Source organism: Natrix helvetica (assembly GCF_964273705.1).
Source record: "Natrix helvetica genome assembly, chromosome: 4".
NCBI lineage: Eukaryota > Metazoa > Chordata > Lepidosauria > Squamata > Natricidae > Natrix > Natrix helvetica.
Genome location: NC_138550.1, coordinates 47,016,402 through 47,088,490, shown reverse-complemented (window position 1 = coordinate 47,088,490; position 72,089 = coordinate 47,016,402). Strand labels below are relative to the sequence as shown.

Sequence of the window (72,089 nt, the reverse complement as noted above, 5' to 3'; positions counted from 1 at the left end):
TGTATAATAAAGAGCTGTTTTCATTTTTACAACCAGATTGTTTTCAAGAGAGCTATCCTTATTCTGCTCAAGGGCTATAGGCTCATTTCTGCTTTAAACATTCTTCTTTTCTTCAGGCAAAACAGACACTTGGTACCACATGACAGCATATAAGCGAATGATGCTGAGAAAATGAGACAAGTTGTAGCTAACATTTTTGACTGTCTTATAAGAATAATCTGACTAATGTTGGAATGATTCTATCGGCATTGACAGAAATAGCTTTAAGATCCCTCCAGGTATGTTGAAAGTTTTAGCAGAGGTTACAGCTAATAGAAACTAGATGCCAGATGACTAGAGATTTTTTAGAACATTATAAAGCAATAACATTAAGGACCTTGACTTATGTTGATAAGCTGAAAGTTTCACTTCTATAATTAGAAGGATGTCCATTGGAGCTGGACTTTCTGCATCTTTATAAATTGTCTTGTATTGCATCTAATAGTTTATACATGACCATCCCTAGAAAATGATAAAAAATTGATTGGTTTTTAACAATTCCAACTGAGTATTATATTCCTTATTAATCATTATTTCACTATGCATTGATTAACTATATTGCACTGTAAAGAAATGATGGATGTTCCCATTCTAATGACACCTCTCACCTCTGCCTGAAAGTCATGGAAGAAGCAATTGTAATCCATAAGTAAAGAATTGCACAAACAGAACAGTGTCTATAAGAAAGGCTAGACATACATCAAAAAATAACTAGGAAGGTAAACATAGAATAGTTAAATATTTGTTTCAAAGTTTTACCATAAGTATCTGTAAAAACATACTTTTTTCCTGTATATTAATAACAGAAGTTTATTTAAATAGTTGATGAAGCTATTTGTACAACAATAGATTCCTGCTATTAAAAATAGGCAAGTGTTATTTCTTCTAACCTCAGGCAAAAAACTTTTAACTTTCTGAAATCTTACCGACAAAATCTGAAAAGGACTAATATACTGAATTTTCTGTCTTGCAACTAAGATCTAAAGGTCACTTGGGATCACATTAATTTTCCATCATGATCCAGATGATGATGATGATTGTAAACAGATAACAGCATAAACAAATACTTTGCATTGAGGTACTTTAAATCATTTTGTTTCACTACCCTTCTAAGTTGGATACCAATTATTCCTTGGGGAATGAAGGCTATGATTTTCTGGAATCAAAAACAATTAGTTAGAGGACCTAAAATAAGAGTCCAATTTTACCATTAAGATTGTTCTTTCCAATTCCCAAGACTTCTTCGTAGGATATGCAAATTGTAGAAGTTAGAATTTGTTGCAGAAGAGAAGATCACTGACTTCCAGTAGCATGACTTTTTAAATAGCTGCCCATATGCTCTAAAATGATGGCGTCCCCAACTCTGCTTGCTTTTAGAAAAACCATTAAGACTTGATTCAGGCATTTGAGTCAGTTGAATGGAATCTCTATTTGGTTCTTTAGTTATCCCGTTTGGTTTGCAAGTATATACTGGTTTGTTCTTTTTTAGTATATAGTCAAACTATTATTATTCTTTTATTGTACAACATCAAGAATCACATTGTTTGAGTTGGATGCGCTTAGAAATGCTTTAAATGCATAAACACATAACAACTAGATATTATTTGGAACCCATCAAAAACACTTGTGGCCAAGTCTACTAATCAGGATTCCAATGGTAATCAGTTGTATAGTGTTTGCAGATCAGTGGTGGGCTTCAAAAAAATTTAGAACCTCTTCTGTAGGTGTGGCCTGCTTTGTGGGAGTGGCTTGCCGGCCATGTGACCGAATAGGAGTGGCTTGGCAGTCATGTGACTGGGTGAGCGTGACCAACTTGTAAAATGTGGTGAAGCTCACTTAACAACGCTCTTGCTTAGGAACCAAAATGTTGGCTCAGAAACTCTGGCATTTGAAGCACACAAGTCTTAAAGCTGTCAAGTTACAAGACCCTTGCACCCTTAACCCTTTAGAGAAAAAAACCCCAGGGGTGTTCAAACTTGACAGCTTTAAGACTTGTGGACTTCAACTCCCAGAATTCCTCCTCCAGTCATGTTGGCTCAGGAACTCTGGCATTGAAGTGTGCAAGTCTTAAAGCTGTCAAGTTACAAGACCCTTGTACCCCTAACACTTTAGAAAAAAACCCCAGGGGTGTCCAAACTTGACAGCTTTAAGACTTTAAAGTTTAGATAGGACTCTTAGAAGCGGGTGGGGCGATTGGTGAGCCAGCCAATCAGTGAGTGGCGGGCGGGGCAAGCGTGGTGCAGACGGGTGGGGAGAGGGAGCTGGCACAGTAGATTTATGGAACCTCTTCTATAAAGAGGTTGGAACTGGCAGGAACCCACCCCTACTGCAGATACATGAAGACTGGCAAAAAAAAAAAAATAACACAAGAAAAAAAATAGGTAATTTCTACCTCTATTTTCTATTTCCAGATTTTTGGAAGAAAAAAGTATTTTTTTAAAAATTAGGGGGTTAGGTATATAATACATAGAGTATGTTTGATGACATGCATGATCAGTATAGAATGTGGGTATATGCACACATATCTACACACCACTTTACATCCTGTTAAGATAATAGCCTGGCAGTATCAAGGACCTCAATGTTAAACACCGACTTAATATGTTTCATTCACATTGGTGCTCTCAGTGGCTTAATGTTAAGCATGAATCTACAATCCCAATTATTTCTTCAGTAAGCAATGAGTAAAAAGTATGGACAATATGCTAATTCATGAAATAAATTAGTAGATGCTGTTTTAAAGCAGGTCCAGTGATGTGCAAAAGTAGTAAAAAAATGTTTCAACATAAACCTTGGTGATACATTATACTGGACAACCTGTGACCCATTGGATTATTGTTTCAGATATATTTCTGTAATATCCCTGCATACCCTCTTTGGCCTTCACTATGCGCCCCCCTCCCCCGCACATCCAAATCCCCTCGCATCCTCCCAACCCATGCTGCATCTCTCATGCATACTCCCTGATGCTTATGGTATCTCTCTCACACTCCCTAATGTGCACTGAACCTCTTAGGCACCCCCTCATACCCGACTCAACTTGCACAGTGCTTCTTGTGCACTTTTACGCACCCCCGCACGCCCTCCCTAACCCGTGCAGCACCTCAGACACCCTCCCTGTTCCATGTGGTGCTCACCCTAGCACGCAAAGAGCCTCTCACACAACCTCCTCACCCAGCGGCAGTAACTACTTGCATGCTGTTCAGAGATTTCCAACTTCTTGCTAGCTTCCCCATTGACTTACCTTGTGGAAAGTTGGTGGAGAGCATCTGTAATGACAATCTCATGCCAGTGCGGCAGAATAGCCCATACACTTGCCTAATTTCAATCCCATAGGAAACATGGGTCTCAAATTTTGAATAGGTTCTGTAAATTAGACCATATGAGGTATGTTGGTTCAAAATATGTTGCCCTGTGATATATCATTTTGCCTAATTGAAGGTTACAAACAATCAAATAGGCACAAGAGTTTTAGTAGTATATAGATAAATGTGATCACCATATCCAGCTATATTCGGCAAGGTAGTTCGGTACCCTCACATTATAGATTAAGAGGTAAAGCTGAAAGCCAGTGGTTTGTTTAAAAAAGTAGAAAATATATAGCTGAAATTAGATCAAACTTTCAAGGCTATCTAACATACAAACCAAATTAAATTGGGCCATTTGCTACAAGATGCAATCTTGATATATTGCATGACAGTTATTACCAATGCATATATTTTCTTAGACCTGAACCAGCTGATTGGTTTTTATTGTTGAAGGGTTAGTTTCTGCAAGTTCTCTAACCTTTTAAACTATAAATTAGAAATACAAAAGCTGGAATTGCTATTTTTTAAAGAGAGAAAAAATGTTTTTGCCTTTACATCAGAAATACTTCTCGTGTAAAAAAGTGCTTTGATTTCTTCAGTTGGAAGGTGTTTAGAATACTATCAAATGCCTACCTATTAAGTAGATTCTAGGACAGTGATGGCTAACCTTTTCTGGGCAGAGTGACAAAGCACGAGCATGCCTGAACCCCCAAAATGCAATGCACACATGGCCCTCATGCATGCACCCCACCCCCTACATGCACCCCCACATACATGTGTGCATGCCACCTGCTTGCAGCCTGCCCCATGCATATGTGTGACAGTGACTCGACAACCAGGTGGCCGGCAGGAGGTGCGCACCAGCTGACCGGTAGGAGGGGCTTGCGCATGTGTTGCAGAGCTGAACTTGGGCGATGGCTTGCATGCCAACAGAGACGGGGCTGCGTGTCACCTGTGGCACATGTGCAATAGGTTCACCATCATGGTTCTAGGATCTACCAGGCCGAGCTCATCATAAGGACTCCAATGAGTTTAGTGGTTTAGTACAAGGCATTTATAAAGTATATAAGGAATTATAAATAAGGAGGGGAACCATATACATGAGAAAGGAAAGGAAAAGGATATAGCAAAGTATAGACAAACAAAGGACTGTAGGGAAGAACTAAAGGGAGAAAATTTTCTAGGTCGTTAAAGAACACATTTTTCACTATTACTTGGATTGCAAGCCAATAGCTAGACAGAACTAGAGATAGTGTTCATCATTTCTTCTCTGAAACCTAGATCCCAGGAATTGGCACTATAGTTTTAAAGCACTCCTGCTAAATTAGAGCCACTTTTTAATGATAGTTGTTAATACATTGCTACTGTTTTGGAGGAAAAAATGAATTTATAATGTAATTTAGCTGAATTTACTATACAAGTTCATGAAACATAACAGTTTTTAATGTTCTTGAACAAAGTTCCAATGGTTTAATGGCAAATTTATCCTGAGACTCATTAGTAGCTCTACTCTGTGGTGGTTTTATTTATAGAGATCATCAGGAGCAAGCACACAACTGCTTCTATTTGTGACTCATCAGGCATAAAAGAGAAACCTCTCTCATCTACAAGAGGTGGTAGAAGTTGTAGCGAAAAATTCCTCTCCCCCAAGGAGTCATATTAAATCAGAGACCAAAACGGCATTACATTGAAGCAAAATGTTTTTACTGACTAATTTCAGCACTAGAGGCCAGATGGCAAAGCCTGGAGAAGAAATGGTGTTACAAATCTTTTTATAGGCATATGCAAACAAATCCCTCCATTTGATTGGCTCTACTTACAGTTTGACACTGATGGAATTATTGGTTATTATCATTGTACTTTGATTAAACTACTTCTTTTGATTGATTTGATTAACGTTTCTTTCACTATTATATAGAGAGGCAGGAAAAATGAAATTGCCTGTTCATGCACAATAGACGCCTTTAGTTAAACAACATGCCTTGATGATTTATTTTAAAATTGTTAGTTTTCTTAACTGCTATCTAGAAAATCTTGAGTCCCGATACTATTTGCTAATAATCGTCAGTCATTTTAATGTAGTCCAGAAGCTAAACTGTACTCTTGTGATTAACACTTTCACTTAACATTTTTGTACCTTGTTATTTTAAGCATTGCTAGATATTACAGGTTTATGTTCAGTTTTTTCTGCTTTTATATTATTATCTTACTGATTCTTACTGATTCTAGTCTGCTGTAGGCAAGTACAACTGTAGGCAGGCACTTTGGAGTGCACATAGGCCAGCAAGGACTGCAGGCAGGCCAGCAAGAACTATGGCGCAGTTATGGAGCATTTGTAGCTGGTGAGGGCAGCCATGCATTATGGAGCTGGGGCAGGTGGGAGGTGCTGCAGACAGTACATGTTGTGAGTCAGTGGGTTGCTACAACATACCAGATCCCTTGGATGGTGACCTCCGTAGTTGGGTTCCTCAGGAGAAAAAGCAGAAGGAGTGACATATGAAAGTAACTTGCAACCATCTTATGGTTTCCCAATAAGACTTGCTTGCGGGGAGCCAGCAGGAAGAGGACAATGGCAATTGTGCATGACCACAGCTCACTGCAATGTCATAATCATGTGACTGGCATCCAAGCACCTGGATCACTATCAGGTGACTATAATGGCCACAACTTCACAGACTGGTCCTAAGTCTCTCTTGTTCAGCGTCCTCATAATATTGAGTGGTCACACAGAGTGATCATAACTTGAGGATTACCTGTACAATCCACCTTTCTTTAAGGTCTCAGGGCACAGAGATTATATTACGCCTTCATGACATGGAAGATTACATGACTTCCACTCTCATTCTCTTTTACAGGGTATATTCTTTGTGGTTTTCAATTACAGTGACCACCAGAAGGCACTGCATTAATGAAGCTGATTTTTTGCTGGTCACTAACATTAAAAAGAAAGCTGTTCATCATTTGAAAGATAATAGAAATTATGTTTGAAAGTGAAAGAATGTGCTGCACTACACACAAGTTCTAAAGGTATTTCAGAGGCAGTGAATTTGCTACATTTAGAGGATTAAATAGATAATTAGAAAATGATGAGACCTCATATTAGAAATCTGCTCTCTAAATTATTAAAGCACATAATGTACCTCAATGTCTAGCAACATTCTGACATCTAGTGGAAAATAAATATAACAGCTGCTTTATTTTTTTCTGTATAATGGGACTATGTTAACTAACGCTGCTGTGACCCTTAATTTAACCACATCCATTGGGTGCTTACAGTATATCGCCTAATTTTGCCATATAACACCTTATACCAGCCAATATATGGTAGTGTTGAATTTTTCCAATCAAGACTGTTTCTGATTAAGGAATAATAGTGGAATCTTAGACAAAACAATTTAGGAAAATTGATGTTTTCTTTCTTGCTGTTTTCAAGAGAATATATTGGCTTGGAATTACCTCCCCCTCCAACACACCCATCCACAAGACAAATAATTTGTAACACTAAATATATAATTTGGCAACTAATAAAGCAATAAAAAGTTTCTCTTACAGGAATATATTTTGCATATCTAAGAGATAGAATACAAAACACAGAGGTAACAGAGGTGGAAGAGATCTTGGAAGCCTCCTAGTCTAACCTCCTGCCCAAGCAGGAGATCCTATACCAGGGGTGTCAAACTCACATCGTCACAGTGGCATCATGTGATGTATCAGGACTTTTTCCCCCTTCGCTAAACCAGGTGTGGGCGGGGCCAGCATGTGACACTTCCGGTCCATGCGCAGGGAATTTGACTGCCCTGCCCTATACTATTCCTGACAAATGACTACCCAATGTCTTCCTAAAAACCTCCAGTGATGGACACCCATAAATCCTGAAGGCAAGCGGTTCCACTGGTTAATTGTTCTGTCAGGAAATTTTTCCTTAGTTCTCGGTTGGATCACTCTTTCATAAGTTTCTATCTGTTATTCTTCTTTTAGTTTCAGGTGTTTTGGAGAATTATTACCTCCCTCTTCTCTCAAATATTGGCAGATTGCTACTATGTCAGCCCTAGTCCTTCTCTTTGTTAGACTAGATCCATCCAGTTTTGCAACAGTTCATTGTACATTTTTGCCTCCTGACCCTTAATCATTTTTGTTGCTCTTCTCTGTATTCTTTCAAAAATCTCAACATTTTTGTGTGTCATGGTGGCCAGAACTGGATGCAGTGTTCCAAATGTGGTCTCATCAGCACAGTATATTATTACAGTACTAATAATTCATGTGATCCTCATGCTATTCTTGTTGATGCAATTTAGGATTGCATGGGCTTTTTTGGCAGCTGCAGCACACTGCTGGCTCATACTTAAGTGGCTGTCCATTAGGACTCCCAGATCCTTTTAATAGTTACTGCTGTTGAACCAGGAGTTACTTATACCTGTGCATTTGGTTTGTCTTGCCTAAGTGTAAAGCCTTACTCTTCTCACCACTGAATTGCATTGTTTATTATTATTCAACCAGTGTTCAAAAATATCAAGATCCTTCGGCCTATCTACTAAAGTATCGCCTATTTCCCCTAGCTTGGAGCCATCTGCAAATCTGATGAGTAGTGGACCTAGGATAGAATCTTTGGGCACCCTTCCCCATTGAGGACAACACTTTTGAGTGTGAGTTGTCAGCCTGTTACAAATCCATCTGGTAGTGATGCTGTCTATCCTAAATAGGTTGTGGTTTTCTTTGTCAAATGCCTTACTGATGTCCAAATATATTAAGTATAATACCACGTTTCTCCGAAAGCACAACCCACCCCAATAATGTCCAACCCTAATTTTGGGGGTGGGGTGGATTAATATTACCCCTACCCTGAAAATAAGCTGGGGGGATGGGTGTGGCCAGCATGAGTGGCAGGACAGGCATGGTGGAGAAATTGTCCTGCTGAAATTGCAGCCCGCTGCCCCTTGGGGCAGCAGATATATCACTTTTGCCCTTCGCTTTCTGGGCGCAGAGCTTCTGCTTGTTGGGCCGCTTCCCCAAAGCTGGCAGCTCCACGGTCAGCTGCTTTGCTTTTTCCCTTTTTGGGAGGCTCACGGGAGGCTTCTGCGGTGGCACTGGCACCAGCATGGGGGAAGCAGGCAATCCAGACACACCGTGCTGGTGATTGTTTGGTGCAGCTTCAGGCAAGCCAAGAGACAGTGGGATGAAGGGGCCGATGCATTGGGGTACTCTCTGCCTCCCCCATGCCTCTGCCTACAGCTGCTGCTGCTGCCACCATGAGAAAAAAACAGGAAAAAGCAAAGCAGCTGGCTGCGGAGCTGCCTGCTTCGGGAAGTGGCCCAACAGGCAGAAGCTCTGAACCCAGAAAGAGACAGGCGAAAGTCATTCTGCACTGAAGCAGAGGCATTCTAAGCCTTCAGCCTATCCCAGGATTGCAACACTGAAGGTTTGGAATGGAGCCTTCAGCGTTGCAATCCTGGGATACACTGAAGGCTCAGAGTGGAGCCATTTTCACGAAAGGCAGGAAAATGGGGAGGGCTCAGCACAGCCTGAGGGAAGGATGATAGGCAGGAAAATTCCCCTCCCCATTTTCCTGCCATTTACAAAAAAGGCTCCAATCCGAACCTTCGGCGTATCCCTGGACCCTGCAAAGCTTCTTGTAGAGTTGCATGTGCAAGCAGTGGCATTGCCGTGAGGTTTGTCACATTGATGCAGCCTCTTCTAGCAGGACCCTGCAAGGATTGCTGTGCTGTTGCGTGTGTGAGCGGCGGCACTACCGTGAGTTTGGACACACCAGCGCAGCCGCTCATAGCAGAATGCCAGCTGCACTGGTGTGATAAGCTCGCTGCCATTCATGAGTGCAATGCCACAACAAGCCTTGCAGAGTCCTGCTCCAACCGGCTGCTCCGACAAGACAAACCTCAAGGCGGTGCTGCCGCTTCTGCGCATGGCTCACTCGAATTGCAAACAGCCCTGGGATTTTTGCAGCCTTTATGTGCCCAGGATGCCTGCAGGATCCCTGGCTTCTGAGTCCGGCGAGGCTCAGCATTTGGGCTCCGGTGTGTTCTTCTCCTCCCAGGTGGTGATGGTGCATCCATGGCACGTCCAGCTCACCGAGTCTGGGTTGCTGCACCTCAAAAAAAGTAAGACCTCCTCGAAAATAAGCCCAAGTGCTCATTTTCAAGTCTAAAAGGAAATAAGACTCGGTCTTATTTTCTGAGAAACACTTAGGTATAAATCAAGAAATATAAAACATCAATTATAAAACATCAATTATATAATTACAAAGCTGGCATAAATTTCTACAACTGATGTAATTTTTAATTAACAGGTATTTGGAGTTAACAGATCGTTTTCTCTAAATGGCTTGTTAAATTGACATCTTTCTTGTTTGCTTAAAATAAAAGAGAGGAAACCAATGAATGTATTACCTGCTCAATAAACCATTAACTCAGAAAAAGCAGAACTGCTCATCCCTCATTTGGCTTAATGTTCTGCAGTAAGAGTACTATTCCAAGAAACAATTGTGAAGAGCAAGTGAAGGAGCATGACTGAAGTGTGATCCTGATAAAAAGATGTCCCAGGAAAGCTTATTTGTGTCTATAGGGATATTCAGAACAGAACATTTTCATCCCAAGGTACTAAAATAACTTGCTGATTGTTGATAACACTGTTATGTGCTATCTTTGAAGAATTCTGGATAATGGGTAAAATTTTAAAAAATGAATTGAGAATACATGCTATCCCCACTTTAAAAATGGGGGTGGGGAGAGAAAATGCAGTAGACTATAGACTAGTCAACTTGGTGTAAATACATTGGAGGATTTTAGGGCAAATCCTTAAGAAATTAATATAATAAATTTTAAACAATGTAGTGATTATCTAAAATCAGTACATTTTCTTCAAGAGCAAACACATTATTCCAGTAAAAAATTACCATAAAAAATGAGGTAATTATGGTGTTATGGCTCTTCCGATGTGAAGGAGTTAGTAAAGCTATAATTATTTAAGAGGGGACAATTCTAGCACAGTCAAATTAGTAACTCCAGCCTGACTGAAACAGATCAAGCAAATACTTAAGACCCCTGCCCTGCTCACTGCATTCCTGCCTGCCTGATAGACTCTGAAGTTCACTCACCATCTAAGTAAGAGGGGTGCTTTAAGAACAAAAGCAGATGGGCAGAAGAATAGACTCTAATGAGCAATGTATCTCAACTGGACATCTAGGTAGCTCAGCGTGGATTACTTATTGGCTCAACCCCCCCTAAGACGACCATTTTTCAAACCTCAGCTATGCCAAGTTGCCTTCTTGTACTGTGCTTTGAATTCCACTTTCACCTCATTTTGTCTCTCATCTTTTTCTTGGATTTGTCATTTGTTTCTAAATTGCTAGTCTAAAGCTCTATCAAGCCTTAAATATGTAATAGTTGCTGTGTGTTTAGCTATAGGTAAACAGGGCTCTTCCCTTCTAAAAGTTCTGCCTAAGTTTGGACTGTGGCAGGTATCCAGATTGCTAGCACCGTGACTTCCATGAATTTGTCCAACCTGTTTTTGAAGTCATGTAAGATGGAAGTCAGCATCACACCTCATAATAGATTGCAAAAGCTGTGTTTAATTTATTCAGATATATTATTGTAGAAAAATTATATCTTGCTTTAGCAAACCTATGGTAACATATCTCATGGCATTTTGATTAGCACACTAAGTTTGGGCTTGATGACAAAACAAGTGGCTTACGAGCATATTTATCACTACTCTTGCAACTAACCAAACCTATTGATTAGGGAAAGCCACATTTCAGTTCTGAGTCCTATATTCTTCAACATTTCTATTGATCAATTGTGCAATTTAATAAAGAGGTAGAAGAAGATGCTTAACATCAATATTATCTAGTTAGATAAGTACCTCAAGTATCTCAATCAAGGGGCCCTCACATCCTAGACATAAATTGTTTCAACTTCTACCATCAAAACAACGCGATAGGGCACTGCACACCAGAACAACTGGACACAAGGACAGCTTTTTCCCGAATGCCATCACTCTGCTAAACAATTAATTCCCACAACACTGTCGAATTATTTACTAAGACAGTATTACTATAATGCTTCTCATCCTTCCTAGTACCGTTTCCCTGAAAATAAGACCTCCCCGGATAATACCGTGTTCCCCCGAAAATAAGTCACGCCCTGCTAATAAGCCCAATCGGGCTTTTCAGAGCATGCGCCATAATACGCCCTCCCCTGAAAATAAGCCCGCCCCCAGTCCCCGCCATTAACACTGTACCACCTACCGGTACAGCTTCCTGGGCAAAAAGAGGGCTCTCCGCAAAAACAGCGGCAGGCCAGCAATGTGATCACCCCCTCCTGCCTGTTCCTTCTCATGCAAAAAAACACCGCCCACCCCAATGGCAAAGGCAGCCTGCCTGGTTCCCTTCCTCGCGTTCCTCGCCATTGTGCTCAGGGAAGCGGCTGGTGAAAAGAAAACTTCTCACGAGTTCAATCAAACATCTTGAAATCGCGAGGTGTTTTTTTTTAACCAGGGGCTCCCCTGAATATGTCGAGGAATGCAACAAAGCTAGAAAGGTAAGAGGCACGCCCCGCGGCCCAACACCGCCCACTTTGCCCCAATGGTAAAGGCAGCCTGCCTGGTTCCTTTCCCCGCTGTCCCTTTAACGAGGGGCGGCAGGTGGGGTGGGGGGGAGAAGCGAGGCACGCCTCCTACCTTTCCAGCTCCGTCGTGTTCCTCGCCCTTTCGCCGATTGAATCCCCTTGTAAAAAAATCTCATTAGTTCAACTCGCGAGATCTTTTTTTACAAGGGGATTCAATGAGCGAAAGGGCGAGGAACGCAACAGAGCTGTCAGTCTCTGGTAGCACTAGGACACGCGTCTCGCTTCTCCCCCCCACCACCTCTCCCCCCTCACTAAAGGGACGGCAGGAGAGGGAACCAGCCAGGCTGCCTTTATCATTGGGGCGAGGTGGGCGGTGTTGGGCTGCGATGCGCACCTCTTTCCAGCTTCATTGCGTTCCTCGCCCTTTCGCCCATTGAATCCCCTTGTAGGAAAACCTCGCGAGTTGAACTAATGAGATTTTGTTTACAAGGGGATTCAATGGGCGAAAGGGCAAGGAACGCGATGAAGCTGGAAAGAGGTGCGCATCGCAGCCCAACACCACCCACCTCACCCCAACAGTAAAGGCAGCCTGCCTGGTTCCCTCTCCCGCCGTCCCTTTAGTGAGGGGGGAGAGGTGGGGGGGAGAAGTGAGACGTGTGTCCTAGCACTACCAGAGACTGACAGCTCCGTCGCGTTCCTCACCCTTTCGCTCATTGAATCCCCTTGTAAAAAAAATGTTGCGAGTTTAACTCATGAGGCTTTTTTTACAAGGGGATTCAATCGGCGAAAGGGCGAGGAACAGAACGGAGCTGGAAAGTTAAGAGGCATGCCTCGCTTCTCCCCCCCCACCTGCCACCCCTCGTTAAAGGGATGGCGGGGAAGGGAACCAGGCAGGCTGCCTTTACCATTGGGGCGAGGTGGGTGGTGTTGGGCCGTGAGGCGTGCCTCTTACCTTTCCAGCTCCGTCGCGTTCCTTGCCATTGTATTCAGGGAAGCCCCTGGTAAAAAAAACCCTTCTCGCGATTTCAAGATGTTTGATTGAACTCGTGAGAAGTTTTTTTTTTTTTACCATCCACTTCGCTGAGCACAATGGCGAGGAACGCGACGGAGCTGGAAAGGTAAAAGGCGCGCCTTGCTTCTCACCTGCCCCAGAAATAATAAGCCCTCCCCTATAATAAGCCCAAGGCCATATTTCATGGGGCAAAAGAAAATAAGCCCCTGTCTTATTTTCGGGGAAACACGGTAAGCCCAATCAAGCCTTTGTGCGCATGTGCTAAAATAAGCCCTCCCCCCAAAATAAGCCCTTCCTGGAAATGTTGCAACACAGCAGCAGCCATGAGGTAACCACGATTGCCACCTCCTGCACCTCAGAAATAACAGACCTCTCCCAAAATAAGGCCAAGCACTTCTTTCGGGGGGGTCAAAAGAAAATAAGACCCTGTCTTATTTTCGGGGAAACACGGTACCTATCTCTTCCCACTTATGACTATAACCATGTTGCTTGTATCTTTCAAATTTATATTGTTTCATTTGTTTCCTAGTACGATTTGATTGCTTATTAGTAACTATGACTATCACTGTTATATCTTATGATTCTTGATTAATGTATTTTACTTTTCTTTATGTACACTGAGAGCATATGCACATTCCTTGGGTGTCGAATCACACTTGGCCAATAAAGAATTCTATTCTAAATGAGACAGAAGCAATGTACAAAATGTATTTTGCAAAAAAAAAAAAAAAAAAGGCAGCAGACGTAAGATACGCATGTAATTACTTTTCACCATTGGAATTATTTTACATCCAGATTTCCAAAGTCCAGCCCTGAACGCTTTCCGGAGACGATAACACATTTATACAAACCGTTAGCGGAGGCACAATGTAATTTTATATCGCAAAGCTTTAATACGTACGCTAATGCTTAAGAAATGGTGAGAAGGAATGCTACAACCATTAGAAAGAACAGTAACTACCAAGATTTCACCAAATCCCGAAAATATCAGTGCAAAGAAACCAGAAACAGGAAACGCGTTACAAAACACCTGCCCAATTCACGCTACATCACCGGGAAACTTCCTTCCCGTCCCATCAGACCCTGCGTGGAGAACGCTGACGTGCTTGGAGAGCGCCTTTCACGCAAGAAGCGCCATGGTAATCTGCGTGTTGCTGCTTGGGTATCGTAGTTTCCTTTATTAACAAACTATCGGAGTCTTAGGTGAATGAGACTACACTTCCCATCATGACCCGCACGACGCGAGGGTTTTTCTAAGCTGTTCACAAGAAACTAAGGTACAGTCAGCAAAGCGATAAATGATCCCGGAAGTCGGATAGCGGAGTAGCAGCCGGTCCTTGTAGGACGCGCCAGTGCAAGATCGTTAGAAATGGCCGGGGAAATGACGGTGTTGGGTAAGTGCCTGTTAACTGGAAAGCTTTTATCTAGTACGTCGTTCCCTTCGGTGAATATAATAATTTCCCTCCTAGGGAGATAGCCGAAGTCTGGTCCTTGAATTGAAACCCACTGTTTAGGATCGTATGTTCAGGATGTGCCAAACAAACTGTCTCTGCCACCATTAGTCATGGTAGCTGATTAGATGTTTCATTGGTAGACACGAATAGCTTTCAGATGACAGCCGAACGATCACCATCATGTTCTGCTTGTGAACGCGAAAGGAAATGAAAGATCAAGTTGGGAAAAGAGGTACTTGTAATGTGCTCTGAGGTTTAAACTAAAATAAATGCAGGGAGAGGTGTCAAAATGTATTACTTGCGGATTTTTCTCTGCATTTATCTTAGTGGAAATCGACAAAGCCACAGGAAAAAAAGAACATTTGTTAATCTGGGAATAGAGGAAGCAAAACACCTTGCGCTTTCTTCCTCCCCCCCCCCCCCCCAATATAATGTTTAGGAATTTGTGTTTGTTTGTGTTCTGTCCTCTGACACAGACGAACCTTATTCAAGAAATTACAAGAATATTTAATTCGTATGGCTAAATATATAAAACCGTTTCTAAAATCCCTAACATAGTTTCAAAATGTTAGTATTCAAATGTGTACTTTCTAATAGTAGAAATCCGATGTATAATTCAGGAAGCTTCTTGTGAAATGCTCATTATAAATGCAAAAGAAATTTATAGCTTTCCAAACAAGAAGTGCTGTACTTTGGATAAAGGAGAGAAGAGGTTAATAATAAAAGGCAATAATACATTTACAAGACTCTGTGTTCTATTGAAGAAACAAGATATATTTATTTATATTGGAATGAATTAGCTGATTTTAATCACTCTCTCCCCACCCATTCCACCCTCTCTCTTTTTTTTTTAGGTTCTGCTATTTTGACCCTTTTACTAGCTGGATATCTAGCCCAACAGTATTTACCTATGCCCACGCCAAAAGTAATAGGGATTGACCTTGGTACCACATATTGTTCGGTTGGAGTGTTTCTTCCTGGTAAAGGACAGGTGAAAGTTATTCCAGATGAAAATGGACACAATAGCATTCCAAGCATAGTGTCATTTACTGAGAATGATGTGTGTGTGGGATATGATGCACTAGAATTAGCAGATGCAAATCCACAGAATACTGTTTATGATGCCAAGAGATTTATAGGAAAGATCTTCACTATAGAGGAACTTTTAAGTGAAAGCAGCAGATATCCATTTAAGGTAAAGTTAATATTTTATTTACTAATGGTTATCAATAATTTCAAATAATCATTTTCTTGTTGAAAACGGGGAGGTACTGAAATGCTTAAGATCTTAAGAAGATTTTCATGTCCAGCTGCTTTATGAAATATTTTACTGTTACTGAAACTTAATGTTTTTGTTAAGTTTTAATTCAATTATCAATTGCATTGAACGTGTGTTTAATATGGATTACATTGTACACTGTAATTACATCTCTGGTTGTAAATAATGGAAGACCACTTCAGACACTTCTTGAAGTGAATGCTATTTAAAAGTGCAGAGGTAGGTTTGCTTACAAGGAATAAACTTTGTGCTTTTGATCATATTCATTTCCTTGTAAGTTTAGGATTGTTTTCCTTGACAACTTTTGGCAAGGTTCCAGTCAACATTAAATTAGGATTTGTTGACTCTAAATGCACTAAGTCCTCAAGTCATGTTCAACCAGATCCTTATTTGTTTTTCCTCTCTTTTCCAGTTAGTAACTCGGGTATCTTAGCAATTATAAGGGATGATTTTACTTTTAAGTTTGTAAATGCATTGTCCTTACTTATATGTTCAGGAGTATTTGGGGAAGAGTTTTTATTTGCATGTGAGTATTTTTCAGGGGGGAAATAGATTATGTGTGACAGCTTAATTCTTTTTAATGAAATGTGCTGCTCTTCTGTGTTCTATGGGGTTTTTTGTTTTTATTATTTTGAGGGAGGGATGTTAAGATATTTTCCTGTGTAATGTGAAGTTCTTGGTTTGTGGTAGGTAGTTTATTTAATAAGACATATTTTTCTTATGCTTTTCTTACAATATAACACTAGTTTTCCACTTATGAAATGTGCATTTTCTTATACTTCTAGGGAGGCAATTATGTGGTTTGGCATTTGCAATTGAATTTTTTACTTATATCTTCTGCTCAGAGTATATTTGTGTGAAAAATCTGATGCTAAGGAGAATGAAAATCCTAGATTCAAAAGTCCCGCCTTTCTTAGCTGCTCTTTACTTTTGCTCTGCAGAATGGCAAGAAAGAGGCATTAATACAAGAAAGATACAAATGATAAAGAGAACATTAAGATATAGATTTGGTGGATACAGTTGTATGCAAAATTTAGGCAGCCTGGTCAGAATAATCCCTAAGAAAACAGAGATGGTTTGGTGTAGTGGTTAAGGCACTTGCTAAAAAAACTGAGAGACCATGAATTCTAATCAAGCCTTAGGCACAAAGCCATCTGGGAGACCTTGGGCCAATCCTAGAAACAAGGCAATGGCAGACTGCTTTCTAAAATCTTGCCAAGAACTGCAGGGACTAGTCAAGGCAGTTACCATGAGTCCAAACTGACTCAAAGGCACACAGATACACATTTTTTTAAAAAAATCTGACAGAAAATCTACATAGAAAGTATTTCTGCAAATTTGAACATATTTCTATTAATATGCAGTTGTTTTAAGATTTTAATAAATATAGAAAGTGCAGCTATTTAGAGAACCTTTTAGTTAATACTTTTAACAGTAAAAGAGAATATTTGTAGCTCAGGGTTGAAATGAGGGGTCCTTGGTGTTTTCTGTTTTCTTGCAAACGTTTCATTACCCAAGCTAGGTAACATCATCAGTGCATATCGGGTATCATGATGACGTTATCTAGTTTGGGTAATGAAATGTCTGCAAGAAAAAAACCAAGTTCAGAAAACATAGAAGATCCCTCATTTTTAGCAGGTTTTTTTTGGCAGAAATAACAATAAAAAATTCTTATAAGTCACTTTTTTCAGTGCTGTTATAACTTCGAATAGTCACTAAACAAATGGTTGTAAGCTGAGGACTTCCCGTAAAGAATTCCCTAATGATCTGCACTTGTGAAAATCATTGTTTTCTTATTTTGAATCTGTAAACAACTGGTAATAACTAGTATTCATTCAACCTTACAGAAGTTGTGTTTATACCCAGCAAGCAAAGGTGGTGTTAGTTTCATTTTACTTGGGAATTTGTTGAAACATACAGTTTGATCAAGAGTAGTTGAGCTTTGGAGAACATAATGCAAGCAAGTGCTGAACATTGTATTAACCCAATTACATTTTTTGCCAGAAATAAACCATAGTTTATTTTCCACATAGCAGAAACAAATTATGGATAAATAAAATAAATACTGTACAGCTCAATATGCAACCTAGGCTTATGTTAGATAACATGTTTCTTGTTTTTGCTCCTCTTCCCTCTCTCAGATTCTTAACAATAAAGGAACTGCTGAATTTTCTGTTGTAACCAATGAGACTATTAGGGTAACACCAGAATATATTAGTTCTCAGCTTCTTTTGAAATTGAAAAGGATGTCAGAGGATTTTCTTGGAGTGCCGGTTTCCAAAGCAGTTATTTCAGTACCAGCTGAGTTTGATGAAAGACAGCGCAACTACACAATCAAGGCAGCTAGCCTTGCAGGTGATGCACAAGCTTTTCACACTTTTCTTAAACTCAGTTTTCAAAGGGACCTAAACTGGAGCAGCAATGGAACCATAGGTTTTATTTGCAGAATTTGAAACCACAAATGATTAAAATGAATCACCGTAATTGCAAAATAGAATATTCTCTATTTTAAATGCTTATTAATTTGTGGAAAGAGTTCCATAACTAGACATATTAAGTTTTTGCTTAAATTCTCATAGTTTCATATTTGACAAAAAAGATACGGTTTATGCTTGAACATATATTTTGTTGACTATATGAAATAATGTTGGAAAATGAAAATACATTTTTATCTTTGTAGGTCTGGAAATTTTGCGGGTAATTAATGAGCCCACTGCTGCAGCATTGGCATATGGCCTTCACAAGGCTGATGTATCCAATGTACTGGTAGTAGACCTGGGTGGAGGAACCTTAGATGTTTCCCTGCTAAATAAACAAGGAGGAATGTTCCTCACTCGAGCTATGGCAGGTAAGGAAATGCTTTTATATTAATTAATTATATGCAACAGTTGTTTTAAATTAGCACTTGTATCTTTCTACATTACAGTTCATGTATGAATAATGACTGAATGCAGGCAACATGCTTCTTCCATCCAGTATTTCTTGTCATCATATGTGAAAAGACATAAAACACATAAGAGACTTTGCAATAATTATGCTAGTTTTTTTATTTGTTTTATGTATTGTGTCAATCAGTTGCTCTGGTGTTTCAAACTTAGCAAGATATGTGAAATTAACCACACAAATTCTGTCAGTGGTACTACAGTTACCATAATTTATTCACGCAAATAAGGTTAACAGTTTATAGTTAAATATATATTATAGCTTATATATCATTTTGTTGTAATATATTTGCAGTTTGCCATTGTATCTTATCAAATATGGACTACTAGCTGTGATTGATGGCCTATTACAGGTTCAACTAAATAATTTCTTTTCAGACTAGGTTAGCAAAAATAGTGTTATTTAGCCCATGATAGATGTAACACATGCTCTATTCTACTGAAACATCTTACTCATGTCCAAGTGTTAAATGCTATTCAAACTATATCTATTGCCCTATCAATTATCTGATATATAGAGATTTTGTCTTTTAGGGAACAACAAACTTGGAGGGCAGGACTTCAATCAACGGTTGATGCAATACCTCTATAATGAAATCCATGATACGTATGGCTCTCTACCCTCTAGAAAAGAAGAAATACATCGACTCAGGCAGGCTGTAGAATCTGTCAAATTAAATTTGACAGTTCATACTTCTTCAACAATCCAAATTTCTCTTACTATGCTGGAGAAGAAAGACCAGCATGAAGATTTGCAAAAGGATAACATACATGAAAATAATTCTTCAGATACTGAAATGAAAGAGCACAGGAAGGATAGCTTTTCAAAATCTCTTGGTGGCACATGGAAAATAATTAGCTTTGAAACAGAAATTTCTCAAAAACTGTTTGAGACGTTAAATGACGACCTTTTTGAGAAAATCCTTGTGCCCATTGCACAGGTACTGAAAGAAGGACATCTACACAAGACAGAAGTAGATGAGATTGTATTAGTTGGTGGTTCCACCCGAATTCCAAAAATACGTAAAATTATTACAGAATTCTTTGGAAAGAAACCTAACACTTCTGTTGATCCAGACCTCGCTGTTGTAACAGGAGTGGCAATCCAAGCAGGAATTGTTGGGGGATCTTGGCCTCTTCAAGTTAGTGCTGTGGAAATCCCAAACAGGCATCTACGGAAGACAAATTTCAATTGAACTTCAGTGTTCTTGCATTATTATTTTTTAATACTATCAACAAAGCAGGATTCCATTTGTTCAACTAAATTCTATTTGCATGATGCTGGACTTCCAGTGTACATTAGTTCCTCCCCATCATTGAAGAGATTGGAAGTCTCAGAAATTGGATTTAAAAAATATTTCATTTCTGCTTGAGTTAGGAGAACTGTGAGCTCATTATTTAAAGAAAGCCAATGATCAGAAGCTTCATTTCTGAAACTTTTATCATATTGTCCTGCTTTAATAATGAACCGAACCTCATGACTTCATTACTTGAATAAGGAACAAAAGAATTTGAGAGTAATGATGACAATAGTGTTGATATTCTATCCTGATATTTCTCAGGAGTTTGTATTGATTGGGCCTGGCCTGACATGAAGCAGTATTAATATATATCAGTGAAGTTCCTTTTATATGGCATTTAAAAGCACTTTTCTTAACATTGTGTTCAATCCCGACTATGTTTTAGATACTGTCAATTCTGTGTCTGTGTTAATTAACACCATAAACTTTGGGGAGCTACCATTCTTAATAGCTGATTTAATAAGAGGCAATCTTATAAGAGGCATTGTACACGATTACTTCCTATATAGAAGTTGGCACTAGTTAACTATTGCTGATTATATGACAGAATGGCCCTTTTTGATATAATACAAAACTATTGAGTAGTGTTATAAAAATGAGCCTTGGGTTCATATGCTCCCCTTTTCTTCAATAAGGCCATCAGGAGATTAAAGTTAATTGCTTCCGTTTTCAATTTATTGCAGTTTAGTGTTACGCCTTAACCCTAAATTATGGTTAATCCTAATTATGGCATACTGAAACATCTTCTTCATAACCACTGTTTGAAATTAGCTTTCTCCAATAATTCACAATTCAAGCAGATCACAGTTAGTTTATGGATTAGCAACATATGAATGTCCCATGGATTCATACAAAACTTTCATTCAAGTCTATGTGAAAATGTAGTGTTACATCACAATGAAGTAAATTCATTAATTTTCCCTAATAGTCCATTCAGTTTCAGGTAAGTTAAAATTATATCTGTGCAAAATACTTTAAACTGAAGCAATTTAACCTGGAGATAAGTTATCTTGACTTGTGTAGTGTTCTAATACTGTTTCAAGCATATTGAAAATTTGACCTCCAAGCAGCCGATTTTTAACCGTTAAAAATATAGTGGGGTTTAGAATTTCCACTATGGTTAAAATGGCATTAGAACACTTCTGGAAAACAGGAAGTTTCAAAAAAATTTAATGGGGCATTTAACGCTGAAGATGTTTTGAAGTTGGAACATTTTTCATATTACTGCATAATGATAATAATAATACACATAAACTGTCCACATGTTAAGGTTTTACTGCTAATCCAATGCAGGGTGAAGCTTTTTAACCATTCCATAGAACGCATTTTGAAGGACCAAGATTAGCCAATGCTGTTACAGAGAATAGTGAAGACAAACAAATAATTGTTAACACTCCATTCTTCCAATAAAATGCTGGTATTTTCAGGCTGCTGATATTGTCATAAATATTGAAGTATACATCTTGTTTTGATGTCCAGGTTCAAAAATTAAAAGACATGGAACTATTTTCAAATACTTAAATGTCAAAAAATAAATCATAAGAACCGTTGCATTATAAATGTGACTGAAGCAGTTTATAAATTCATAAATAAAAAATAAAAAATACCTCTGTGTACTTTATATTATTAAATAAGCGTGATTTTATCCGATTTATGACATAAACAATTTTTCTGATCATGATAGTCAGTAAATGTATCAATGCAATGGTGGATTAAAGCTCACTGGTGTCCTAAACACTGACAAATCTTGCTGCCTCCCTCCTTTGTACATAATGTACAATTCTTCATTGGTTTTTTTCTTTCTTTCTCAACTTTGTGGTGTCCCCTTGGACCTGGTGCCCTAAGCATGTGCTTAGTCTGCTTAATGGTTAATACACCACTGCATCAATGTAACTGAGGAAGTTATTTTTTACATTTATCAATCAATGACTTTCAGTTGGCACCATTTGAGTATTTTGATAGCAAAATTTGTTACAGTTCAGAGGATTTTGCTGGTGTTGATTGCAAGAAGTGATTTTCTGATTCTTGGAAAAAAATATAGTCTTCAAGGATAATGAGGATCTATCCTGTCTGGATAAAGGTATTTTAGGAACTGTTTCATAGTCTTTATGTAGGCATTGCCAATTATATTGATATCAACAAGAGCAGCAAATGTGTTACCAGTACTAGTGGTTTGGGTAGTTGGTTTTAGAGTGCTTTAAACTCATTTAGAGTGCTTTAAACTCCCCTTCGGGGAGAGGGGGCGGTCTAGAAGTCTAAAAATTAAATTAAATTAAAATTAATCATCAATTTTCTATTTGGTAAAACATTCCTTTTCAAATGGAACAGTCCTTCAAAGGCAGTTTGTGATTTAAGCCTTGAGTTCTAGGTTTATGGATATCATCAGTTTCATAAAAAATACTCTTCATGATTCTAAAGTATCTTGCAGAATGTGCAATATTTAGCATATTTTCAGTTATTTCAGAAGGAATTTAAGAATTAAGCAACAGGAAGAAAGTCAAATTAAACAAGCTATGTTCAACATTCTTTGAGGGTATCGGGGAAAATTGTAACTTCTTGAAGTGGAGATTTAAACATGTATAAATAATAAAGTTCTGAATTGCTTCCCTCCCCCTCCCCCCAATGAGAAGAGAACATATACAGTACTAGCCTTTCATAGTCCTATGAACACAAGACCACATCCTGTTGTTTCTAAACCAGTAGCAATGCTTCCATATATTGCTGTGGTCAGGATAACACTTTCTACCAAAAAAAACAATTGCCAAGGCAGCATTTTGATCCTTTTTAAAAATTTGAATGTGTGCTAAGAACAGTAATTATTGTACGAAAGAAAATAAACTCTGTAGAATAAAAGTTTATGAAATTTAGTTGTAAAAATATATATTTAAAAGAATAAATATACCTGAAGTTAAACTAAAACTTTTGCTTTATAGTAACAATTTAGGGAGAAAAACCCCTGAAATTTCTTCAGCAAATAGGTATAAATTATTTCTGGTTTGCCTAATTTAGAATTGCATCTGTGCAATCTGAGAGAGAGAGCATTGCACACAGATGCAATTATACCTTCTTATATATCATACCAAAGTATGCAAAGTATTTCTATCACTATTAGATTCCTGGAGCAGGTGTTCATAAACTGAGCTATGAGCTACTATATTGATGTAGTAATGCATGAGCTACGTATAAAAAAAATCATTTGAGAGATAAGAATTTTTATGCAAAAATATAAATGTACTTCGTGCGTTGTTATATCATCACACAACTCATGAGCTTTCTTTTTTTTACAACAAACGCTAACAATATTAATGATTTTCTTTTTGAAGCCATTTGCCTTTCTGTTAAAAAATAATATGTACTGAAATCGCTCTCACTACTTTCCGTACAATTAAATATGTGTTAATAAAAGACTGGTATTCATTTTCATGCTTTCATTTGAAGCCTAACTCTTGGTTTGACCAATATGTATCTTGCTATCTTTTGTACTATATTTCCTTCTGGACTGTGACACACATAAATGAATGGCTGGTTTGCAAACCAATGTGAAACAATTTTTCTGCATGGCAAATTATAACTTATAAAAGAGACTGCATTTATAAAATGTTCTTTTTGTATTACCACAATAAAATACTTTATAGTATTTATGGCATTTTGCTATATCATGGCCTAGCCTCTCCGAGACACGTACCTTGAGGAAAGGATCAAGAACCATTTGGGGTAACAAAGCATAATAACGTAGATTTGATAGAACACGTTTTAAATCCTCTGTTTATATTTTATTGGTTACTTCCTTGGTTATTGAAGAAAGGAATTATTTACCATAGTTTTGTCCTGAAAGAACTTTTGGCATGGTGTTAATATTTGTTGAGTCTTGTCTTTGCTCAAGGCTATGTTATGGGAGCTGAAGTTGATTGTATTTTGGAATCTTCACTGGTCTTGGAAGCTTACCTACAATGCAGTTTTGCAAGAGTGGCTTAAGGTTCAGGTCATAAACAAAAAACAAATGAGACAGCTTGGAGAAAAAAATCAGAGGACTCCAAGTAGTTTCTCATCTTAAATGGCAGAATATTTATGCTTTTATATTTAATTAGAACTTTGCTACTTCCAAGATAGTTAAGAAGCCATTCAGTTATCTCTAGGTTAATTTCAGAGAATGGAATGTAAAAGAATTGGCGTGTAGAAAGTATAATTATCATATGAGGCACCAATCCTTGTTGATGAGGTATTTTTGATGACAGACATAATTGGGTTGTTTGTAAGACATACTTAAGAAAGTCAGCAGGTCTGTCAGGAAATAACATTGAATTTCTTGCTGCTACTTAAGAGTCAGATATTTTAAATGAAAATGCATTGTCTTTTAGTCTAGTTGAAAAGGGCTGCCTAGCAATAGAAATAATTCCGTAAGATTTCAGTTAGTACTGAGATATAAAACCAGTATTTTTAGCAGTTTATAGTTATGGCATATGCAACACCGTTATTACAAACTATACAAGCTATAAATAAAAATAAATAGCACTGTACTTGCTATATATAAATGATATAAATAAATAAATGCACATTTGTACTGATCTCTGTACTAAACTACACTCCAATAGCATAGCTTAATAAAAGAAGGTTGAAAATCATGGCCCAATCTGTGCATATATGTATAATAATTTTTTTCAATGGCTATTTATTCAGTGGCAATTTGTAAACCAACTCAGTTAAGAAAACAGTTCATAAGTGATAGCTTTGACCAATTATTACCGATTCATGAAAGCACATTTATTTATGACTTCTACCCAAGATGGCTGCTGAGCAGTAAGATAATTTTTCTCTCTTGCTGATGATCTGCTGATTTGGCAGTAATGCTCCCTGGATTTGAATGGGAACATTTAGGAATGACCCAAGACGACTTTTGGAGACTTTGGGAAGGGGACTCTGGAAAATTCCAGTTCCCTATGGGAGCAGAGTCATGAATATCCATCTTCCTTTCAGCATTTTTTTTTCAGTATGCATGGGTCTTAACCTCACTTCTTGAACTTTTACTTTGCTTTGTATCGTTAAAAATAGACTGGCTGACTAAATGCTGATTTATTTCAACCTCCTGCTGTTGTTTTTTCCTTTGATTTATGCTGTGATTCTAAATAACTTTTATTTTTCTTCATGGAAACACGGCATGTTTTGGATGATAAATTGCTTTTATTTGATTTACACTAATGGACTAACTATAGGGGTTTTGCCTTTTTTAATTTGCAAAATACTTGAGAGGTTATTTTTTTCTTTCACTCTTGAAGCAAAATATCCACAAAATATGTTGTTTCCTTCTGTATCAGTGTCCTTTAACACTAAACTTCATGCTAAACTTCACATAGAAGCAATGTTTCAGATTACAGAAAGCTAGCTGAAATTTGAGAAAAGATCTTTTGGTGACATGCTATCTTTAGCTGAAAATTTAGTAGAAATGTCTTAATCAGTATTCAACTAGGGAGGACGATATGTGGATGTGTGTTGAATTTTTCTTCTTTCAACGCACTTTCTTATGTCTTGTCTGTTTTGTTTTTTTCTTTTTAATTTTTTTGGAGTTTTGTATTTTAACTTTTTTCAAATAATTTTTTTAAAAAAGATTTGTTTAGTATTACATTTATTTTCTGCCTATCTTGCTTTTCTCTGTAGCTTACAACAATAAAAATATAAAATTATTAAAAATTTAAATGTAACAATCAAACAATAATAAAAGTACAGCGATTTAATTAAAAGATGGGCAGGGGGAGAAAGTGTCTACATATGGATTACCCTTTAAATTATGACCAATGATTATAGAAAATATTCAAGATCTGTTGAGAACAAATAATTTGTATGAATGCAAAGAAACAGAAATCAACCCCCTTCCCGAGTTTCCAGAGATGTTTTCATGAACTTTAGAAAAGAGCAAAATATAATTCACAATATGCACTGTTGACATTTATACTGCTTTAGATTTGCTTTGCAACATGTATAGTTCATGCCCTATATGTTCAAAAAGAAATATAAAGCAAATCAGCAATCTTCCAATCTTGTTTTTAGTATTTGTTTTCTAGCTGAGTTTTCATCTATTTCGCATTGACAATGGCAACATATGAATCTTATATTTTCCCACAAAAATAGGCTTTAACCACAAACTTTATGCATCACATTGTGAATAGTATAACAATTCAATATTTTTACTATGTTTGTAATTCAGAAATCTTTCTGAACAGTTTGAACATAGTTGCAAGAACCACACACACATCACACACTTCCGTTCAAGTAAAATGAGATGTTTTTCAATAAACTTTATTTAATTTTTATGTTTTCCAAAGAACATGATTAGATTCCATTTGTGGATGGTATATATATGTGTGTGTGTGTCTCTGTGTGTGTGTTTGATATTTCTTTTATAAATATCGGGATCATATCCTTTTATTTAATAATACAATTATTTATAAATAAATAGAATCCTATAGTGTTTAATAACTTATCCCTTTACATTTTTACTCATTTTTTCCTGTATTTTTTCCTATTATTTTCGTTGCTACTATTGTTGTCTCCAACTTCCTGAGTTCTTTTCCGTTTGGGAGTATTTTTTGTAATAAGATATTGACTGTGGGTTTTTGCTTCTGAGTAGACACTTTCAGAAGAATCTTGCCCAGTATTCATGTAGGATGATACTGGAATACTTTGAAATTGTGGTGAGGTCATCTGTGGGTAAAGAAATGGCTGTCCCATTGGACTGTATGGAACATACTGTTGTGTCAAACATGTCATCTAGAAAAAAGAAGATAATTTTAAAATACTTGAAAACAAATCATCTCTACCTTCATTATTTATTGTACGAAAAAAGACAATCGGTTGCTTAAAAATCATTTTAAATTATACACTTGATAATGACATAATGCTATACAAAATATTTTTAAAATAGTAACATGCAATACCTTCATAAATTAAGCATGATGAGACACACTCACAAACAGTAAAGTTGCATAAGCTGTTTGTGCAACTCAGCCTTTTTGTTTACATCATTGATATAAAATTATCAATTGGAAGTTTGATGGGGTATCGCATATTATTGTTTATATGATTCACAGAGCTGTCCATGTTGCAACAATGGCCATCATAATAGTGCATCTCCACAAAGCTCGTCTAACTGCCTAGCTCAAAGGTCTGGAGGAGCCTCCTAGTCTTCAGAAACACTAATGGGGTCAAGACCACAGCTCAGGTGCAGACACAGAGAAGTAATAATTCAACGTAACAGACTCAGAGAATGTCCTCTCTGCTAGACCTGATGGGATAAGCAGAAATAATGGGGAACAAGTGGTCCTGAAAATAGCCTGGTCCTATGCCATGTAATACTCTATAAATGGTAATCAGGACCTTGAATTTGATTTGGAAGCCTACTGGAAATCAGTACAGTTCAGAACAGTGATATTATATGAACATATTGAGAGATGACAAAAACTGTCTTGCAACACTGCCTTCTAGACTAGCTATAGCTTCCAAATACTCTGCCACATTCCATATTATTTCATGCGATTGTGAGGTCACGTGACATCTCTCTAAAACAAGGTGAGGCATATTAGTAATAATAAAACTATACAGAACAAGCACTGCTGAAGGATCCTGTAAATTTTTCCCTTTATATTTACAGTATATATAGATAAAAGGGTAATAAGGCTAACTGCTAATTATAAAGTACATTTCACCTGAAAATTGGTAATAAAATTAGGCAATAAAAAATGCAGCCAGAAGCTGAAAAGCAACTATATCTTGGCTTATTGGGATAGTTTTACTATCATTATGCTAAACTTACCATGCTCTGAATGGCAGAATAAATCTGATGTGGATTATTATTCACCTGATAAGGACTAACAGGTAATGGAATATCACAATAAGAGTCTGCATACCTATTAAAAAAAAGAATGGATAAAGCCTCAAAAAGTCATTTATATATTAACATTATACAGAGAATCTATTTCAATTCTTACCAATAGATTCAGTAGTGGATAGCAGGCAGTATACCCCGGTACGGGCATACCATGATTGTATTTTATTTGCATTGACTGTACACCGCCCCGAGTCCCTTTTTGGGAGAGGGGGCGGTCTAAAAATCTAAGAAATAAATAAATAAATAAATAAATAAATACCGGAGCCTGCCCCGAGCACCGGGTACCGTTCCAGGATGGTGCTCCGGAAGGCCCACTCACCCACCCAAGCTCCTTACCTATCCTTTAAAGACTTTTGTGCTTCTGGGCACACGCATGGTGCGTATAGCGCCTGCGCAACACTCCGCTGAGCAGCTGGAGCATCGCAGAGGCTCATGGAGGCGTCGCTGGACAGGAAGACGCATGACCACTCTGCGCACGTCCATGTGGAAGACGCCGGGCCCATTCCAACCGTACCAGTTGGAATGGGATCCAGAACCCACCACTGAATAGATTCCCGAATGCTAAGCAGAAATTCTGACTCAACTTAATGTGATTTAACCCTAGACAAATGTATGAAGTAGTAGCAAACAGCTAAATGTGAACATACTGGAATTCTAATTTGGGTGGAAGTTACAAAGTTAAATTAACTGTGAGCCAGGTAGAGTCATTGATTGAAATGGACGGCTATAGAAATTGAATGACCAAATAATAAATAAATAAATAAACAAATATCCTAAGCCTATAATCTAATACATATATACTTATGAAAAAGCTACATCTCCATAGCATTAAATAGAGCTTATGGCTTTACAAATATTTTGGATACGGTGTATAGTGATGCACATGCAGCTTCTGAGCCATATAGTGGTCTACAAGATGATCAAAGTAGTATTACCGTGTTGCACTACAAGGTTTCTGATGTGCAGTGTCACAAAAGTACCTAGGCTTGTTCTATGATGAGGGTGATTTTTTTTCTTCCCCCCATTTCTGTCCCCACCCCTACCCCACAACAATGGAGACAACTGAATGCACATTACCTGTAAGTTGATGCCTGTACATCCTCATCCATATTCTGGGAAGGACTGCTTAACTCTAGGGAGTGAGTACTTCCTATAAATGAAACACTAAATATTTTAGGATTAAAAATATAACTGCATTTGTGTACATACGTCTAAAAATGCATACAAACAAATCTCAGAATTACACCATTAAAATTATTAGTTTCTTTTCATACTGACTAAAAGAACATAAACAGTCCAAAATTTTCACAACTGTTGTAATTACACTTAAATTGTAATCTTTTAATTAAAAACGTGGGTAGGGTAGGGATATTCAAAGGTTAGTAAGAAAATACCTATTTTGGCATGCCTCTGAACATTTTTAAAAAGTCACAATGCAACGAATGCAAAATTAATTTCATAAATGATAGGGGCTTCTTGAAAGGGAATGACTATTAAAGACCAGAAATGTAATATATCAGTTTTATATTTTTTTTAAAAAAATATTCAGTAAATGGATCCCAAAGTACAGAAAAATATACTTGGTCATAACAGAATTTTGTTTGATACATTTCATATGTCAGGATTTTGACAACATTTACATTCCAGAGATCTCTGAGCTTTTATGAAATATTATTGGCAGGTAACTAAACCTACCAAACCGATATTGAACTTTAATTGGTCTTCCATATAAACGAATCCCATTCAGCAAAGCCATAGCATAAGGCACTGACTCTGTGTGTTTAAAGCAGACAAATCCAAAACTCTTGGGGTTTCCATCTTTGTCCTTGCATATGGTGACTTTGGATACCGGTCCAGCCTGCAAGAAACTTACATTTTATTTTCTTATCATTCTGTTATATGAAACAAAATTGTTACTTACTCATTCAAAATCTTGATGGACCCTATTCTATCAATGTATCCATTTTTCTTTTGTGCAGAGAGGCAGTGCATTGTAACTTTCCTTGTATGTTCACAGCTTACTTACATATGTCTTGTTTTATTCTGTTATGGACATAATTTACATGGACCTGATGAAGTATCAAAGCAATTGAAGTATTTTTAAAAATGCACAAGAGCAAACACTTGCTATTCAAACAAAAGCAAACATATACTGTCATCAAATATATAACCAAAATAAAATCAAAGTAATTATAGATTTATTAATATATATTTTCCATTTTGGATTGGCAATCAATAGAAAGTTTCAACATTATGATAATCTTGTAAATTTAAATTCCGTAGACAAATAGTCTAATAAAAACTACTCTTTTCATAATCTAATTAATATATTACCCTCAGATACTAATGCTGTATCTAATCCGTAGAATGAGAACTATTTTTCATTGTCCAGTAGAATGAGATATGATGGCAACAAGCATTGTGGAGAGAACAACTTAGACTGACAATTAGTGTTGGTGCATTTAGAGTTGAGAAAGATTTGATCATTATTTTCTATTGCTAAAAATATTTCCAATGACACATTCTTATAAGCAAATGCTTATGAGAGCATTTACTGCTATGCCCAGCCATGTCTTTCATGGTACATATTTACCAGTCTGTTTTTAGGAAATTCTTAGGAAGTTGCAGAAACAATTGAAAACATGTAAACTGGCATGATGTATGAAGAAAGAAAAAGAAAACAGGAGTATTTAACTCCTGTACATCTAGTTGTACATCTATGGAATATATTATTCCTTCTTTGTTGTTGTTGTTGAAATAACAGTAGGTAAATCTTATGGACATTGGAATACATTAACTAAAACTTGTTCAGGTTTATACAGAAGCTAAAATGTCAAAAGCTAAAGGCATAAGAAGTACCTACTTTGTGAAATTAATTCCAAATCTGATTCTCACTAATATTACAATGAAAGTCGAAATAGCTTGTGACTGGAAAAAGAGAAATATCATTTTATAGTAATCGGTGCTGACAAAATACTCAATGTTTATGCTCAGTGTTACAGCTACAGTATTCATATTTTATATGCAGAAAGAAAAAAATAAAACATTGCAAAAATGTTCAATTTTAATGTTCCACTGTAGATAAAGGGACACAATTAAATTATGAATATTTCAAATTAAATGGGGCTTATCTATCCAAATATTGCATGGTTTAATCACAATTTCTTTACCTTCATTTAAATGTATTTATCTTTTAATTATGTACTTTTGAAAATCGATGTTATTTCAAAAAACTTAGCCACTGCTAAAGAGATAATTCAGATTTAGACCAGACAATAGAAACTTATTATTTTCCAATTAACATTATTTTAAATTATTCAAAATTATTCACCAGAACGAGTATTTATTAATAAGTGGAATTGAGGGTGCTACAACATCTTGGAAATAAATATAAATGCATATCAACGAATATAAATTTCACTAGTTTAGCTAATACCACATGTAAAATAAATAGCATATGATAAATCAATAAAGGTGAGGATAATTCATTTTCTTTAATCTTTCCAGTAAAAAGTACTTACTCCAGTAAAAGGTCAAAATCCCATTTGTACTCATTTGAGTTTCTGGAGAAGAATAACAACCTATAGTTCATTTTTAATTCCATTGTCTTAAGATCTAATTATTAAAACATTCAAAAAAAGGTATTGGCTTCAATTTTATTTATTTTTATAAATAACTGAAGGTGGTGAACATAACTAATATTCCTTCCTCCTCCTATTTTCCCCACAACTGCTTTGTGAGGTAAGCTGGGCTGGGAGAGTGACTGGTCCCAAATCACTCAGACTACTTTCATGATAAAAGTGGGCTAGAACTCAGTATCCTGGTTTCTGATCTGCTGCCTAAGCCATTAGACCAGGGGTGTCAAACTAGCAGCCTGTGGACCGGATGTGTCACACGCAAGCCACGCCCACTCCAACTCCATGAAGGGGAAAAAGCCACAAAACGGCATATGATGGCAACATGACGCCATGAGTTTGACACCTGTGCAAACTGGCTCTCAGGATTTGTTGACTAAGGTTAGATTTGATCCACACATGCAGAACATAATGGATTAGCAGTCTATTGCCTTAACCTCCAGGCCAGGTTATTATTTTCTGAAATTATGAAGTTATTACAGCAAGATTCATCTCAGTGTTATTTAGATCTACAGATTCTATATTTGAGGTCTATTAATTTCTTAAATTTAAGATTTATTTGTTTTAAGAAATAATATTTTTCACACAATCAACATTTCCAAGCAAAGTTCAGCTTGTTTAATCCCCACTTTTAGGAGAGAGAAATTTTTAAAGGAAAAAATCCACATTTCCACTCTTCTACTTTGGATTGCCTACTGAAGATGATGGACTTCTTCAAAGGTAGGAAGTAGACAATCAAACATTCTGAGGCTTTTTCTTTTAAACATGTAGATTCCTCCTGTTTATAAAAAAATAAATAAAAAACCTGCTGAAGCAAGCTACTCACACAGGTAGGGCTTTAAAATACAAATAACCCATTTTAAAATTATTTTTCTTCACTCAAAAATAAAATATAAAAAGTACATTCGGCAGAATAAGTCAAGAATGAAATATTTAAGTTGTCAGAAAAAAACTATGTGGAAAAATGAACACTTTTTATAGTATACCTATTTAAGAAACTTTTTATCAAATTAAATTGCAGAAATAAAATTTAAATTATGTAAGTCTGATTAATATACCCATTTCAATTTCAATGTATCACTTACAAAGGAATTGAACGCACAACTCCACAGCTCAGTATTTCTTATTTGCATTTTACTACTGAAGTTCTTAATATTTTTATATTTATAAGAAAGTAGCCAAACCAAATAAGGACAACAGAGGCCATTACATGCTTAAGATATCTTTCTGGTAACAGCAGAGACTAACACAGAAGACAATTACAAGAACTCAAATAAAATTCTAAAAGCTAAACACATATAGTTATAAAAAGTAATATCCCCCCTTCATTTAATTCTGAATATATTGTTAAAGATAGGATAATTTACAGGGAATAAATTATGAGTAAATAAGAGTCTTATAAATTTATATTCCTCCTAACAGGCAAGAGTAAAGGCTGGAGAGTTTACCAGATTAACTGATAATAATAAAAAAGGTCAGGTCATTTCAGTTTTACTTGATTTTTCAAACAATTCTGTTGCTAGGAATTACCGGACCTTCTCTATTCTGTAAGATTAACTTCTATGTCGTGTGCATTAATTTCAATCCCTTATTAAATGTTATTGCAAATGGTCTTTTTTCTATTTAAAAATACTGCAGGCTAGGTCTAACATTTTCCACACTCAAAAGAAAATCATGCTCCTTCCAAAATATTTCACTTGTCTAATATGCTACTATTTAATAAACCAAAAGTCCCATAAATCTGCTAGTACCTATTACTTTGTTTGTTTCTTAATCTAATGCCCCACCCTACATAACTTGTCTTCATTATGTCATCATAAATATTTAGCATAGAATGGGTAGATAAAATAAACCTTGAAGCAATTTAAAAAGTTTTTTTCCAGGACTGTATTTCAGAAATGGAGCATAAAATAAAGATAGATTTCACTTGCGCGGCGACCCCGTCAACTACTGCAGAAGACATGCCTTGGTATCTTCTGACAACATTCAGCTGCAGTAAAAACAGAGCCCTGTGACACCTTCAAGCTTACTAACTTACAGTGACGGACGGTTTTGTGTAATTGTTCATGTCGTACATGTTTTTTTTTAAAAAAGTATTTTGCTATTAAATTAAACGGGGGGGGGGGATCGTGAGACGGCACCTTTCCGCCCCAACATCCCGTCGCATGGGCGGACCCTGAAATCCCATCTCTCCTTGACACCACCGCGTACAGGACTCGCAACACGAACACGTGCTTCCCGGCCTCGGCTACATCGCTAGCCACGCCCACCTCCCACCTGACACGCCCACCTCCCACAGGACCCGCCTCACCCGCTCTTGCACCTGCAAGAAAAGCTCATAGAGAATCTCCTCCTTCACGCGACTCTCCAAATTGCCCACGAAAAGGGTCCGGTCGGGCTCGTCCGCCCTATTTTGGGTTGTCATGATCGGGAAGAAGACGAGCCTCGGCAGTCGAGAGTTCTGGCTTAGGAACGGGAAGCCGGCGAAAGGGGAGGGGCCCCGGCGAGCGCACACGAGGCCGTAAAGCAGAAGGGGCGCGCGACTGTGCGGTAAAAAGCTTTCTGGGCTGCTGCTGCGCTTTGCGGGCGCGATGCTTATCTGAGGGAGGGCGGAAGAGTAGTGATTAAAATCACTTTTCTCCGATGTTAAGAATCAAATTTGTGTGTGTGTATCTTTCTCACATGTAAAAGGCAAAGTTACACTCCCCCCCCCCACACGCGCGCGCGTTTTGCTATAATGGCCGACATCCTGCTGCGCGAACTTCCTATTCTTCGGTATCCTAGCAACTCTCTTAACTCAGTGTGGCAAAGATTTCTGAATTTGGATGGGTGGGTGGGCGGAAATGGAGAATTGTCCATTCCCAAACATGGGCTGCCATCATGTGGCAAATCTTAATAACGCAGTGAATCTACTGTCCACGTTTGATCTTTATTTTGAACAATTCAAGGCAGCTACATAATGTTCCCACATCTTTTCCCCATAAAATAACTGAATTGGATTCTCTGTTGTTGTTATTTATTAGTGAGATTTTTTTATATATACTTGGACAATACTTTAAGAGAAATTTACTCTGTGTTTTAGATCAGTTTCGCCACTGTTTTTTGGTGTAATATGATGTTACATTGTTGTTACATATTTATTCTGCCTTTTTATGTATAACTCAAGGCAGCAAATATAACCAACTCTGCTTCCTATTTTCCACACAACTCTGCAAGATGGTTTGGGTAGAGAAGGTGTGACCCGCCTTAACATTTTCTGAAGCATAGGCAGATCTATTTATTCTAGCATTACGTTACAGTACAGGTAGTTCTTGAATCATGATCATTTGTTTACCTGTATTTTAAAGTTAAGACAGCCTTAGACATATTTATAACTGATTGCAGCATCCTATGATCACATAACCACAAAAATGCCTATTAGGGAAGCTAAATTCACATAACCATATGGTTTGCTTAACAACTGTGGTGACTACTATAAAAATTATTATAAAATTTGATCCAACCTATCTCATGTGGAACAACTTAACAGAGATTTCAATCCCAATTGTGGTTGTAAGTCAAGGACTACATGTATTGGACTTTATTTTACATTTGTAACCTACCATCACAATAGTATATACTCAAACATACCAAATGAAAGCCAGTTTGGTGTAGTCATTAAGGCATTAGGTTAGAAACCCAGAGACAAATGAGTTTTAGTCCCACCTTTAGCACAAAGCTTGGGCTAACCTTGGACTATTCACTTTATCTCAGCTCTAGGAAGGAGACAATAGCAAATGACTTCTGAAAACCTTGCAAACAAGTAAACAAACAAATAGAACTGCAAAGTTTTGTTCAGACAGTCTCTAGGAATCAGACATAATTGAACAGAAGAAAAAGAAATCAAGCAACTACAGGTAGTCCTCTACTTAAAACAGTTCATTTAGTGACAGTTTAAAGTTTGAAAAAAGTGATTTATGACCATTTTTCTCACTTATGATGGTCGCAGCATCTCCATGGTCATGTGATCAGAATTGAGCCACTTGGCAATTGACTCACATTTATGATGGTTATAGTGTCCCAGAATCATGTGATCTCCTTTTGCAACCTTCTGACAAGCAAAGTGAATGGGGAAACCAGATTCACTTAACAACAGTGTTACTAATTTAAGAACAGCAGTTATTCACTTAACAAATGTGTTAAGAAAAGTTGTGAAAGGGAGCAAAACTCACTTAACAAATTTCTCACTTAGCAACAAATTTTGTGCTCAATTGTGGTCGTACATTGAGGACTACCTGTAATACCTTCTTTAAATGACAAAATACAATAATGGATTATAGAATAGCCTTTTGCAATCAAATAAGTTATCTGAGTATGCTGCATTCAATGCATTCAAATTGAATTCAGATGTCATTGAAAATATAGACAATTTGTAAGAGCTGTTGTTGGAACAGTATCTATTTTGCAGCCAATGGAGTCCCCTCCTATTACTGAAATTCAAAGCAGAGTTTTTATTTTGAAACATTAAACAAAAGTCTATTCTGTGTGTGTATTCCAAAAGTGAATATGCCTTCCAAATTAGATTCTCGTATTAACTTGTTTTTCCTTTTACAATCAAATATTTGGTTTTTCTGCCCTTGATGGAATAAATGTATTAAGACATTTTAGTGTGCCATTCACAAAAAAATACACAATGGTAAGCCATCAGAAGTATCTGCTATAGTTCCTTTGAAGTTTTTTAATTGGAAAATTACTTCTCACTTCTGTTTATGACCAGTTACTGAAAAAGGGCAGGTACCATATTTTTCAGAGTATAAGACGCTCCAGATTATAAGATGCACCTTAGTTTTGGGGGAGGAAAATAATAATAAGAAAAAAATCTGCCTCTGCCTACCAGCATCCATGGTATTCAGCTGGCTAGCTTCCCGAATTGAACCCATGTTAACAAGATCAGCCAATAGGCATAGCAACTAAATCAGCCAATGAGGTCTATTTGGACTCTGAAACAGTATTTGCTATGTGAGAAGGAGACAGGAAGGAGCCTTGCTTAGCTGAGAACTGAAAGTGAAAATACTTGTGTTTTGCTTGTATTTACTCCTACCTTGGAAAACCTGATTTTGGTATTCTGAATGTGATTGCTGCTGCAAACTCTGACCAGCCAGGTCACCTTCAGCATTTATTGCAGCCTGATTCAGCACAGCTGATTGGCCGTTGGATCGGTGCCATAATACCCCCAATCAGCTGTTCCAGGCTGCAGGAATTGCCACAGACTATCACTGCCTCCATGCCTTGCGTTTTTGGCCTCTGGGGGGGGGGAGGGGGCTACATTCCTGTATAAGAATTTTCACCCTCTTTGGAGGGGGGGGGAAAGGTGCATCTTATACCCCCCAAAATACGGTATTTATAGGAATTGTCAGAGCAACAATCAACTGACAAAATACAAAGTTGTCTGAAATTGACAACCAGTTGTGCTCTCTTTACCAGGAATTCAACTGTCTGTAAATTTATTTTTTTATTGTAATACTATTGTACTTTCTCTGCAGTTTGGAACAACGATCATTCTCAAAATAAACAATTGGCCTTCTCTGTTTTAAGCTCCATGTTTCTTCAATTTTTGAGGGGCTGTCATAGAGAGGAGGGGTACAATCTATTTTCCAAAGCACCCAAAGGCCAGACAAGGAACAGTGAATGGAAACTGATCAAGGAGAGATTTAACCTAGAAAGCAGGAGAAATTTTCTGACAGTGAGAACAATCAACGAATAGAACAACTTGTCTTCAGTAGTTGTGGGTGCTTCATCACTGGAGGCTTTCAAGAAGAGACTGGACAGCTATTTGTTAGAAATGGTATAGGGTTTCCTACTTGAGCAGGGGTTGGACTAGATGACCTAAAGGATCCCTTCCAACTCTGTCTTCTGTGTCAGTTTAAATGTTGTGTCTCCTTTTAGTTTTTCTCTCTCTTCAGATTCAACATCCCAAAAACTTCCAATCTGCATTCATATGGCATGTCCTCAGATCTCTGTCATTTCTTTTTTGTTACCCTGCTCTGAATTTGATCTAACCAATCAGCCTTTTGGAAATATGGTGCTTAGAACTGCACACAAAGGTACCACTAGGAGTCCTCTTGGCAGAAAAGAGAGAAGAGTAAAAAAAAAAAATGATTGTATCATTTGAGACCACTTTGTCATGCCAGTACTGGAGTTGGTATGTCAGGATAAAAAGAAAACTTAACAAATTGGTGGAAGTGTGATACTTAAGAATTGTGTATGCTAAACAAAAAGAAGTTAAAATGTATTAGGGTTGAAGGAACAGATTGAAAAACAGACCCAAATCCCAAGTTATTCCAGTAGAGGGTTGTTTTATTACAACGGTCGCGGGGAGGGGGGGATGCGAGGACAAGAAAAGATCGCAAGGTCGGTTGGGAGACCGTGGCTGCTGGCTACGCCCGGTCGTCTGTACCAACCCCCGCAGCCTAGGTGGTCGGGAACTACAGAGCCAGGGCCTGAGGCTGATGCTCTGCAATGCAAGGTCCGTGACCAACAAGGCCCCCCTCATTAACAAGTTGATCTCGGAGGGGGAGCTGGACCTTGCAGGGATAACGGAGACCTGGTTGGGTCACGAGGGGGGTTTACCCCTCGTGGAAATGTGCCCACCGGGTTTCCGTGCATTCCATCAGCCTCGGGCCCTGGGTAAGGGTGGTGGGGTGGCGGTAGTTATACGGGATTGTCTGGAGCCGAGGGAGTTCACTGTTCCTCAGATACCCGGGTGTGAGCTGCTGGGTATGAAATGGGGCCCAGGGAGGCAGTGGGGTCTGCTGATTGTATACTTGGCTCCTCGCTATACCTCGAGCTGGTCTCGGAGACGGCGGTTGAGATACCCAAACTTCTGGTTATGGGGGATTTCAACCTGCCGTCAACGGGAGCAGCGTCCGAGGTGGCTCGGGAGTTCATGGCTTCCATGACAGCCATGGGCCTGACCCAACTAATTCAGGGCCCCACACACGAAGGCGGCCACACACTGGACCTTATCTTTGTATCTGAGCAGTGGATGAGTGATCTGGGAATAGGGGATTTAGAGATTACGCCCCTGTCATGGTCAGATCACTCATGTCTCCGGCTGGACTTCTCTGGCGCTACCCTCCACCGCGAGGAGGCGGAGCCAGTTTGTTCAAGCTGGTACCGCCCCAAGCACTTGATGGAACCGGACAGGTTCCAGACGGAGCTTGGGCCTTTACCTGTAGCCCTGACCCGCGCTCGGTCGGAGGACCTAGTCGACGCCTGGAATAGGGCGACCGCTGAGGCCTTGGACCGGGTTGCGCCTCTGCGACCTCTCCTACGGCAACGACCCACCCGGGCTCCCTGGTATACCGAGGAGCTTAGGGTGATGAAGCGCCATAGGAGACGTCTAGAGAGCAGGTGGAGGTCCTCACGCTCCGAATCTGACCGAACACAGGTAAGAGCCTATTTACGGACCTACCTTGTGGCATTGAGAGCGGCCAAACGTAGACATTGTGCCGCTCTCATTGCGTCTGCGGATAACCGCCCTGCCGCCCTGTTTAGGGTGACCCGCTCTCTCCTGTCGCAGGAGACGCGGGAGGCACCCTTGCAGGGAAGAGCAGAGGAGTTTGGGGAATATCTGCAAGACAAAGTCGCTCAGATCCGGAGCGGATGGGCCCCCCCCCAGTGGACCGGACGAGCCGACATCAGTGAGTCTTGTGAGCCCACTCTGGGAGGAGTTTGACTCTGTTGCCCCCGAGGATTTAGACGGGTTGCGTGGACGGCTGCGACCCACCACATGTTCAATGGACCCGTGCCCCTCCTGGTTGGTACTGGCATCCTGGGAGGTGACGCGAGGCTAGCTTCTGGGCCTGGTGAACGCCTCATTGAGCGAGGGTTCCTTACCGACTGCCTTGAAAGAGGCGGTGGTGAGGCCCCTGCTCAAGAGGCCTTCACTTGACCCAACGGAGCTAGCTAATTATCGTCCAGTCTCCAACCTCCCCTTTTTAGCGAAGGTTGTTGAGAATGTGGTGGCGCAGCAATTTCCACGTCACCTCGACGAATCCGTATATCTAGACCCACGCCAGTCCGGCTTCCGACCCGGGCACAGCACCGAGACAGCCTTGGTCTCGTTGGTGGATGATCTCTGGAGGGCCAGAGATAGAGGTTGCTCCTCTATCCTGGTCCTATTAGACCTCTCAGCGGCTTTTGATACCATCGACCATGGTATCCTACTGCGCCGGCTGGAGGGGATGGGAGTCGGAGGCACCGTTTTACGGTGGTTCGGCTCCTACCTCTCCGGCCGGATGCAATATGTGTTGACGGGGGGGCAGAGGTCAACCCCGAGGCCACTCTCTTGTGGGGTGCCGCAGGGGTCGGTCCTCTCGCCCCTTCTGTTCAACGCATACGTGAAGCCGCTGGGTGAGATCATCCGTGGTTTTGGGGTTGAGTACCATCTGTACGCTGATGATACTCAGTTGTACATCTCAACCCCAAACCACCCCAACGAGGCTGTCGAAGTGATGTCCCGGTGTTTGGAAGCCGTCGGGGTCTGGATGGGGGACAACAGACTCAAACTCAACCCCTCCAAGACTGAGTGGCTGTGGCTACCGGCGCCTCGGTTCAGCCAGTTGATTCCATCACTGGCCATAGGGGGCGAACAATTGCCCCCTGTGGAACGGGTGCGCAATTTGGGTGTCCTCCTAGACGCCCGGCTGTCAATGGATGATCATGTGGCAGCCGTGGCAAGGGGGGCGTTCCACCAGGTTCGCCTGGTGCGCCAATTGCGCCCCCTTCTGGACCGTGATGCCCTACGCACAGTCCCTCATGCACTGGTGACGTCTCGCCTGGACTACTGTAACGCTCTCTACATGGGGCTTCCCTTGGGACGCGCCCGAAGACTGCAGCTAGTCCAGAACGCAGCCGCGCGGGCAGTCATGGGGAGTACTAGGTACTCCCACGTAACACCGCTCCTGCGCGAGCTGCACTGGCTACCTGTGGTCTTTCGGGTGCGTTTCAAGGTTTTGACCACCATCTTTAAAGCGCTCCATGGCATAGGGCCTAGTTACCTGCGGGATCGCATCCTCCCACATACATCCCTGCGGCCAATCCGCTCTCACAGGGAGGGCCTTCTCCTGGTGCCGTCCACGAGGCAATGCCAACGGACGACACCGAGGAGTAGGGCCTTCTCGGTGATGGGCCCAACCCTCTGGAATGACCTCCCCCCCGATATTAGAACCACTACTGACCTCCGCTCCTTCCGACAGAAACTGAAGACACACCTGTTCCGACTGGCTGGTTTGGCATAATTTTAACGTCTACCTCCTGGCATACACATTCTTACTGGTTTTTAGAGGGATATTGTTTTAAATTTAACTTGATATTTTAAACTTTTGTATTGATTTATTTATTAGCTGTACAGTTTGGCATATTTTACCCTCCTCTTATACATGTATTTATATAGTTATTTCTACGTTTTAATCTGTTGTATTTTAATACGGACTGTACACCGCCCCGAGTCCCTTTCGGGAGAGGGGGCGGTATATAAACGCTAATAATAAATAAATAAATAAATAAATAAATAAATAAGTATGTTGGGGAGGGCATGTTGGGTCATGTAGAGAGAATGAAGGATTGGACTGCAGAACAAATAAGTGTGAACAATGAAGAGGTTGAGCTGAAGGCGTAGATTAAGAAAGTTGTGACTGAAAGGTGAGAAGTTTAAGGAATAAAAGGCAATTTACGAATGGGCGTATGATCCTGGTGGAAGGGTGGTTTATAACATTTGAATCGTGTGGAAAGATATACTGAATATAGATTTACTATATTTCCTTTTATTGTTTTAATTCTAAATGACAAAAAATAGAGTCTGTGTCTAAGAAAGGCAAGGAATGGATGAAGTTACATCTGATAAGTCACTGGAGTCCATTGCATGAAAAATAACAAAGTGTTATTTTTTATATTGTACAGGTAGTCCTCGGCTTACAACAGTTCATTTTGTAACCACTCAAAGTTACAATGGCACTAAAAAAAAGGGACTAATGTCCCGTTTTCACAATTATGACCATTGTAGCATCCCCATAGTCATGCAATCAAACTTCAGATGCTTGGCAACTGACTCATATTTATGATGGTTGCAGAATCCTGGGATATTGTGATCCCCTTTTGCAACCTTCTGACAAGCAAAGTCAATGGGGAAGCCAGATTTACTTAGCCACAGTTTAACAACTACAGTGATTCTTTTAAACAATTGTGGCAAGAAAGGTCGTAAAATAGAAATGTTGGGCTCAATTGTGGCTGTAAGTCGAGGGCTAGCTTGTATTTCAGTACTTCCTACTTTTGAGCTGGGCATTGGTATGATTGTAAAGGAAATTACTTCAGTATGTAACTATCAAGATTAAGCTGTACTTTGATCCTTCAGGAACTGGCTTTAGGATTTTATTTTTATTGAAAAACGTGCATTATAGTTCAAGCAATAAAAATATTACAGACTTAGAAGCTTTTTCTTTCAAATGTGATCTTCTGCAATGCTTTGTAATAAGAGCTTTGCTTATTTCATGGTTAATTAACCTGATCTTACTGTTATCCTTTCTGTTAGACATCAGTATTCTAATAACTAAACCCCAAAACAAACACTTTGGCTAAAATTCATAAGTTCTGAAATTTATTAATTTTGAATAATGGAATGGATGAACATACAACCACTAAATTCAAGGAAGCCAATGAGTCGTCTTCAAAAATTCAAGGAAATCAATGAGTCATCGTCACATCTGCAATATTTGAATATCAAGCAGCTGGTTTAATAGAAGATGGTTTACTTTATACCAAGACCATTTGTATTAATTTATATGATTTCTCAGAGTAAGAATTATCTGAGATGTTTGCAAACCATAGCTGAAAGGAGAATCCAGCAGCTGAGTGGTTGAAGGAATGTTCTATATTAATTGGTGGTTGGGTTTCAGTTTCTGCAGCTGCCTTAGATTTAGAACCCTTCTTGGCTAATGTCCCAGTCATCTTGTATTTTAACAAAGGAACAATTTGGAGCCTGATGAAGCTTATCAAGCCTTTCATTAGTACCCAATGTTTTTTTCTAAAGATTAAAAATACTGTGTTTGCAAAGAAAAGTCACTAGCTTGACAGAAAATCACCCCAAAGATATTCAGATAAATTATTTAACATTTCCTCAGTCTTGGTTGAGACAAAATTGCTGTTTTATGTTATTATTAACATAAATTGTTATTATTAGTTGGAATGAGTTAGTTGAAAGCAAATACTTCATCTGATTTAAACATTTCCAAGGATTACTCAGTCTGGAATTGGATTTGGTCTTTCTTTTTCATTTGCTAATAATAAGACAAGATGTGATAATGTTAAGCAGTTTTGCCAAAATGTACTCTTCATTTGAAAGTAATAAAAAAACAAAAAAAGTCTTCACCCCAGATAATCTCTCTCTCTCTCTCTCTCTCTCTCTCTCTCTCTCTCTCTCTCTCTCACACACACACACACACACACACACACACAGAGAGAGAGAGAGAGAGAGAGAGAGAGAGAGAGAGAGACATATTACAAAGGAGAGTTACAATCAGAGCTGTATCACACTTTTAAAAAGCAAAAAACTGAACGCAGACATCTGTAAATATTTTTTCCTTTACTAAAGGTATTTGTGAAATCAGTAGATACTTATCAGTTGTCTTGATAGCCTTAGAACTGAGTTCCCTGATGTTTCTGGCTTTGCAAACCAGTAGGGAGGGAGAGGAGATGGTTCTGCATGACTGGCTCATGCAAATGGAGCACGTATGCACACGTTCATCTGTTGCTCGTACAAGTAAGGATGCATGCGTGCACATGTTCACTGGCCATCTCCGTGGCCCAACTGCAAACTCCTGAGCCCACAGGTTGTGGACTCCCTGGAAAATATCTGATCCACACTGACATAACAATTCTCTAGCAAGGAAACAATTCTCTGTTTCCTGCCATATCAGCACAAATGATATACGATAGCACATATTCAAAATATGTAGAATGTGTTTGTGTGATTAAACACTCACGTTCATCTACTGTATAACAGTTTTTCCTTGTTTAAATAACCAAATTAAATTACCAAATGTTTGACACTAGTCAGACTGATCTCATAACAAATAACTTGGCGTTTTACAGCAGAAAGGATGACTTTTGACACACTGATCTCAGCCAGGTCTAGCCATTCAGCTTTTATGAAATGAGCAAAACTGCACTCCTCCCTCCTGTCATATCAACAAAAGCATTAAATCTATTAGCAACTGCTATAACTGAAACTACCAAACTGTTTCCTCTGAAGTTAGTGTTTATATTGCTGTTTTCTCCCAAGAGGAAGATTGATACTAACATCTGTCTTTCCTCATTCCTTATAGTCCAGAAAAAGTAAAACTCCACTTCCTGGTTTTGCTGATAAATTCTTCTTTTCTGACAGGATAATATTGCCTCTTTGATGACATACATTGATGATATAGTATAATTTGCTAATGCATCTTCTGAATCCTTTTTGCTCTGTGCATAAAGCAATTTTCTTTTGACTCGTTCTCTATTTAAGTCGATAGGCTGTTTAAGCATATTGTAGCTAGCGTTCCAAGTATAATTATTCTGAAAACCACACATTTAAATTTAGAAGCATACCTTTTGATTGTTCTCTATTCTTTTCTTGAAGGTACATTGCTACTTTCTTTTGACAAGTTCGAGGATTTTCCAAAAGAATGTCTTCCAGTCATCATAACTGCCAAATACATGGTCAAGAATCATGCAAATAGATTAGTGAGACAATATAAAAATACATTTAATAAAATCAAGAGATTTTGGTGAAATAGCATAAAGAGAATACAAAATAAAACAATGATATATCAAAACAAGAAGATAAAAAAAATAAAGCATCAAGACTTACTATATTACTGTGAATTGTAAGGGGAAAGCAACATAATAATCTGTTCTATCATTCTTGGTTTTAGTACTTATGTGATGTTAATTGGAATACCTACATTCTTTAGTAAGCGTATATTACTCGTTGTCAGATTTAAATAATATTAAAAAAGAAAACCACAAGCTTTTTTGAAAATACAGAACCATTGTAAGTAGGGGAAAAAAGCTATATTGCCAAATTGCTAATCTTACAAATATCTATATCATCTTTTATATTTTGAGTATTAAAATGTGTAGATGTTTAAAAAACATTCAAATAAATGAAATCAATTATTTTGGCAAATGGAAATTATTATATCTTCCTGTACTCTTTATATGCCACAAAATATTGCCTGTTCATAGCAGACTGTAAAAAGGCTGTCTAATATCTGGTTTTGAGAACCTTGAGGAAAGAACTTTTCGTGATTTAAAAGATACACAACTCCTCAGGAAAAGAAACTGCCTCGCCTATTTAAATTGGGAGGAGGAACTGTAGGTTGCAAAAACTCTAAAACTGGACTTTAATCTGCCAAGTACTTCCTTCAGTGTACAACGCCTGGTGACGTTTAATTTAAGCAAAAAATCAACATGTTACAAGGAAATAGCAGTATCATCCTTCTATTACAGGCTGCTTTCCGAATACTCCCAATGTTGAGGTTGTGTTTTTTCATTTGTTTTGTGGCATACTGTGCGAGAGCAGGTAAGAAAGCCATTGGAATGTTACTTCTGAACATTTTATAATAAAAATAAGATAAGCGAATTTTAAAAAGAAATAATGAATCATTATCTTAAATACTAGTATGAAACTTGAATTAAAAATTCTTCTGAATAGAGTTATAAGGTTTTTAATGTAGAATAATTCAAAATATTTTAATTTCTATATAAAGATTTGTTGTTAGATTAATTCTATGTGGTTTCATTATTTCAGTTTAATGCAATAGGTTTTACATTAGATCAGAAGCATGGAGAAGGTGTTACATTTTCTAATATCTTGAGTTAAAAGGACATACTGTAAGTTTGAAAAGTTATTCACTGGATTCACAATGTACTAAACCATATTATTGGTTTGGACTTCACATGTTGAGCATTGTGTTTTTTACTTATGAGTACTGCTGTCACTATTCATTAATTTGAATGACATCATACCCAGTGGTGGGTTGCAAATCCCGTTCCAACCAGTACGTTGGAACGGGGCCGGCAGCATTCAAGCACCTCCACGATGCTGCAGCTGCTCTGCGGAGCGTCGTGCAGGCGCTGTATGCACCATGCACCTGCACGGAAGTGCAGAAGCCTTTAAACTCCGGTAAGGAGCTCGGGTGGGCCCTCCGGAGCACCGTACCAGAATGGTATCCAGTGCTCCGGGCTGGCTCCGGTACACCTGTACCGGGGCGAACCGCCTGCAACCCACCACTGATCCTACCCCAAGATAAGGACAGTTATGTGAACTTAACTATCCTTTTGATTTGTAAACCATACTGTTTATTTTTTGAGTCTAATAAATTATGACTTATTTATTAAACTATGTTACATGTGACTAAAGACACTATTAGAGAAGGCATAACATGTTCATTTGTTTACATGATTTAAAAGATCTGTACTTAGGAATTTAGTCAAAACTAGATTACACTGAATATATTGATGCTTGTTTTTAGGGTCATGTATGCATTATTATAATAAATTACAAATAAAATAAAAGCTTCCCTTTTACGAACCTGCAATCCCAATTGATTCACAGAATTAATTGAAAAGCATTGTGAAATTTTGTATTGATGTTGATTTATATTAGCATAATGGCATAGGTTAAGCTAGGAGACTAATTTATGTCCAAATGCAGCCTTTAACTGTCAGGTTGTCTTGTATTCATGTTTAGCCTCAAGGTATTATCTTATCTGAACAGAAATGGCAAGGACAAAGGCTGAAGTAAAAGTAAAAATGACCTTTGGCTTTAAACACCTGACCCCCTCCTGCTATAAACACTAGTACAGCTTAAGTATATAAAAGTTAGGTTTCCACAGCAGTACCGAGTTACAGTTAATTTGTCTAAATAGTAGTGTAACAAACCAGCAGTCAAGCATGCTTTGATGTTAACTACAGATGGATCCCTGAAGCTATGTGAATTTTGGAGCTGGTCTTGGGAAGAATAAAAATAACCCACGTTGAAGATTAGCACAAGAAATGTTTATGACATTTTGTATTATGCTGCATTATTGTTTTATGATAATTTTTACATCATTAAATGTTTTCTAAAATTTGAGGTACCCATTTGAGGTACCTTGGTTCAAATTATTGCCCTATGAAGCACTGTTTTGCCCAATTACAAGAAGAAAAGTTCTAGTAGTATATAGAGAAAGTTGGTTGGTAAAATCATCTGAGCAACTATGCTAACTACGATTTATTAGAATACTGGTGATAATGGGTCAAAGCTCACGGAAGTGTTCAAAGGCATCCTGAGTAGAAGAGTGCAAAAGAAAAGCTGTATTATAGTATGCTTGACTAGATGATCTGGGACTACCATTGAAAATGGTGGAAGATGTTTGCCTGTTCAAGGGTCAGCAGATTATCAATGCATTTTTGATCCTGAGATCTCTTGAGTATCAGTCAATAGCAAAAGCTCTTTTTTTCTTAAACGTATAGCATTAAATAAGAGTAATACTTGTAATTAGCACCCCCAGGCCATACACATGCTAGGCATACATCTTACCACATTTTACAAAACCTTGCTTACTACTTTTACATTAATTGAGAAATGGGAAACTGTTAAGGAATGACAAACAATTGACAAAGTTGTAGCTGGTGAAACATATCTGCTATGATAAGTCTTGGTTTATATCCAAACCGTATATTTTTGTTGTTGTTATTGATTAAAATAAGAAAAAATCTGGAAACTGATTTTTAATCTGTTCCCATGTTTTATTTAATTCATAGTTGTATGCCCTCAATAACAGACAGTAAATGTAAACCTAATTATAGCCATAGAAATGGTGGGGGGGAAGCTTTTGAAATATTTTGTAAAATACGACCAGTGTTTAGTAAAGTTCTGCCTAAGATTCTGATGTGCTTCAGATCTCAAGAGAGCACATCACCTTTCTATTGCACTACCAATTAAAACAACCATGGTTTCCACAAGAGAAATTAAACCAGCTGTTCAATCAACTACATCATTTTTCAAGTTTGCATAGTCACCTGAAAAAGATGGTTTAGATCAGTGTCTTTCAACCTTGACAACTTGAAGATGTCTGGACTTCAACTCCCAGAATTCCCCAGCCAGTATTCCCTGGCTGGGGAATTCTGGGACTTGAAGTCCAGGCATCTTCAAGTTGCCAAGGTTGGGAAACATTGGTTTAGATAACAACAAGTGCTCCACTTGTGATCGTCTTGGTTGCCTTGGAACTTTTTTAATCGTGCTTTTGAAGTTATTGTATTGTTGTAACACTGGGGAAAAACTGTTGTACTTACACACCTTGTGTCATTCTGCAACTGTCCATGATTTCTAATTTGAAAAAGCCCTATGGAAGGAGCTTTGTTGGTTTTTTTTCTCATGGGGTAAGTGTGGAAAGGTAGGTAGACTGCAGACTACAAGAGCTATTATTGTACTACAAAAGATAGAACATTCCAAAACAATCTTTACTATTAATGGTGAAGATGTAAGACTCTGCATGTCATCAGTAGCAATTTCACAAGGTTTCCTTCTTTAGAAAAATAAAAAAACCAAAAATACAAATAAACATTCAATTAAATGCTATAGAAGATAGGATTACTTGACAATTGATTAACATCAGATGCTTCTTGGCAGTTTATTCAGTCCTCATGCCAAAGATTTGAGCATTTCTGTTGAATATTTTTTTTAAAGAGTTAGTTATACCTGTTCATTCTTGTATGCATTTCCCATGCTAGGTAATGAGAGGGCTGAACTCAATTCTTTCAAATCATGTTCTGGAATCAACAAATCAGAATTGCTTTCACCCAGAACAAGCAAAATAAATTACAGTGTTTTCAAAATCCTGGATCTACTCCTTAAAAGCATGTTAAACAAAATTTTAAGAGCCCTAATTTGTAGCAATTTTTTTGTTAATAACGATGTTATTCTGTAGTATTTTATAAGCTTTTGAAATTTATATTTTTAAAAAGGATAAACAATAATTGGATGAACTCAGCCCAAGTATGTCAGGTTTATCTCTCTTCAGCATAAAATTTGTACTTCTTAGATTTGGTCTTTTATAAACCAGGAATTCTAGTCTGAATTTATTGTGTTTGTAAAATTAAATAAAATATTTTTATTTGAGATTCCATAGATGTCTTGCAGAAAAATAAAATGCAATGTGATCTTTAAAAATCATACTAATCAAATGTTTATTTTATTTATATTTTACAAACTTAGGTCAAGAATGTCCTAAATTCACAGATCTTAATTTTGGCAATGCTGTGATTGGCACAGATCTGAAGGTGAAACTGCTTTTGTACACACGAAGAAATAAAGACTGTGCTGAGCTTCTTGATGAACATAATATAACAACTTCTACACATTTTAATGTAACCAAGAATACTGTTGTTATCATCCATGGATATAGATTTACAGGTTCTCCTCCAATATGGATTGATACAATTAAATATCTTTTGCTTGAAAAACAAGACTACAACGTCATTATAGTAGATTGGAATCGGGGAGCAACAACATTGAATTATTTTGGTGCTGTTTCTAGCGCGAAGAAAGTAGTACCCATCTTAACAGATCTTATTGATCAAATGTTGGTAAGAAAATTACATATAATACTGATATCAGGGAAAGATTCAACTACTTGCCCAGTTAACTCTATCAGGTTGATTGTACTGTATATTCATTGTTGTTTCTTGTAAAAATAGAGAGTTCTGGGCTGTAATAGGGGATCATTATCTACTTTATATACAATGCTTTTGTATTCTTGGAAAATGCATGAGCATGTATTCAGACTGTTGTGAGCAGTGCTTATACAACTACAGTATAAAGTATATTTGGTCTAGTGGTTAAGGTACTAGACTAGAGCCCAGAAGATTGTGAGTTCCAGTTCCATGTTAGCCATGAAAGCCAGCTGTGTGACCTTGGGCCACAAGGGCATTGTTGTGGGGACAATAGGAGGAGGAAGGTGTGTTGGATATGTGCATCAACTTGGGTTATTTGTAAAAATATTAAAAGTGGACTATAAATAAATAAATCTGTTCTGTTACATGCTATTTCTAAATGGTTGTCCAAACTGTAGATGTGTGATCATTGCAAGAGTAACACGTGAACATTCATTATTTTCACTTATTTGTAAATAAAATGTGTTTTAAAATAAAACACATAAAATAAAAATTAGTCTCCAAACTACAAACATAGGTTGTGGCTGCTTTTTGTTTGTGAAGTTCTGTAATGACATCATAGAATTTTACTATGATAGGAAAATAATGTAAATAGACAGAGTATAGCTAAGTGGTGTTGGGTGTTAAAAACTTTAGCTCCTTTTATGGCTGGGAAACTGGAAAACTCCAACCATGAAAAATGTTAAAATGTAACAAGATTCATAAATTATATGCCCGTATATATAGCACTAACTATCATATCGTAGTTGTTCCTAGGAATAATTTAATTTCAGATGGCAGCCTTGTTGCCAATGCAAGGCTAACTCCACATTGTTGTATCAGAATTACTCTACTGAAATACATAGATACAAATTTCTTTGTCTGTACTGGTTCATTTCACTGTATTACAAACCAAGCTAGTTTTCTGAAAGCTTTTTCTCCACTTTATGATACAATTGTAAATACACAATCACTAATCAGGATTAGATTACAACAGTAGCATTTCATTTTCTTTTTCCACAAAACAATTCATTTGTGTTCAACTATATACAGTGAAATGTGCAACATCCTTATGCCACTTACAAATATCTCTCTTGTTCTCCGTCAGCTGATGATGATTTTGGAGTGCTTCTGAATAGGATGTGATCTATGTGGCACTATCACAAAATTTATCTCAATCTGTTGTAGTGTATAAGAGGGGGAAATGAGACAAAAATCATCCTGATGTCTTGTAGTTTTATTTATAAACTAACAAGAGTACATTTTTATTTAATTATTCTTGAAAATCTTTGGATATACAGTATAACATATTGACAAGATGTCAATGTCAGGAACTAGAATAAATTCTGTTTGACTTTCCTAATTATATCAAATATTCTATGATTTACATTTCTATAACCCTCTTTCCATAACTTTTCACCCAACAGGAGAATGGTGTTGCTGTTGATTCTATTTATATGATTGGTGTAAGCCTTGGGGCTCATATAGCTGGATTTGTTGGGAAGACATATAATGGTAAAATTGGAAGAATTACAGGTGAGGCTTACAAACTGAATAAACTTCAAACAGTCCTTCCAGGTTGAATTTTAGAAGCTGGCTAGTTTTAGCAGATTTGGAGCATGTTTTATAGCACAATTCTTTCATATAAAGTATTGCAATTGGAATCTATTTTCACACTTTTTTACAAATGAAAAATAAAGATTGTGCAACTCAGCAGTGTCAACATTTCTATAAACAAGAAAAGCACAGGAATGTTGTTTGAGAGATGTATGATCTTCTCTAGACATTGCCATGCCTGCTTGCCAGTTTTAGGGCTTTTCACAATGGTGATATATGTCACAAGTTCACAAAATAAACTTAACTAATGGCTCGGGGAAATGGCCAAGAAAACCCTCCAAATCTAATACATTAGTATAGTTTGATAGAGATATCAGTGCATTGGTTTAAATGAAAACATCCTTCAAATTAGGCTGTATCTCAAGTGAAAGTAGTGTAATGTGAAACCAATGGGCGTAACTTGGACCTAAGTTCTTGATTGCTGAACAAACCTTTAATCTCTTCATAAAATGGTGTTATGTCATGTTTTCTAACTTGATGTTTCTATCAGTGTGCACACTGTAGAAACTTCCTATTTAAAATTGCAACTTGTCTTTTTCATTAGTGTCTCCTTAGTAATATCTCCATAAGTATACATTAATTAGATTGCTGGAACTACATTTAAGATTTAGACTGTTAGGAAGGGGAGCGCTAATGAGAAGCTTACTTGTCCTCTAAATAATTACTCTGTTTTGTTGTTAATTTTGTGTTACTTATAGTATTTACATTTAAACAATGCTTGCATATTTTTCTTATGAGCTCTGCTTTGAGTCTACTCTTTAGGTCTTGACCCAGCAGGTCCATTGTTTGCCAGAAAGCTGGCTAATGAGAGGCTGGATCATACTGATGCCCAGTTTGTGGATGTCATTCATTCTGATACTGATGGTAATTATTGCACATTTGGATTTTGAGCATTGTGTGTTTGAATGATTCCCTCTCATCCCACTTCACTTCCTGGTATGATTCCAACAGAATTTGTACATATCTATAAGAGAATAAGTATCATCTCAAAATACATACTTTTGGCCAGGATGTATGCAATTATTATGACTGGAATCCAAAAAGGTACTTAGGATATGCTGAAAGACTTGTGCTTAAAGATTGGGCAAAAATAATAGCTAGAACTTTTTCATTTGTCTCTGAATTGCAGACTTTCCTGATACAAAAAAAGTTATTTTCTAAACTACAGTACCACATTGGAGCAGCTATTTTTAAAAATATCAATTCAAAATACATTTCTTACAACAGGTATAAATTGTTTAAGTTCATTAGAAACTTTAACCAAGCTAATACCAGTGAGTTTAGTAATAATCCTAATTATGAACAGAAGATAAACCTCAACATTTTAATATTTGTTTAAAAATCCTACTTTTCAGTTCAAAAGTATTAACTGTCTAAACTCATGATGGTGTTGACTACAGTAAGATATTAAAATTATTTTTAAAATATTAACAACAAAGGATAAAAATCAATTTAGCATTGGCATTTGAAAGGAAATTCCCTTTTACGTAAGATTACAGCTAAGAGATAAAATTACGAATTTGAAAGCAAATTCGTAATTTGAACAAATATTTCAGCAAATTTTAGGCCATCACCTTGATGCTTGTAGATTCCATTTCATCTCCTAACCAAGCTCCTTGAAGAGATCAGTACCTTATTTTATGACTAATTTCAATGAAACATTTAGAATTTCTGGATGTAGTTTAGTGATAATTATAAATTCCAGGATTTGGGTAATACATATCCTTAGCTCTTTGATATCTTAATGCTATTATTTTTTATTTTTAATCCTTTTAAAAATACAGTTGCAAGAAAAAGTATGTGAACCCCTTGGGATTACGTGGAGTTTTGCATGAATTGGTCATAAAATGTGCTCTGAACGTCATCTAAGTCACAACAATAGTAAAACACAGTCTGCTGAAAATAATACTACACAAACATTAGATGTTGCCATGATTTAATTGAACATAACATGTAAACATTCACAGTGCAGGGAGGAAAAAGTATGTGAACCGTTGGACTTAATAACTGGTTGACCCTTCTTTGGCAGCAATAACCTCAACCAAACGTTTCCTGTAGTTGCAGATCAGACCTGCACAACGTTCTGGAGTAATTTTGGACCACTCCTCTTCACAAAACTGTTTCAGTGTAGCAATATTCTAGGGATGTCTGGTGTGAATCACTCTCTTAAGGTCATGCCACAACATTTCAATCGGGTTGAAGTCAGGACTCTGACTGGGCCACTCCAGAAGGTGTATTCTGTGCTGTTGAAGCCATCTTTTTTGTTGAATTACTTGTATGCTTTGGGTCATTGTCCTGTTGCATCACCCATCTTCTGCGGAGCTTCAGTTGGCAGACAGATGGTCGTACGTTTTCCTGCAAAATGTCTTGATAAACTCTGGAATTATTTTCCCATCAATGACAACAATCCGTCCAGGCCCTGAGGCAGCAAAGCAGCCCCAAACCATGATGTTCCCTCCGCCATGTTTTACAGTGGGGATGAGGTTTTGATGTTGGTGTGCTGTGCCTTTTTTTCTCCACACATAGTGTTGTGTGTTTTTCCCAAACTCCTCAATTTTGGTTTCATCTGTCCACAGTATATTTTGCCAGTAGTGCTGTGGAACATCCAGGTGCTCTTTTGCAAACTTCAAACGTGCTGCAATATTTTTTTTGGACAGCAATGGCTTCCTCCGTGGTGTCCTCCCATGTACTCCATTCTTGTTTAAAGTTTTCCTTATTGTAGATGTGCCAACAAAAATGTTAGCATGTGCCAGAGATTTCTGTAGGTCTTTAGCTGACACTCTAGGATTCTTCTTTACCTCATGAAGCATTCTGCGCTGTGCTCTTGCAGTCAGTTTTACAGGACGACCATGCCTAGGGAGAGTAGCAACAGTGCTAAACTTTCTCCATTTTGTAGACAGTTTGTCTTACCGTGGACACATGAACATCAAGGCTTTTGGAGATACTTTTGTAACCCTTTCCAGCTTCATGCAAGTCAACAATTCTTGATTGTAGGTCTTCTGAAAGCTCTTTTCCGTGAGGCATGGTTCACATCAGACAGTGCTTCTTGAAACCAGTAAACCCAAAACAGGTGTGTGTTTTTAAAGGGCAGGACAGCTGTCAGTAACACATCCAATATCATCACACTGATTGGAGTCAAGGTTGGCTCACTCCTGGCTCCAATTAGCTCTAGGAGGAGTCATTAGGCTAGGGGCTCACATACTTTTTCCTCCCTGCACTGTGAATGTTTACATGTTATGTTCAATTAAACCATGGCAACATCTAATGTTTGTGTAGTATTATTTTCAGCAGACTGTGTTTTACTATTGTTGTGACTTAGATGACATTCAGAGCACATTTTATGACCAATTCATGCAAAACTCCACATAATCCCAAGGGGTTCACACACTTTTTCTTGCAACTGTATGTGAGAGATTAAGCTCTAATTTTTTGTGGGCAGGAGAATTGTGATTAAAATGGTTTATTTATTTTTTCTTCACTATGTATTTCATTGTTAGGCTTTGGTCTCAAGGAGTCTTTGGGAAACATTGATTTCTATCCAAATGGAGGAATAGATCAGCCCGGATGTCCAAAGACCATACTTAGTGGTAAATATAGATAAATTAATTATCATAGGAATTTGTTGAGGGGTTTAATTGTAGTGAAGTCATTCATTCATTCATTCATGAAGGCAATTCTGTTAGTGTATTTTAAAAATTTTATTACAATTTTGTATAGAATCAGATTTATCCATTCAATAATTTTTAATATTCTTTTAAACTGTTCATTGAATCCTGCTCTTGAGTGCTATATATTAACAAGAGTAAATCTAGATTGTTCAGGTTTACACTAGGATTTAAATTTTAAAATATGAGTAAGTTTCCTTTTTTGCCTAGGAAGGACAGAAAGCCCTGTTGTAGTTAGAACACATGGTGAGAAATCAACTGCACAAAATCTCTAGGTATTCTTAGTTGGACCTTGCTTGGAAAATGCTGGGATAGCAAAATAAACAACTCAGAAAGGGAAACTGAGAAATAGGGGACTGAACTGCAGAAGATAGCTTTCCTGTTTTGAAGTAAAAGGCAAAGAGTCACTCTCTGCTCTTGTGTTTTAAGGGGAGATCTGTGCTGGATTTTTTGATAACGGTATAGAAATGGCTTTTCCAGAATGTAATTTAATGTAATGTAATTCCAGTTTAAGCTATAGTTAGGAATTTCTGGGGAGTCTCCCATTCAAATATTAACTAGCAACTACTGCTAATTTTGAAATGCTACTGCTATTCTATTTTGTGAAAAACAGAACATGATTACATAGTCTTGAGTTAACTTTTTGATTCTTCTAGGATCATCTTATTTCAAATGTGATCACCAGAGATCTGTTTTTTTGTATATGTCATCTTTACAACATAAGTGTGATATAACTGCATATCCTTGTGAATCGTATAAAGATTACAGGAATGGAAAATGTGTGAGCTGTAATTTTAAATCACTCCCATGCCCAATAGTAGGTAAGAGTAATGTGTTTAAGATAATATTTTATGGAGACTTTCTTAGACAGCATTCTACAATATACAGAACATTCCATTATGTAATGCTTTTAAAATCTGATACAGTGAAATATTCTAGGAGTAAAGATATCCAGTTTATTTGTGAGCAAGAAAACTGGAGTCATGTGTGTTTTTGTCTGTTTTAAACTATAGAACACATATTATATAAATATTATATTAAAGATGAATATAGTACCAAAGTCACTGCACAAGAGATATTCACTTAACTCTCACCTCCAATTTGTAGTAGAGCCAGTTTGGTGTAATGGTTAAAGCACCAGGCTAGAAAGCAGATGATCATGAGTTCAAGTGCCGCCTTAGCTATGAAAGCCAGCTGGGCTACTTATTCTCTCTCAGCTCAAATAATCTCACAGTTGTTCTAGTGGGGAAAATAGAAGGGGGAAGGTGTGTTGGATATGTTTGCTACCTTGAGTTAGTTGTAAAAATAATAAAGACAGATAAAATATCTCCCGATTAATCATTAAGCTGTCTGTGTCTTAAACAGGAATAACCCTTCTAAGCAGGGTTATTCTAAGCAGATATCTTAATTTTCAAACTCAACTTTCTGAATCATTTATAAAACATTCCCAACTATTTCTTAGCTGTTAACTTCATTTTAAAAACAGTCATTTAGGAACAATTACCAAGAAAGTTTTTCCATTAACTACAATTATTATTTTCAGGTTCTACACATTTATTTTTAGGTTAGTATTTAGGTTAATATAGTATTGTAGGTGATCCCTGGTGCACGTGATGAGGGAATAACAATAATGCTGAGAATGGAGATTCCAAAACATCAAGTTATCATTACTAACTGTTGTAAAACTTGACATTATCTTTCCAAATTATATAAGATTTTAGGCAAAAAAATGTTGTAATATCTCACAATAGCAATAGTACTTAGACTTATATACTGCTTCACAGTAAAAGTATTGAGTTATTTTGGTGTCTTATAGATGCCATCATATTCTGTTGTTCCTACAGGTAACATGATGAGGAAAAAGTTGAGAATTATTTTCTTCATGTAAGAAAATGTATATGTTCTGTATTTCCTCCATTTCAAGCAATATGCAATAAGGTTTTACCCATATGTTGCGGACACTGCATCAGAATCAAAGGGTGAATGTCAATTTGGCTATTGTGGAGACCAAATTCTTCACAGTTAATTTTATTAACTATAACACTCTAAAGGAAGAGTCAGAAATTGTATTTTTTAAGCTGGGAGACTTGATGGAATCTTAAATTTATTTCCAAAACTGGAAAACTCCATATTACACCACCATAAGAGTGAAAGATAGCTTAAGAGAACAGGATATCTATAAAGTTTCCTGTTGCAGATGAATTAAAAAAATATGTAGATGCCTGAAAATATCCTAAAAGAAATAAAAATGAAACAGGTGCACTATTTTTAAATAATCAGGCAAAGAAATATTTTTTTAAAAAAATCACTATCATCATGCTTTAAAAGAATTGAGTGTTAATTCTTAAACATACAAATAAACACACTGATTTTGTATGTTGGTCACATTTTACTTGCGGGGTGTATGTCTGAGTACTTGAAGTCCTACTGGTACATGACCAAGCTGCATCAAGGATTGTGTTCAGCTATAGTAGGCAGATTCCCCTCCTGAGGACATTCTGCATCATGTGAATAAAAGCTAGGATCCGTTAAATGGATTTATACAATTTACATATTCTAGATATATTTTGATGAAATATATCTGATAAAAGATGATGAAACTTACATTATTAAATATTTTGTCATCCTGATCAAAGATTGTTTGGCTCTCTCTGTTGGTTGTAGAAACCCATTGGGACTTTGTTGCAGCTTGGTCATATTTTACTTCATATTAAACCAGAAATCGTAATATTATAAATCACAGCTGAATGAACAGTTTACTAACACAGATTACTTCTGCTTTTCTGAAAAGAAAATTAGAAAAGTGGATTAGGAATAATAATACTTTAAACTGGCTTCTGACCATGGCTTGTTTGAATGTTATTATTTCTGTACATTTGTTTAGCTGCTCAAATGTGGAGACAAATAATAAAACATGCAAATTACCTATGTGCACTGACAGTGTGCTTTATCTACTTGTTGTTTCATTATTTCCATCCATGATGTTGTAATATAAACCTGATCAGTCAGTTTGCTTGCTGAATGAATCATTAAAAAAGCACGCACACTTTCAGAAGGATTGCTATACTACTTTCTTTTCCTTATTCAAACTTCATTTCTTCCTAGCTTTTGGCTAATTCGTAGTATTATGTGGGATCTTTCTAAAACAAGATTAGTGAGATTGTGAGCAGGTTTGTTAGGATCAAATAGCACATAATCCAATACATTTATCTACTTTGTTTACTCGTAAGATTTCTAAAATGCTTCTCTTTCAGCCATGCAGTACTAATCAATCACTTGTCCTCCCAACAACTTCTAACTTATGAAAAGAGTAGAAGGTGGCACATTGATTTATGGTCTAATTGCTTTACCAATCAAAAATCAATTGCCTGCCTGCCTGCCTGCCTGCAGTAGCAGTGCTTCTGCTGCTATGTCAGTGTGCTGTCTGAAGCTATTGCTTAATAACATTATTACTATGGGAAATTTGCAAAAGAGTTAATCAAGAGATTCACTTAAAATCTAGCTGATATCTTCTCATAACTAACAGAACTTTGATTTTCTGGTATAGAACTGCAGCATTAAGTATTTTTATTATATTCTGGGAAAGTTAATTTCACAGAGCATCATAAAACAATATGTATTTAGTATTTTTTTCATCTTTTTATTTTGTATTGAATATATTTCAATTTCAGGATACTATGCTGATAAATGGAAGGATCATTTACTTGAAAACAATCCTCCCATGACAACAGCTTACTTTGATACTTCAGACAAAGATCCATTTTGCAGTAAGTCATTAACTATTTTCCATGCATCTACTTTAGCTTTCTTTCTTTTTTTCCTGCTATGGAAAAAATAGGAGGAGAAAAAACCAGTGTATTTTACTGTCCAGATAACTTGACATATCCCTGATTAAACTTAGTTTTTTATTACACTTTTATTTATAAAATAGTATAATGCTGAAAAGATCTATGTGCTTGGAGAAAAATGTTAAAAACAGGAAATTATCTGGCCAACCTAGTAAAGGATGACAAATGAGCTGATAAAAATGAGAAAGAGATGGATTTATATTAGATAATAACAAAATGAATTTCATGAAAAGAAGTATAATGAAACAGAGAATTAGTAAATATTTACTATCATGCATTATAAAAGGTCCATATGAGAGCGGTACTAGTGCGTCTTACAAATAGGGCTGTGTGTCTTTCTGTATGTGTCTGTGTTGATGTTTTCAACTGATATTTAAATAGCCGCATTCAAGGTCTTTGCAAGCTAAACAGAACTTGAAGCAGAGATAATAGCTCAGTATTTGGAAATCATTAATTCTGTCTGATAGACATGACTAAAAGATTGATCTGCTTTGGAATGCTTTATGTAACTCCTTAGAGCACCATATTTAAGTTAAATATAATAGCATTATATTATTAGAAACATTTCATACTTCAAACCAGACTTCCATTTATTCTATTGTGCAATATCACAATATAGTCAGTTTTGTGCAGTGGTTAACTCCACAAAAAATTGCACAGACTACAAACTGGGACACTGTGAGTTCTAGTCTTGCAAAGTCAGCTGGTTGACTTTGGGCCAGTCACTCTCTCTCAGTTCTAGAAAGGAGGCAATATATGGGTGATATAACTTATGGCTAGGAAAATATTACATTGACTATTGGCTATTTTGGATATGATAAAAGTAATGCTATACTTTTTGCTTTGCATACAGAATTTTACTGATAATTATGAACCCAACAAAACAAATATGTGATTTTTAAAGGCGAAGGACAAGAGATATTTAGTAGCAAGTGATAATTTGAATTTGAATAGCCAAAAGAATTTTAATACTAAATTTAGCTCAATTCAATGAAATTAATTCATTGTAAGAATCCATGTAATTGTTCTATAGAGTTCAGTTCAATTGTTTACATGCCTGTTGTAGAAGACTATTTTCTTTATGTTTCATACAATATATTTTATATAATGATCTATCTTTCCAGTGTTGTGGAAATTAAGTGACTGAATGTCTCATTCTTAGGAAATATGGCTATGTTCTACATTTACTATCATAAATGTAATACAGAATGAATAATTTAAAAAAATATTTTCCTAGTAAGTGCAGCTACTGTAGAATATAGAACAAAAACAAGAAAACATCCAGACTATATAGCACTTGCAAAAGACATCCGTATCATCTGCGAAATTTATAAGGGTATCATATGTAAGATTTATATCATGATTAGAGGATAATAATTTTACCTGCTATTTCACCTTGCTCCATCTTGCCATTAATTGTGTATTTTGATCAATCTCAGTATAATAAAAAAGGTTGCTAAAAAGAGGTACATTTTTCAATAAAATGGCTTAGCATGAAACTGTTACCTACTATGATGCATCTAGCTCTGAAATATATACATTATTCTGACATTCTAGCCTGAGAACATTTTCAGTAGTCTCTTGATATATAACTTTCCGACTTTGCTCTATAAACTCAAGTCCACTTTCCAGGATTCTTCTTTTCCTTTCTGAAAAAGAGGCAAATAAATCAAAATAAAAGTACATTTTTTTCTATCTCCCACAGTGTATCATTATTCTTTGGATATTATTACATGGAATAAAAGCACTAGGAGAGGTTTCATAAATATCAAAATAACAGATAATTCAGGAAATACAGTAGAATCCAAAATTAATAGGTGAGATATATTTATTCATTTTGGTATTCTTTATGCAAAATAGTATCGGCTATAATTAGAACTAGTTGAACAAAGATTAATAAAATGAGTAATTGATGTCTTTTGAATCAGAATGGAAGCTTGAAAGTTAATATGCAAAGAAAAAACATAATAGAGGTAGTCCTTGGTTAGCAACCATAGTTGGAATCAGCAGCTCTATCGTTAAGTGAAGCAGATGCAAAATGGGAAATTATATGACTGATTTTATTTGTTTCCTACTCTCCCAATCTTTGGAATTTCCCACCCTTTGAAATGTAGTTATTAATCACAACATTATTTTTGGAGCATAGTTGTTAACTTCAAATGATCGCTAAATGATGCAGTCAGTAAGCAAGGACTATCTGTATTGAAATTGTATGTATGCTATTTATTAGTCTTATTTATGTAGCTGCCAACCTCACAATCAAGTGATTCTGGATGGGATACAAAATTATACAGCGAAGTTGGATGGATAGATATAATCTGAGAAAGGCAGTCCTTCAAATAATCGATGGGGAGCTTTAAACATAAAAATGTGCACCTTGAATTTAGAAACGGATTGGTTAACAATGCAGCTTGCCAAACAAAGGTATAAACATGTATTTATACAGAAGCACATAACTGCCTGCTCTGTTGCATTCTGCATTCTGAAGTAGCTGACACTTCCAGATTTTCTTCATGGATAGCCTCATTGCCAATAGTCCAACCTTGAGGCATGAGTGACTGCGAGTAGAGCCCCCTTGATCTTGGAATGCAAGATGCAGAATACAAAGTTGAGTAAATACTATTTCAGTCAGATTTTCTTTCTGTTTTCTAATTATGCTGTTTATTTTTGTTACCTGCCTGTTATATAGCAGGAGGAAAGGGGGAAAGAAGGAAGATGACAGAAGGGAGATAAAGAGAGTGTTTGCATTCAATTTGCATAAGTTTATATCAGTACATGCAAATTCAGAAATTGCTATTATGTAAATACAAGGTATTTGTAAAATTACTATATAAATTACTATATAAATACAAGGTATTTATAGTATTGTAAAAAATTTTGAATCCCACCACTGCTTCTGATCTCTCGTGGACAAATAAATGGCTAATTTTGTTTGTTCAGCTGAACAGGCTTAAGGTATAATAAGATCTTTCGTAGATCAGTCCACAGTGCTGTTACAATCTATACTGGATATATTTGAGAATCCACTTGTCAAAATATATTTCTTGCTGCTTCTGCCTTGACCAAGGTTTATAGTCGTTTGTATATTCTGTTCTGGTTTGTTTTTTAACAATGTTTGAAACCCATTGCATGACACATTATTTTATAAAGGGGCATACACTGAATAGTTCTTTTTTCTTCTTCTTTAGTGATGCCGCTGTATTTCAACAATATAGGCAAGCAAAGATACTTGCTGGATTTTATCTGGATTTTGGAAACATTTCAGCAATTGCTTTGACATTTTCTACAAGGAGTACAGTAGGCCCCAAGTACAAGCTTAGAGTTCTCGAAATGAGATTAAAATCTCTTTCATATCCAGAAAGGTAACACAGATTGTCATTTTGTGATAACTTCATGATATGGAAAAAGAATTTAAGAAAAGATAGCTGAACCACAAATCCTGTTGCTCAATGATAGCACTTACAGATGACAGAATAGTTTTTATTGAAGGCACTGTTTTTTACAACTGAAGCAGAAAATGAGTACAGAATTTGCTAAAACTACATATGAGGCAGAGATGGGTTTCTGCCAGCATTACTGCCAGTTCGGTGAATGCAATTTGCTCTGCGGATGTGCGCATTGCCTGTAAATAGGTCTGTGCATGCGCAGAACATAAAAAATGTCAAAAAAAAACATGCGGCGACAGGGGAACCGGTTCGGGGGCATGGCGAGCCTGCCGCCCCTACCGGTTCAGCGATCAAGACACAATTTCCACTACTAGTTTTCCCGAACTGGTGGAAACTGGTAGCGACCCACCTCTGATCTGAGGGGAATATTTTCAGTAGGGTGTCTGCCATGTGAGTATAGGTACTCTAATAATACTAATTTAAACAAGTTTTAAAATCTGTACAAAATTAGAACACAATTAGATAGAAAATATATAGATGTAAGCTAATATTCTAAGAATTACATTAATGATTGCCAACAGTTTAGCTTAGAAGTTGAGAAAACCTAGAGAAGGAATATATTCTTACTATCTTTTTAATTTGTTTATACAGTAAATGTCTTAGAAAGATTTTTTTTCTGTATATACTGTGGCGTTGAAAAAGCAGAATTACAACTGCAAAAAATCTTGATTATATCAATATATTATGTATAGTTGTATTGGTTGCTCCATCTTAGGAACAGTCATGGAAATCACTTCTCAAATAAAGACTGGTGCATATTATATAGAAATTAGTAACTGGTTAAAAATTATTTTGCTTGAAACAGAAATGCTTTCCCCCAGAATTGATTTCCCTTTTATTCAGCATTTGCAATAAAATAATTGGTTATGCAATAAAATAATTGTTCCAACACTTAATTTATTTTAAAAAGTTCTGAAATGTCAACCAGATAGCTTGCGACTTAGGTACACTTATCTAAACTATAACACTTAGCTATGGATGAGTATTCTGGGCTTTACCTATTTAATAGGTTTGACTATTGGGTGATACCTAAAGACTTTTGCAAAGACCAGTGGCTTTTACTCTAAAAGATTTTTTTGGGGGGAAGCATTTCTGAGAGTGTAGAGAACAGTGTTTTCATATATCTTTATACAGTATATGATTTGGAAACAGTACAATATGGATTTTTAAAAATAACTTTGGATGATCAGTTTAAAGGGTAAAATAATTAAAAGCAGAGGAGTAAATAAGATTAAAATTTATTCCCATCTGTTTTGGATATGGTTTAGTATATTATTATTATTGTTAAATAATAATATTAAAAAGAAAGTTTAAACAATTAAATGTAATAGAACAATACAAAAATAAGAACAAAGAAAATATGTTAATAAGACTACAAAAAAGATAGACTTGTGAAGAACAGAGAAGAGGGGCGAGAGATGAATCTGCTATCATATATTATGATGTATTATATTGGTAATACACTGAAAATCAGTCCTGGTTTCTCTTAAAAGCACTGGTTAAATATAGGATGAATATTACTTAGGGACAATGATAACAATAAAATACACCTTTTCTTTATTATATATTTTCTTCTCTCTGTACAGGATCCAGTTATGTAGATATGATTTAATACTTGTGGAAAATGTTGAAACAACTTTTACACCTATCCCATGCTATGAGATAAATATGCAAGACAATTGATTATTTCAGGATATTGTATGCAAGAAATTAAAAAGACCAACATGAACTGGTAACAAGTTTAATTGGCTCCCTTCAAGAAAGTTAATTTGCCAATTTTATGACTACCTCTGAAGATTACAGAATGAACTTTTAAAAGAAATTAAGACATTTTTCATGTGCCTAGTTGCATATGTTAGCAATCAATTTCTAGTTAAAAAGCACTCAGAGTTGTGAATTATTTTTTGAGATGATTTCAATTTCAGACTTATGCACAATGATGGTGACATATCATTGAAATTAACAGTAATAACTTCATCACTAAATGCAGGATCATACTACATTAAAATGTATATGTTAATGCTATTGTTGAAATTAGTTTTGGGTTTTGAGGATAGATGAAGGAACTTTTCCATTAGCGTTAACAGCAAAAACCCTAAATACCATAAACAGATGCTATTATGATGGAACTGAACAGTCTCACAGATTTACATTTGTGTGAAAGGACATGTACAGACTAGTGAAGTTGAAAAACAAGGATATAATAATTTTCTTAATGAATGTACTAGAGATAAAATTAATCAAGAATAAATGTATTCAAGCCTGCAACATAATTGTTGATAAAGTTGGGAATTCATGGGGATTTCCATTTAAACATAATTTTAAAATTGTAAGCAATAGAAGCAATGTCTACTATTCAGGATATTGATAAAATTTAAAAAAGACCCCCTCCCCCCCCCGATGCTAGCACAAGAAATAACCTTTGAGATTAGAGCAAGTAGACACAGCTATAAAACAGGAGTGGGTTTCATCTGGTGTTACTGCCAGTTTGCTCGTGTGCGTAATTTGCGTGCATGCACTGGATGTGCACTGCACACACATGCGCAGTTCAATGGAAATTGTTCTGCGCATGCACAGAACTAAAAAAAAAGATGGTGGCGGCGACAGCAGCGACTGGGGAACTGGTTCATGGGCATGGCCAGCCTGCGACCCAGGCCGGCATACCACTACCAGAGGAACCCATCTCTGCTACAAAATGAAGATTATGGATGGAGGAATTTAACAGAAGCAAGAGCAAAGTGAGAAAAATATTTATAGTTGAAATCTTTAAAGTTGTTATTATTAATATTATTATTATTTTGAAAGTTCTGGATAAGTTTTTTTTATTTAACAGCAAAAGGATGCTTAGAATATGAATTTTGAAAAGCTAACAGAGGATTAAGGATCCATATAGACTTTGAAGTATAATTTTTATTAATTTGAATAATTCTTCTCATGGGAATATTGTGGTTTTTTAAAAAAGAAGAAACATGACAGTGATACCTTGAATGTTTGACAGTTGTGAGAGCTACAAGATAATATTTTTTTCTTGTTAATTAACAATGGAGCAAAATGTTTTGATGGGTATTTTTAAATATTGGTCTTCAAAATGACTTGATATGATAGATAGGTAGTATATTATTGAAGTTACAGAAGACGTAGTATGCCAAATAAGTTTAAAATTAATTTGTATGTAGGTTTAAATGTGTCAAATGTGGGGGTACAGCATGAGTCAGGAAGGGTGCACAGAGATCTGCAAGTGGTACTGCACTGACTGGGAGGGTGCAACAATGGTTCAGAAAGGGTGCAAGATATGTGTGCAGGTGAAGTTGTGTGGAGGGGATAGACTCACCCAAGCAACTTGTAATCTTTCCTGCCAACTTTCCCACTGCTGATGCTTCCTGCTATTTTGCTTGTGACAAGCTGTCAAGGAGCATCAGAAATCACAATTGAGTTTCTACTTCCTCCAGCATCTTATTGACTTCTGGGAAGCCAGCATGGAGCATTGAATACGATAATCAAGTGACTGTGGCTCACCAATGCTGAAACAGCTGCAGTATGGTAGTACTGAAGTGGTCACAGCTTCCCCAAATTTCATTCCCATAGGAATCATGGGTCCCGGGCCCTGGCATTCTGTAAGTTAGCCTATTTGAAGCATGTTGATTAAAAAAATGTGACCCATTTGAAGGTTAGAAACAGACAAACAGGCTTAATAATATATAGATAGTGTTCTGTCCCGTGATTCCAATGAATATGCAGACACAGGCTTGGCTGTCTGCCACGACTAATTACATAGATAAAACCGCCCCTTGGTTAGGAGCCTAGAAAACTATTTTCAAGAAACCAAGATTAAACTTACGGAATGCTTTCTCAACGGCTAGTAAAATGGACTGTTGTTTCCTGCAAATATTCTCCTCCTGTCGCTCCACCTATAAACTCTTTGGGAGGGGCCAGAGTCTTAGCCAGCTGTCCCTACTTCCTTCTCCATAGCTGTTCCTTTCTCCTCTCAGCACATCAAGGACAACCTCCCTCTGTTCCTCTTCACTGCTCCCTGACTCAGATGCCACCTGGTGGCCAACAGGCCTCTCCAGTTCCTGCTCTGACTCCAAACACCCTCTTCCTCATCCTCGAGAGCAGTCCCATAATAGTCTGAGCTGTCAGAGTCCACCAACAGCTCAGCCGGCCGCTGCTGGGCCACAACAGATAGTAACTTAAAATTTAAAGCATGTTGAATAACAATAAGAACAAAAATTGCTGTCATTTTTGTTGTACTGGGTTAATTCAATATTGCAAAATTTAAAAAGTGGTAAAGATTGCAAATAAAAATCTATTTCTGAAAAAAGAATACAAAAATGCACTATGTTTTATGTGAAATACATTATGATGTATCAACTACAAGGCTAAAAGAAACTTGGATTTTTGGAAGAAAATGTTTAATCAAATGTCATGTATAACTAGTTAAATTTTATTTTGTTAGTTACTTTTTTCAACTTGTATGGTTGTTCATTTGATTCTAAACAGCAGTAAAAACATTAGCAATATAGCAATATATAAACAGCAGCTGAAATAAACCATAAGCAGCCATTAGCATAATCATTTCACAGTATTTACAGTATGTTTCAAGCTCCATACCTGGTGAGAAATTTTGAAGGCTTTACATTAGACCAACCAGATCCAGGCAATCTCTGGAGAATGATGTTCCAAAGAAAAGGTACCATAATATAAGGGTTTGTGGTTTAGGTCTTGCCAAGTGACACTCTTTGATAGGACTCCTAGCATGCCACTTATGTTGGATCTCACACAACTGATAGACACAATTGGAGAAGTAGTTCCACAAATAACCCAGTCCATCCCATGAAGGGCCATATAGATAACTACTGGTACCATACCAGTGGTGGGTTCTGGATCCCATTGCAACCGGTACGCTGCAATGGGGCTGGGCATCCACCACGTGCACACATGCAGCGCATGCATGCATACTTACCGTCCGAAATGCTCCAGCTGCTCAGTGGAGCATCACGCAGGCACCGTATGCTCCGTGTGCAAAAGCCCTGATCAGCTCAAATACAGGTAAGGAGGGCAGGCGGGCGGGTGGGCCCTCCGGAGCACCATACCGGAACAGTACCTGGTGCTCCCAGCAGGCACCGGTACGCTGTACTGGGACATACCGGTCATATCCCACCACTGTACCATACTAACACTAACAAGCAGTGCAGCTTATGAAATGTGTAACATGCAAATTGATAAATGTGCATAACTGCCAACACTACTGCATTTGAAACCACCTGCAGCATCCAGATGTTTAACAACCATCAGCTCATGATAGTGTTGATGTCATGATAGTCCTAAGGACCTTGCCTATTTCATCTGAACTCATAGACTCAAACACCTCATACTGTAGATAACCAAAGTAAACTGAGTCTCACTTACCTCCATAGAATCTGCTTTCATTCTCTTCAAAGTTAGGCTTTTTACACATTTTACAAAGTAAAAAAACGTTTCTACCTCTGACAGTCAAGTTAATTATTGCTAAATAATTGAAATAATTAGATAATATATCAGTGGATGGATGTTATTGTAAAGTCTGAACTGTACTTTTGCCTGAGAAAATCTCTGAAAAAATCCATTGTATGACGAAAAAGCAAGTGGCATACAAGACTATAAAATAAGCATCCTGCCAACAACTTGTATCCAAAATTATGGGCAAGTTAAAATGTGCCAGCACCATATACATTTTAGGATTTAAAAATTTAAATAAAAATAATGAAACGAATATTGCTCTGGCACTAGGCTTTTCAGCAATAATTTCTTGGATGAAACTTGCATCTTTCAACTACCAATTTTCAAGATGTGCATTTTACTTTTGTAAAGGTTTGGCTTTAGTAGCTCTTTAGAGGCTGGAACATTAGATGGGATTATTAGTGCAGAACTCATGAGGAAAATCAAATTGAAGCATGACAAAATCTGGAAAGCAGTCTCATCTACGTCCCAATGAATTGCATCCACAAATTAGAATTTGGCAGCAATCCTTAGATTTAATTAATTTTTTGTTTGTTTATATTAGTCTGATTTTAACAGTATTAGAAGGTGCCTGTTCATCCAACAAAAAATTATCCCAGGAGTAAACTAAGAATATGCAGCTAGTTTACTGCAGTAATGATGAAGAGACCTCATTAGCACATACTTGTAATGAGAAATGTAAGCTGTTTTGCATTTTTATGATACAAGGCTTGGAAAGATTTGGAAACATTTATTTTTGTCATTTATGAAATTTGCAGAGTGAAATAGAGATTGACAGCATTATGGCAAATAAATTTATGATGTCAATATCCTTAGTGAATACAAATATAGTTTAAATCTACTTGGATATAAAATGTTTCATAAGAGAGGTAGGAAGAAACATTGTGTTATATTAGCTAGTTTAGAAGGAAACTATATTTGTGTCATGTTCTTCATGTGAAGGACATTTGTAAAGGCTAAGGCAATATTTCTCACGTTTGGCAGTTTTGTGATGAATGAACTTCACCTCCCAGAATTGGAAAGTTGCATGAACTTCAAATCCCATAATTTATAGGTAGTACTGTTATCACTATGTTAATCCATTTTCCCAAAACAGTATTATTCAAAAGCCTGCATTTTCATGTTTCATATAATATGTTGCATATTGTTCAAATTCTAAAGGAAGCTCACTTTCTGTATTAAAACATACTGCAAGTAGGGTATTTGCTTAAACCAGCTGAAATTGAATGTTCTTATTTATTGCAGCTTAATTCAGTTGTATTGATTTATATAAATGTTGGATCTAAAGCAAGGTAAATCTTTAGTTTTGAGTAAATATAAAATAACTTTTTCATTTCAATCATTACTTTTCCTGTTAAGGTAGCACATTTCTCGGGACCAAACTCCATTGCAATATCTTGGCTGTATGTATGGACAGTGTTCAGCAATGATTCTATTTCAGATGGTGTTTTTCCATACAGCTTCAGATCATCTATGGAAAGGCGGTTGGATAACCTCTTATTTTCTTCCATAGCAACAACCTTGTGAAGTACAGTAGCTTGGAGTGAGAGAGAATGAGTGTCCTAAAGTCGCCCAACCAGCTTTCATGCCAAAAACAGGCCTAGAATTCATGGTTTCCTAGTTTCTAGACAGCACCTTCATTACTACACTAAAACTGGCTCTTATACACTGCTTCCCACAAATGCTATTAAAATGTATTTTTAAATATTTTCCTACACATAAAACCTATTCAGAATATTAAGCACATAAACTTTATGAATTAAAATTTATCAGAAGAGGGCAGCCTTTGCTCATTTATCATTAATAGAAAAAAATAGAAATACATCATCTCCCCCCCCCCCTCCATTTAGATCCAATATATTGTGAACCATAATGGAGTATAAACATGAAAATCAAATTTGCCTCGTATCTTAATTCAGTTTTCTTAAAACAATTTATTATAATAATTCTACAAGGTGTGAATGTGTCTTTGTTGGTACAGGAGTACTAAAATATTTTCACAATTGATACAAATTTGGCATCCTGGATTCTTTCTTGAAAATTCTGTTCATTAATATTGCTGGGATATTATTCGAAAGGTGAGTTGGATATTCCTACAGCAAAATATATGAAAGCATTTTAAAACCCTAGCAAGCCATTATTATTATCAACATTTATTGTTTATGTATTACAGTACTCTTTATTTAATATAATAAAATTTTCCCCAATACATTGATTTTCATTAACATTTTAAATTACATTTTAAATTATTATTTGGGATTATAAGCAACTAACTCTATTAATATTGGGCAGCTGAAGCAGTTTAAATTCTGTTAATCTTGTCATTTACAGGTAGGATTAAATACTGCTTAGCATGGCATCAGGCAAAGTCTATTTAAATTCTAATACTAAAAAGCAAAATAGGCAAGTAAACAAGAACACCACAACGAAAGTTGAACATGAGAAGTACTGATAGCCACAAAACAATAAGCTTCTTAACTATAGTCAACCAGGTTATGAGTAATGTTCTGGTTTTGATATGTCTTTGCTGCCACTCAATGGCCATCTCAATTTTTACAGTACAGATCTGATATCTTTAGACTCTGTGGCTGGACTATGTTTCAGTGGCCTGTTTAATGGATGGAGGGTGATGTGATATTACTGCAGTGGCAGGTTTTACATTTCCAGACCTCTGTTTGTTTGTGTGTGTGTGCTTTTGGGTATGAAGATTTTAGGGATAAAATTGTTGCCTTAAGATTGTGGAAATTGTGACTTTTCTCTCAACTCCTTCTGCACGTTTTTCCCCAGTTCCTGCAACACACAAGGTCCACTTCAACTCTACCTTCTTTAGGGACTACTAGTGGGATTTGTTTCATCCATGGGCTGAAGAATATCAACTTGTGCAAAAATCATGGTTTTAAAACTGTGAGTCACAGTTAAGATCCCACATCATTCTAAAACAACACTAAACCCCGGGATATCAAAGATTATAGCCTCTCAAATGCTTCTAATAATTGCTGTTGTCACTGAATTTGCAAGCCTAACATAGATATTCAGCATACCTAGTGAGATGTGCAAAGACAGGAGAAGGAAGGATGTGAATTCAGAGTGTCCCAGTTAATTGAGTTCATAAATATGAGAACAGAAACATACAGATGCTGAAGCACACACAGCCTCAACTGATGAATTATCAGAATAGAGATAAGAAAGAAATATTGTGATAATAAGGGAGCAGAGATAAGAAAAATGGTACCATACTTAGAATGGGTGTTGTATTCAACCTCTGGCACTAAATACTATATGCTTTCATTACATTTTGTGCTAGCATAAAAATATGGAATAAGTTGACCCTCACCTGCAGGCGTAATTCAGAGATTGGACATTTGTAAAATATTAATTTTTTAAAAAACCAACATTTATTTCATTTTTTTGAAGATTACAATATTCTGAAAATCCCATATGTATTAAATAGGAAGCATAGCAGTGATAACAAGAGAAGGGAAAAGATTAGTTTATCTAAAACGAGGCAGTTGGAGTGGAGCCTGCTAATTTACCAAATGTCAGGTGCAAGTTTTTGAATAAGTACCCTCTATCTAAATATAATAATAATATATTGTGAATGATCAGATATAGTCTATCTTGAAAAAGCAAAATCAGCTTTGTGATAGAAATTATTATTATGATTGTCTGAAATGAGGCCATGATGGTGTTAAAGTTGCATTATTCCACCAATTGGTCTGGCTACCAGGGAGATTATGTTGACATTAAATACAAATCTCAAACCAATTAAGGGAAAACCCATAATCACTTCCAACTCCATTCTACTGCACAAGTAAAACTTAGAAAATTCAATTTATTCCAATAGATAAATAAATTAATGAAATAATGTTCCATCAGTAGCTGTTCTCATTATCTATTAACAGAGGTGGTATTCAGCAGGTTCTGACCAGTTGCAGACATTTTTAGTTCAGAGAAACGGTAAATACCACCTCTGACTGGCCCTGCACCAATCTATTCTCTGCCTCCCGAGTCCCAGCTGATAGGGAGGAAATGGGGATTTTGCAGTAACCTTCCCCTGGAGTGAAGAAGGAATGGAGATTTTACAGTATCCTTCCCCTGGAGTGGGGTGGGAATGGAGATTTTACAATATCCTTCCTCTGCCACGCCCAAGCCATGCCCACAGAAAAAAAATGAATACCACTACTGTCTACTAAGTCATAAACATTACATAATTCTGTTCATTACAAACATTTATTTTAAATAAGGAATTGGTTATTTCAAAAAGGGACAACAAACTGAAAACAAAACGTTCAGAGTATCTCTAAATTTAGCACATTTTTTGACTACAATTCTAATATGTTTCATTTCAACATTTCTTAAATATAGCTGTGAAGAATCATGAATCCACTAATCAGGTCTTTTACATATGGCATTTCATTAATGTTCATTTTCTGACGTGCAAGTCTGGTTCATCACATTCTATACTTAAATGCTGTAATTCATGGATTTCTTACAGCAAGAACCTATCCTATGTAGGCAATTAAAACAAATATCCATAGTGTACACTGGTGTGCATTGTTTAATTGATAAAATTCCTATTACTTGTGCTGTGAATTATACTGTAACACACCAAAAAAGGCAAACTCCTTAGGGATACTTCAATCATTCAGAATAGGAAAATAGATAGAAATGAATAGATTGATAAATTGTTGCATGATTTTTCATAAATAAAATATTTCTAATTTGAGCAATAAGCCTTTTCTCCCTCTTAATTTAGGCTGTCAGAACTTTTTGATTTATATGCAGATTTGTACTTGCACATACAGATTACAATATTATTTCATGGACTTTACAGATTTAACAACCTTAAGATGTTTTCTATATTGCATGAA

General features: G+C 36.9%; 3 protein-coding genes across 5 annotated transcripts; 2 read left to right on the top strand and 1 right to left on the bottom strand.

Annotated features, from left to right (window-relative positions):
- The first annotated feature begins 14,079 nt into the window (after positions 1–14,079).
- HSPA13 (heat shock protein family A (Hsp70) member 13) lies at positions 14,080–21,520 on the top strand. Its single transcript, XM_081952183.1, has 5 exons — positions 14,080–14,332; positions 15,247–15,587; positions 17,813–18,026; positions 18,352–18,519; positions 19,148–21,520. The coding sequence occupies exons 1-5, from the start codon at positions 14,308–14,310 to the stop codon at positions 19,807–19,809; spliced, it is 1,410 nt and encodes a 469-aa protein (XP_081808309.1). The 5' UTR covers positions 14,080–14,307; the 3' UTR covers positions 19,810–21,520.
- Positions 21,521–25,483: 3,963 nt separating this feature from the next.
- On the bottom strand, positions 25,484–33,971 carry RBM11 (RNA binding motif protein 11). Of its 3 annotated transcripts, none has more exons than XM_081952486.1 (5): positions 33,740–33,971; positions 29,489–29,651; positions 28,871–28,943; positions 27,719–27,812; positions 25,484–26,676 (listed from the first exon to the last, which is right to left on the bottom strand). In XM_081952486.1, exons 1-5 carry the CDS (start codon positions 33,851–33,853, stop codon positions 26,407–26,409), a joined length of 714 nt encoding a protein of 237 aa, XP_081808612.1. In that variant the 5' UTR covers positions 33,854–33,971; the 3' UTR covers positions 25,484–26,406. The 3 variants fall into 3 exon arrangements, with proteins under 3 accessions (XP_081808612.1, XP_081808613.1, XP_081808614.1); XM_081952487.1 differs by having other exon boundaries at positions 33,752–33,970; XM_081952488.1 differs by lacking the exon at positions 33,740–33,971 and adding an exon at positions 33,467–33,601.
- A 10,960-nt stretch (positions 33,972–44,931) lies between these two features.
- On the top strand, positions 44,932–65,315 carry LIPI (lipase I). The gene is made up of 10 exons (XM_081952485.1): positions 44,932–45,028; positions 48,707–49,077; positions 50,571–50,679; positions 51,523–51,624; positions 54,258–54,347; positions 55,082–55,246; positions 58,097–58,192; positions 59,979–60,090; positions 61,462–61,635; positions 63,306–65,315. The coding sequence occupies exons 1-10, from the start codon at positions 44,977–44,979 to the stop codon at positions 63,400–63,402; spliced, it is 1,368 nt and encodes a 455-aa protein (XP_081808611.1). The 5' UTR covers positions 44,932–44,976; the 3' UTR covers positions 63,403–65,315.
- Positions 65,316–72,089: the final 6,774 nt, after the last annotated feature.

Excerpts from the sequence above, each read along its gene's own strand:
- LIPI (XM_081952485.1), top strand. The coding sequence starts at position 44,977 with ATGTTGAGGTTGTGTTTTTTCATTTGTTTTGTGGCATACTGTGCGAGA. Across the intron at positions 49,078-50,570 it reads ATCTTATTGATCAAATGTTG|GAGAATGGTGTTGCTGTTGA; the intron begins GTAAGAAAATTA and ends TTCACCCAACAG. Across the intron at positions 50,680-51,522 it reads TAAAATTGGAAGAATTACAG|GTCTTGACCCAGCAGGTCCA; the intron begins GTGAGGCTTACA and ends TCTACTCTTTAG.
- RBM11 (XM_081952486.1), bottom strand. The coding sequence starts at position 33,853 with ATGACAACCCAAAATAGGGCGGACGAGCCCGACCGGACCCTTTTCGTG. Across the intron at positions 27,813-28,870 it reads GTACAGGCATCAACTTACAG|GTATGCAGACTCTTATTGTG; the intron begins GTAATGTGCATT and ends TTTTTTTAATAG. Across the intron at positions 26,677-27,718 it reads ATTCTGCCATTCAGAGCATG|ATGACATGTTTGACACAACA; the intron begins GTAAGTTTAGCA and ends TCTTTTTTCTAG.
- HSPA13 (XM_081952183.1), top strand. The coding sequence starts at position 14,308 with ATGGCCGGGGAAATGACGGTGTTGG. Across the intron at positions 15,588-17,812 it reads GCAGCAGATATCCATTTAAG|ATTCTTAACAATAAAGGAAC; the intron begins GTAAAGTTAATA and ends TCCCTCTCTCAG. Across the intron at positions 18,520-19,147 it reads CCTCACTCGAGCTATGGCAG|GGAACAACAAACTTGGAGGG; the intron begins GTAAGGAAATGC and ends TTTGTCTTTTAG.